The following is a 72,089-nucleotide window of genomic DNA, read 5'->3' as shown; positions in this document are numbered from 1 at the left end:
CTTAAGAAATAGCGAAATAAAAGAAATGGCTTTCAATTTCGAACAATTTATTCACGAGCGATACCGAGAACGTTCAAATAGTACGAAACCGCATTCAAATTATGTTGAGTCCACGTATATTGATCAAAGCAGGTATAGTTTTAAATAGTCTTTGAATTCCTTTTTGTTCCATAACTTTTGAACCACATATCAAGTTGTTATGAAGTTAGGTGTTTATAAGTTTAAGAGATAACTCGTTCGTATGACGTTAGTTATGTTGAATAAGTCGTGTAATCTTTGAGATAATAGACTCGTTGTTTTAACAATTTAATATATAACGGTTGCTTAAGTTCGATTATAATCGAATGAAATGGGAACGTATAGAGCAGCCGAATTATGAAACCACTTGTTCAATCATAATTCATCAGTTAACCCTTAACTAGCCCGTTCATCTGATATCAATATTGTTCAAATCGGATATGTAGTTTCTGAGATAATGAAGTTTAGTGATTTTCACATTTCGATACATTACAGACGAAGTTACAGTCCGATTCGGTTAAATTCAATAGGGTGATATGAGGCAGCTGGACCTCTCATTTGACACTAATTTTGTGAAAATCGGTTCAGCCATCTCTGAGAAAAGTGAGTGAGTTCAAGTAGTCTTGTAAATATTTTACTTTCTATAGCTGGATTTCACATTTCTAAACATAACAGGCAAAGTAATAGTCCGATTGCAAAAAAATTCATGGGATCTTATGGGGCAGCTAGACCTTCCATTTGACACCGATTTTATGAAAATCGGTCCAGCCATCTCTGAGAAACATGAGTTAGATTAAATAGTCTCGAGAAAACGTTTCTTTCCATAACTTTTGAACCACATGTTCAATCTTGATGAAATTCAAAAGCTAAGGGTTATTTTAGGTAGCCCGTTCATTTGAAATTAATTTTGTTCAAATCGGTTGCGTAATTTCTGAGATATTGATGTTTCGTGATTTTTACATTTTGATACATAACCTCTAAACTAGAAATCCGATTACAATAAAATTCAATAGGGTCTCATGGGGCAAATAGACCTTTCATTTGCAATTAATTTCATTGAAATCGGTCCAGCCATCTCTGAGAAAATCGAGTGAGATTGGGAGAGCGTTACACACACACACACACACACACACACACACACACACACACATACAGAAAATGCTCAGCTCGTCGAACTGAGTCGAGTGAAATACGACATTCGGATCTTTGGAGCACTTTTATACCTTTAGCACAGACTAACAGACATAACACTTCGAACAAACTTTCAATAAAAGCATCGTTCGGATGATTCCAGTACTTTACGTTAGTAACACTAGCACCATCTGCTGCCGTGTTCGCGTTGCGTCATGTATTTCGACATCAGCGCTAGGTCCCAGTGTTACGTCTGTTAGTCTGTGCCTTTAGTTTTTTCAGTGAATGCTATACCTTTCTAGGAGAAAGGCAAAAAGGTGCTACACACTTAAAAAAATCCAAACCTTGCTTGTTTTTTCTCGAGCAAAAAGGTATAACACCCCTCAAGGGGTATATATTATTTTGTTCGAAAAAAATAAGGAAAGTTAGAATATTTTTTAATGTGTAATATTTTTTTATTACAATGAAGTTATATTTTCATAAAAGTACAATTTTCTACCAGCAAAAAGGAATTTGTTGATGAAAAAATCAACTGAAATCATTAGCCCTATAATATTCCACTAGTTTAGAATTGTATCGGGTCTGTAAACGATAGTATTTTGGGTCTGTTGCTAACGGGAACTTTTTCCCCGAAAAATTAAGTTCTTGAGCATTAAAATTGCATGGGATTTTTTTTCTACAAAGTTACAGAGTCCCGTCGGGATGCGGTTTATTTTTTCCAAATCTGTATCATATTTCCAGTTCCCTTCCCCTGCTGCACATATTGTCTGCTTAATAAACTTACAATTTGTGCTTCAGAAATGATTTTTCTAAAGATCGACCTCGTTAACAACGAGCATTGAAAAATAGATGAAGAAAACCGGTTGAGTAGCTTTTCGGCAATTATGATCACGGCAGTCCTTTTTCGGGAAACAGCATTCCGAGATAATCGCGTATAAAGTTACAAGTTTAACTTATGGTGCTGTGACTAGATGCGCTTCAAATCGCTCTAACTTTCTCCCTATTGCTCAAGTCTATGTAATATGGAAGTCAATGATAATGAAAATGAAATTTGGGAACATGTTCTCGTAAAATTCAATTCTTTGGAAAATAAAACCGATAATGGTTACCGTAAGCTCGACTGCAAAGTTAAATTTATGTTTCAGAGCCTTGCCAGAGACAAATCATACAAAAGTTCCCGTACGTGCGAAGAAAATTACGACCGACCGGATTCAAGTCAGTTAATAGATTGATTTTATTAAAAAAATCAACTGAAACCTAATCTTCTGAAACCCCGGAAAGAATTCTACTTCCCGAGATTTTTTTCCTGTCATTTTCTAACATATTAACTCTTGGCTTTGGAAATTTAATCTTCATTTTTTGTTGTTTTCTACTGATTTCGCTGCCATGCGGTCGTGGTTTTTCTCCCATGGGCATCAAGTTCCTAGCTTTTTATTCTGACTTACTCTATTCTGGCGAAGGAATGTCGGGAAGATATACTATTTCAGACTATCGAGCAGAAGGAATTTTGCATGGGAGCTTTTTCGAAAAGATAAAACTTTTGAGACCTACAGCGCAATTCGAAAAGTTGATTTCCATTGGCACTCTACTATTATGCATTAAGTTGAAAATTGGAGTTGTCGACTAGCGACATTCGATTTTTCTCTCATACCGTACATTATACCTAACGTCGGAAGTAATGCGCTGTATAGAAAATCAGATGCGCTATACAGCGCACTACTTCCGACGTTAAGTATAATGTACGGTATGAGAGTAAAATCGAATGTCGCTAGTCGACAACTCCAATTTTCAACTTAATGCATAACATTTATGTCATGCTATAAGCAACAATTCGAATATTGTTATCTAATTGACAGTGGACTAGACTACGTAACGGTAAGCGGTAACGCTAATGAAAGCAAGAAAACACTTCCTCTTTCACGTTGTTCTCTTCTAGGTGACACCCCAACAGCTCTAAATACGTTATCCATATGGACGGTTGCCATACGTACGATAGCCATAAGCGACGTTAGCCATAATATTATTTTCGCATATGGATGTTAGCCATAATATACGTTAGCCATAATATACGGTAGCCATAATGTATGTATGCCATAATTCTTTTATTATTGAAAAAATTTATATTTTTTTTCCTGCTCAGAAAACGTTTGTTATTAGGTATTTATAGGTGTTAAGACATGATTGATTGAATGTTGTCCTGCATAACATGGGTAAAAGATGATTATATATTTCAAGCACGTTGCATATCTCTTCAATTTTTCTAACGCAGTATTTTTTATGATTTTCACGATTTTCATGATTTTCACAGAAGATATAGTACATAACATTCTAGGATAATTAATTTCATCAGCACAAATTATTTTTTATATTGGAAATTTCATTTAGCAGTTGAAAATATTTTTCCTTCGTACAAAAATGATTCATTATGAATCTTATATATCGCCATAATATGGTTCAAACTCTTCTTATTCTAGTATTTAAAAATATTTTCCTAAATATATAATGATTTTAATCAGTATTATTTAATAATTTATTGTTTTCGGAGCCTATAGGACTGAAGTAAATCCATGTACATAACTCGCTAAATCGTAATTTTCGAAATTTTTATTTAATTCGCTCATCTTTTAGCTGCTGATATGATTTCCGCTATTGGTAATCGATTTTTGATATGAAGGATGAGATGAATCCTTTGGTATATTTTTATTCATCTATTATACAAAAAAATTGGTTTGATTATCCGGAGTCATGTTTTTTTCTTCCAATTTTGGATTTTGTTTATATCTGTGACGTTCGCCTTTTTGTCGATTTTGTCTAGAAATGCCAAAGTTCATACAATATTTTGTGGCATATGCTGCGTAGTAAACTCAAGGCATAAAGAAAGGTGAAATAATTGACTCATCTCATTTTTTTTTTTTTATATTTGACAAACATCGACATACAGTCGCTAGATAATTTTTATATTTTATGTTGGTATATTTAATAAGTACAATATTCGTTTTACCAACATAATGACGATCCTCGACAAAAAAAAAAATTATAGTATAATTATAGTATTGAAAAATCCGGAGACTTTGTTTATCCGAAGTAAAATATTTTTCAAAACTCTGGATATTGGTAATATGAACAACAACCAGAGCTTGTTTTTTTGTATGTCTAGTAAACAGGTCCAATTCATGAATCAAGTTTTGCTGCTGAATGAATTTGTTTAGATTTTTACTCAGATAAAAAAACAGACAGAGTATTTTATTAACTTTTATAAAGTTATAATTCGTACAATATGCTTCGATTATTTGATTTATTTTTTGCTAACTCTGCATCCCGATTCGCCTTGCATAGCCTTCAAGTTTTTATACGAAAAAAATAGTTAGAAACTGCTTGCTAATTTCCTAAAAAGGCGGTAAACATCAAATTAAATAAATCATTTGCATTACCGTGTTTATTACTTTTGAACCCTATAGTAGGACATTCTAGATAATACAACCAAAATAATTTCAGTAAATAATATTAACAGTTATAGGGTCACTTGCCAGCAAAAGCAGCAGATTATCAGAACATTAACGCTCAATTGAACTCTTTTTTGGGAGTTTCATTTGACCAGCCTTTTTTTTTTAAATATATAGACAATATTTATTACACAGTACCAACGAATGAAATTTACTACTAAGACAAATGAAAACATATAACGATTTCTAGCACATAAAGAGATAAACATACACAATTTCACACCATTAATAATGCACAATACAAAATCGTTTTTAACCATGTCAATTCGTTCATTGAATTGATATAAACTTAAAGCTGTAAACATAACTATGCATTCAAATTTACTTTACTAATGTGCATGTAAACAAGTATAAATTTACGCTAATTTTTCTGTGTAGTGAGAAAGTAACCTTCCTTAATTGTTTGCAGCACACAACAACAATTGAAACAAATACACAATGCACAATTAGCAATAATTTCAACTATTATTGCGGTTCTTCATCCTATATTTTGATAAGTTATTCCAATGTTGTCACCGCGCTGCGATGACATTGAAGTACATAATTAACAATAGCTAGTATTCTAATTGAAAAATTATCTGTGAAACACTCGCGGCCTTCGGCCGACTCGATTGTCCGAGGTGAATGCTGTCCTTACTCGCTATCGCTCGTTCGGACGTAAACTAGGGGATAGCCCCTAGTGGTGAGTAAGCCTAGGAAACCAGTAGATCAGTTGTTTGTATGCGAGAGGCCGCCGCTTCCGACGGCGGGTCGGCGGCCGGCTCGGACTGCGGAAACCTCGGCGGCTTTAGGCCGCCTTGGTTCCTTGCTCTCGACGATGCGTCTTCGCCGCATGGATATTCGTTGAACTTTTTTCAAAACAAATACTAAGGTGTCAATGAATACCGTTTTTTCAAATTTTGTTTTCTCGAAAAATGTCTCTAAACAAAATTTCAGTTCAGTCGGAATTCAGGAAGTAGGTAGAGCCTCTTGGTCAAAAACGCACAGTTCATGAAATGTTCGAAATCGAAAATTCTTCTATGCTGAATGTCTTAAAAATGCATGAAATGCCGAGAACTGGTATCAACCCAAAAAAATTGAAGAAGATAAAATTGACTTTCTGAAACATAGAAAATTTTCGAACTGAGAGCGTCTTCCAGCTGACAGAGTTCATAAAGCCTGAATTTTCATCATGTATCGCTAAGTTGCGTTGAAAGACCCTCTCATTTGATGCTTCAATTACTTTTATATCTATTGAACAAAGAAAAGCGTGGAACATATAAGTTTCATTTAATCGTTGGCTTCAAATAACTCGCTACAACTTCAATAATTGATAACAGATTTTTTACAGCGCATTTCACCTTTTCTTACTAGTTTCATGCGTACATTACGCTACAGCAGAGTCGAATGCAAGATGATAGTTGAACTGAATTTTATAAAAAGGATAAAGAGATATTCCAACCTCAAAAGTATCGCTGTAGTCTACTTTCGTAGCTCTTCGCAATAAGCCGAAACATTAAGCGAAATTATGGCTATCGCCTATTATGGCTAACATACATTATGGCTTTCGTCTATTATGGCCAACGTACTGTATGGCAATCATCTTTATGGCAGTCGTCTGTATGGCAAACGTCCGTATGGCTATCGTATTTATGGCTGTTGGCGGGTCCCCATCTAATTGACAGTTGACTAGACTACGTAACGGTAAGCGGAAACGCTAATGAAAGCAAGAAAACACTTCCTCTTTCACGTTGTTCTCTTCTATTCTCTCTCTCTACAATATATTCTCCCGCACTCATGTTGCTACTGCAACGCAATCTGTATTGAAAGTTAGCGCACCAAATCATTGTTTTTTCCATCTCGTTTCATTACATGATGGATTTTACTATTATCAACCCTCCCCGACGCCACTGAGATACGGAAAAATCAATGTCATAAAGACATCAAGAACAGTTGTAGGAAATAGAATGTAATTTTAGAAAAACAAAGAACTGAAGGAAAAAACAACATACGACTCGTATGTGGGTTTTTACATTAAGGCTTTAATTACACTCCAAAACTATATTACACTGGGGTCGCTTTTTACGTGGGTTGTTTTAATGCGTTTTTTCAAACGGGATATTTTTACAATAACGCAGATTATTTTTACTCGATTCGGAAGATAATTTGTACGTGGTTTCAAATAAGTTTAGTATAAGTATACCTAATCTAATCTTTTAAATTTAAAATTAAGTACAGAAAGTTTTTCTGATTACTGTACAGAAAGTTTTTCTGATTTACTGTAAAAGGGGGACTTTCACGCATGGGTTTATTCTTGGATTGTCTCTTTCCTCACGTTAAATGTCAGAAAAAAAATACAAACATTTGAATGAAGGCAGTTATGATCGCCGATACTTGGCAGGATAACAAAACGAGGCTCGGTAAAGGAGAGCGCGCGTGTATAGGAAAGGGTAAAAGTATGACGAAGTATACCTTCCCCTCCGCCAGAGTCGTTAGAGGTGCGGAGGTAAACTCGGTCTGGCAACAACGATTGTAACACTTTCTTTTTTCTTTCCCTTGCGGCCACAGGGATGTAGTCGGCGCCGTTTTCGATCTATATAGAGCAGAAGCTTTTCCAAGAAGTTAACGTTTAACTGCATCTGCATTTTAAATTGAATATTGTTTTACTAAACTTTTGAACAGTCCTGAAGTTCTTAATTTCTTCCTTTTATAAACCTAATTGCTTTTGCTATTTAAAATAAAACTTTTATGCCGGACATGTTTCTTGTTCACTTTAAACCCTATAGAGCAGAATCATTTCAAATCGCCTGGAAATACGCGAAAATTTAATCGACCATTTTTGATTTGAATGAAACTTTGCACACGTATTTGGCTTAGCAAACTGAGCATTTTTCACAGGTGGAGAGATTTTGTACACCCATGAGTTACATTCTAAAAGGGCGTATGCCTTTTGGCATAGGTTTTATTCGAAGCATTGTAGCCCAGAAACCGTTGGTTGTATAGAAAAACTGTCTGAGAATGAGTTGTAGGGAACTAAAAATGTACCATAAAAAAATATACACTGTACAAAAAAAAATTTTTTTTGACCAAAAAAAAATGAAAATAAACATTAAATTTCAATTAGAAAAAAAAGAGTTGAATTTTTTTTTTATTTTTTTTTAAAGAAGCTTGACGTTAATACGCAACTTTTAAAAAAAAGTCCAGGATGGAGAAATGAAAAATATTTTTTTTATGGTAGATTAATTTGTTTATAAAAATTCTAATTCAAACATTTTTCAAAATATTTGTATTCTGATGATTTTAAAAATTGCAAAGTCATTTTAAATCAAAAAGCTCTTGGTATTAAACATTCTAAAGGCATTGGTTTTCGAGTTATTTTTAATTTAAGCTCGAAAAATTATAATTATTTAGGAAAATACACGTTTTTCTTAATTTGTCCATGGTTCTCTAGCAAAAACCATACGTTCATTAGAATGCTTGATCAAAAATATACAGTTCATTCTCTGACAACAAAACGATTGGGCGAACGGTTCTCAAGAAAAAAGTTAAATGTTCTAAGTGATATAAATATATATAAGAATCAAATATTTATTTTCGAGTTTTATTATCTTGAGAACATATTTTTTATGACATGGATACTTTACAGAACTAGTTTCACTTTATATTTTATATACATCATAAGTAAATGATTGGTCATCTTTTGGAAACATCTTCGTTTGTATCTTATTTTCTGAAATCGGAACAAAAGAGTTATACTTTTGTGTGGCAGCTATTATTATAGATTTTTTGAAAATATTGCTCCATTCTGTTACTCCTTGTTCATATTCTTCATATGATACCCAACTAAATGACATTTTTGATGAATTTTTATTACTTTTCTGATTAGACCAATCATACAATTCTTTTGCGCTTGTAATGGGATGTTCATGTTCTTTAGCCAAACTTGCATTTCCTGCCATTCGTTTTACCATGACAAGTCGCAAAAAAATGCCAATCTGCATCGACGTTTTATTTTGTTGCAAAGTTTTTTCTATTTTTATATTGTGAGGCAGCTCCATCAGACATTAATATCGCTTTTTTCAACTCTATTGTTGTTTTCAAAAAACTCATTAATTTGGCGATGAACACCTGAACCACAACAGTATCATGAGATTCTGATTCAGTAAGTTTTCCAGATTCTGAATAGTAAACAACGAAGGGATGAATGGTGGCTTGACTATCATTCCAATAACTACACGAATCACAAATTGATAAAGACGTATTAAAATGAGCTTGACTGTTCAATATTTTTAATTTTGCGATAACGTTTTCGTTTAATTTGCGTAAGCTTGATGAGCACCGATGATCAGGAAAGGGTTTACAGCATTTGGGCTTGGTGTATTCCATTTTCACATTATTCATCTTCACAAAATGCAAACTGTTACTAACACATCTGGAGTAGTGCAATCGTATTTATAAACGAAAACAGATATGTGACCTTTTGCTATTTTCATAGCCTGTACCAATGCTCTATGTAGCCCAAAATTACGTCAGAAAAACAAAACATGGGTTGAAGATCACTCTTAACAGCTAGCTAGGAATAACAATAAATTAAATCAATAAAGAAAATATAATCAAATCAAAAAGTATACCCAAGTATGACATCCAGAATAGCTATAGCTATAGCTATAGCTATATATATATATATATATATATATATATATATATATATATATATATATATATATATATATATATATATATATATATATATATATATATATATATATATATATATATATATATATATATATATATATATATATATATATATATATATATATATATATATATATATATATATATATATATATATATATATATATATATATATATATATATATATATATATATATATATATATATATATATATATATATATATATATATATATATATATATATATATATATATATATATATATATATATATATATATATATATATATATATATATATATATCTATACAACACACTGAACTATAATTATTTCGCCTGCAAAGGAGTTCGGAGGGCATGTTCCGGGAGAGTCAGAAGGCTATTCGGGTGATCGAGAAAGTCCTTAGGCAGCATTAGCAGAAGCTATTGGACCGTGCCAGTCGTCGAACGCACATATTACGCCCGCAGTTTTTACCACGTTTAACCCGTTAACCACGTTTAGCACACGACAACGCAAAGTTGTAGAGCACCGTAATTAGATCGATACGGCTCTAATCCGCGAGTTGAAGTAATCGTTTCGTCGCGGCAAACAATTGTTTGTGCTGGAAAGGAGCCGAATTATTGGCAGCTATTGGCAGAGATCGCACCCGTTAGGCCCCGTGAGTCCACTTACATCGAGTCGGAGTGATTAAAAGCCCAGGTGGAGGCGCTTGCCAGCCGGCAGAGCGGCTATTGTCAGCGACGAAGCCCAACGTTAACCCAGTAGTGTGGGCAAGATACCGGCAGGAACGAGAGTAGGCGTAGGCGAGAAGTCGCGGTGACGGCAAAGACACAGCGGAGACGTTCCGGGACAGCAGCGACGGTGAGCTCTGAGCGACAGACGTCAACGGAACGGCGACAGACGGCGGGCCCAGACACTATTACACACACATAACACGTAAGTCCAATTTTGTAGAAAAAAGTAGGGAATTAGGGACGTTAGGGAAAAATTACCGTGCCAAATATACTAGTTTCAAACCAAGTGATCTTCTTCTCCTTTCCTCAATTTGACCACTCCTTATAGACGAGCCGACCCTGAGGGCTCGTGGAGTTTTTTGCGATTGAGCAGCGGGGATAGCAAAAGAGAAGTAACAGATATTATAGGTAACCCAGTAGTTATTGGTTGCGTACTTTACAAACAGTTATTATTAGTAAACAAGTAGGTAGTGTTGCACGACAAACATATTTTTTTATAAAACATTCGGCAAGGGGGAACGTGTAGGTAGGCTAAGGTTTAGCGCTTGAGTTATTTATCCAATCGTTTTGTTGTCAGAGAATGAATTGTATATTTTTGATCAAGCATTCCAATCAACGTATGGTTTTTGCTGGAGAACCATGGACAAATTAAGAAAAACGTTTATTTTCCGAAATATTAATGATTTTTTGAGCTTAAATTCAAAATAACTCGAAAACCAATGCCTTTAGAATGTTTACTACCAAGAGCTTTTTGATTTAAAATGACTCTCTGCAATTTTTAAAATCATCAGAATACAAATATTTTGAAAAATTTTTGAATTAGAATTTTTATAAAAAAATTAATCTACCATAAAAAAATATTTTTCATTTCTCCATCCTGCGCCTTTTTTCAAAAGTTGCGTATTAACGTCAAGCTTCTTTAAAAAAAAATAAAAAAAAATTCAACTCTTTTTTTTTCTAATTGAAATTTAATGTTTATTTTTAATTTTTTTTGGTCAAAAATATTTTTTTTGTACAGTGTGTATTTTTTTATGGTGCATTTTCAATTCCCTACAACTCATTCTCAGACAGTTTTTCTATACAACAAACGGTTTCTGGGCTACAACGCTTCGAATAATACGCCCTTTTAGAATGTAACTCATGGGTGTAAAAAATCTCTCCACCTGTGAAAAATGCTCAGTTTGCTAAGCCAAATACGTGTGCAAAGTTTCATTCAAATCAAAAATGGTCGATATTCGACCAAATTAGAAAAGACAAATTAAGAAAAACGTTTATTTTCCGAAATAATAATAATTTTTTGAGCTTAAATTCAAAATAACTCGAAAACCAATGCCTTTAGAAATGGTCGATATTCGACCATAGGCGATTTGGCGCGATCTTGCTCTATAACTCTGCATTACAATTTAGCCCAACACAGTTTTGGTAATTGTTGTGTAATTACCAAAACTGTGTTGCCGATTCTTTCGAAAACCTTCACTTTATCACAACAATTTCGTTAACTGTCTAATTTGGAACAGAATGCGAACACTGGAAATACACTTTTGAGAATGAGTTAAAGTTCGGTTCTGCCTAACGGTCTTATTTATATCTAAGCGTTTGATGGCCATCGAAGAAGTAACGAAATAGATTTCAATCCATCCGTGTGATCTTTTCCCCAAAACTCAGCTCTTCCGGTTTATGCAGCAGTGCATAAAAAGTTAAAAGCATATTCGTCGAAATTCCGGAGTTAAATCAATAATTCTGATTTGTGAAACGAGAAGCTTAAACAGTCAATAAAATTTAAATTAATTTGAATTGACAAGTAAAGATAGACTGTATGTAGTATTTAAATATAAGATTTATTCATGATGTTTACAATGTTTTTTTACATGCTCCAATAATTTTTATCGCCTTTTAGATTTTTATCGCTCTTTACCCCAACTGCTCCCAACTAAAATATTTATTGTTGACAAAATCGATTTATCTACCTGTAAATTGTTTCATAATCTGATAGCTTCAGCGTTATCTAGTAACAACTTATATCACAATAATTAATCTATCAATAAATGTTAAATGATCTAACCTTATCATTGTTGTTGTCGAACATTCGAGGCATGAATAAACCTAACCAAACGAATTAGGGTGTCGAACGTCTTCGACAGTGGTTTTCTTCGGCAGGTTTTCTGCCGCAGTCTTATGCAAAAACCTATCGAAGACGTTCGATACCCTATATCGTTTACGAGTTGTTAAAAAATACATGATTGGATCATAACAACTTTTTAATCGGGGAATTTTGCAAAATGTCTGACAATAAATCATGCATTAATAAAACAGATCCTTTATTTAGATTGCACAACATTACTGACACAGTAAAACAGAAAGTTCTTTTCCAGCACGATACGGTTCATCAACAAATGAGGAACACTTTACGCCCACATCTTTGGGTACATCTCCATTCGCGTGTGAAGGCGAAAATGTTTGTGAGGAATGCAATTCACCTCTGGATGCCGACATTTCTTGATTTAGCAGCAGATGCATCATGATTGCATTATTAGCTTATGAATACAAGTTAGTTCTATTTTTGACCTCCGAAATTGAACTGGAAGCTACCTGCCAAAGCAAAAGTCCATTCCTCTGAAGACAGATGCGACTGGATTCTATGCAAATTTCGACTTTTTCGTAAAGGTCAACGTGCGTATCGAGGTTTTTTCCACTGGATCGATTTAATTCACAATAAACTAGATAGCAGTTCAGCGCCAATTTCAGTTTGCAGCATACTCCTGTCACATTCTATGGGCAAATTAAAGCTATTGTGGAGAATAATTTTTTTGGAGACGCAATTATTTTTTTACAACTAGGCAGCATATCGAAATTGATTCCGATGACTATTTAGAACGAGTCTCACATGTATATGACACCTGCATACTTGGTGCTGTTTCTCATTTACTTTTAATTTATTTGAAACTAATCTAATCTAATCTAATACAGTAAGGTCTTTCTCCAAATGATTTTTTACGCGGATTGCTTTTCTTAATTACTCATAAAAAACGGTACAAGATATCGACCTCAATTCAATCACGATTTCCGTTTTAGGCCAAAGGTAATCATATGTATATCCATTTTCAAAAAAAAAATCACATTTTTTGGTGTAAATACTGAAAATTTGAAATGTTGAATTTTGGTCTTTAGATTGACCACTATCATATTTAAACGAGGTTCAAACCTTTTAAAACGGTTCTCTTCGTTATATTTACAACTCAAAAAGTTTTTTTCCACGCGGTCCCATACAAAATTGGAGCGCATCCCTCGTGTAAAAAAAGACCTTACTGTACTTCGATTTTACTTTATAATGAAAAATATTTCCTAAGGAATAGAAGTAGAATACATAGAATCTAAAATCGTCGTGTCTCGGTTGGATATATTCAAAAAGTTCGTAATATAACACAGCATCGATCTGATCCCAGTAAAATAAATTAGGTGAATTTGACGAAATGATAAAAATCAGCCCCTAACACATACAGTTGTTCCAGAGACTTAAATGAGTTTTCCTCGGTGAGCAATTACCATGCGCATTTATGACGCACTTCTAACCAAACTAGAACTTCAAAATTCATAGGAATAGTATAATCACAGACTAACAGACATAACACGTCGAACAAATTTTCAATAAAATCATCGTTTGGATGATTCCAGTACTTTACGTTAGCAACACTAGCACCATCTGCTGTCGTGTTCGCGCTGCGTCATGTATTTCGACATCAGCGCCAGCGTTACTGCATGTGTCAAATGAGGAACTACAAAATATGTATGAGATTGCATGACAGCGCTCCAGACGACGTTTTCGCGCGATGACTGTTATTTGATTGAAAATTTGAAATGAACGTTTTTTGTGGCGATGGAGCTAGATTCCAGTGTTACGTCTGTTAGTCTGTGGTAAAATCTTTATAGAGCAACTTTTTTGCGCATTTCAAAAATACAATGTTTAGACAAATTGTATAGATAGAGCAGAGACTAACAGACATAACAGTTTGAAAAAATTTTCAATAAAATCATCGTTTGGATAATACCAGTACTTTACGCTAGTAACACTAGCACCATCTGCTGCCATGTTCGCGCTTCGTCTCGTATTTCGACATCAGCGCTAGCGTACGTGCATGTGTCAAATTGGGAACTACAAAACATATATGAGATTGCATGGCAGCGCCCCAGACGGCGTTATCGCGCGATGACTGTTATTCGATTGGAAATTTTGAAATGATCGTTTTTTTGTGGCGATGGAGCTAGGTTCCAGTGTTACGTCTGTTAGTCTGTGGATAGAGTATGTCTGTAAGTGCTTTATATTCGACTTGTGCGAATTCTGCCTCCTTGACAAAATACAGCCTAATGAGCATTCAAAGAGCAATAGAGCGATTTCAAGCATGCCTGTAAGAGGCCCTCATCGGCTTTTTAGTATTATCTCGTATGATGTCGTAGTGTATGGCAGCAAGCGAAAACTTCTTGTCAATGTGGTTTCGTCCATACTTAGGTATGGTGGGCCAGTGTGGTCCAAAGCTCTAGGAAACAGCTGTAATGATATGCTGGGTAGTATCTACAGGTTTATGTGTCTGGGAGTTGCGATTGCGTATCGTACATTGCCTATCAGTATTTCCATGAAGGAGGACAGATAATGTTTCGATCAACGTGAAACAATTGGTATATGAAGTACTAAAAGCACAGACTAACAGACGTAACACTGGAACCTGGCTCCATCGCCACAAAAAACGTTCATTTCAAATTTTCAATCGAATAACAGTCATCGCGCGAAAACGTCGTCTGGGGCGCTGTCATGCAATCTCATACATATTTTGTAGTTCCCCGTTTGACACATGCAGTAACGCTGGCGCTGATGTCGAAATACATGACGCAGCGCGAACACGACAGCAGATGGTGCTAGTGTTACTAACGTAAAGTACTGGAATCATCCAAACGATGATTTTATTGAAAATTTGTTCGAAGTGTTATGTCTGTTAGTCTGTGCTAAAAGGTTATCCTCGATGTACTGATGGCAGCGGGAATGATCCAATTCCACGAAGAGTAGATGGCAGCACTTTACGTTAGTAACACTAGCACCATCTGCTGCCGTGTTCGCGCTGCATCGTGTATTTCGACATCAGCGCCAGCCTTACTTCATGTGTCAAATAGGAAACCACAAAATATGTATGAGATTGCATGACAGCGCCCCAGACGGTGTTGTCGCGCAATGACTGTTATTCGATTGGAAGTTTGAAATGATCGTTTTTTGTGGCGATGGAGCTAGTTTCGTTAGGTACGTCTGTCAGCCTGTGCTTATACGGTATTGGCGATTCAACACAAAACTAAAAACGTCCGTGCGACTTCTGGATTTTGTTACCGTTTACACATTTTACCCCATATACCACATACGAGCAACCAGCGAGAAACAAGGCATACTGCTGTTCGGTATTATAGGCTTGTTAGTACTAAAATTTAATGTCGTCATCAATGTCTGAATTCCCGTCATATATGTTTAATGACCATTAGATAAGGTATGTTAGGAGGTAGTATTAAAAAAAAGGCATGCTAATTATTTATGTACGGTCTAAGATTAGCTTAAGGATAAATTAAATGTTTGTTAACACACTAGACACAAAACACTCTTGAAACATTGCTGGATTGGGAAACCGGAAACGCTGTTGGATATATAGAAAGAGGAGGAAAGATACGGGTAGAAAGGGGGGTAGAAGAGGGAGGAGAGGAAAACTAAGGAATAGAGAGTATAGAAGCTACATTGGAAAGTCATTCGTTGATAGACCGTGTGAAGAGAAAGTTCCAATCGAAGTAAAGAATTTTTTCGTACGAATCCAAGTGGAGAAAAAAATTAAAATAGCTACGTTAGCCTAACTGGTGAATCAGGTAGGAACAAATAAAGCAACGTAAAATCCGCCAAGATACTAGCACAGACTAACAGACGTAACACTGGAACCCAGCTCCATCGCCACAAAAAACGTTCATTTCAAATTTTCAATCGAATAGCAGTCGTCGCGCGAAAACGTCGTCTGGGGCGCTGTCATACAATGTCATTCATATCTTGTAGTTACCCATTTGACACATACAGTAACGCTGGCGCTGATGTCAAAATACGAGACGCAGTGCGAACACGACAGCAGATGGTGCTAGTGTTACTAACGTGAAGTACTGCAATCATCCAAACGATGATTTTATTGAAAATTTGTTCGAAGTGTTATGTCTGTTAGTCTGTGATACTAGCTTCTCCTCCTCCGCCCCCAACCATCAGGACCCATTATTGGAGGATTTTTGCTAGGCTAGGAAGCCAAAAGCCATCTAGAGACTGAGCCAACTCAGTTCCCGGGGTGGTGTGCCCATTAGAATTCACTCCCGTACGATGAAGCAGCTCCGAGACCCAGCGAGGAACGACCAAGAGACACCACGACGTAGTTTCCCCAACCCAACCAGATCCAGCATCAGCCGGCCGGCACAGCGCATTTTTACACACCATACACTCACACAAACGTAAGTCAGAATAAAATCATAGCTATAGACGACCGTATTCGGCTTCTGATTGGTGTCACATGTCCCAAAGCCGACCTTGAGCTTCCGAAACTCACGCTCGTGCTAGCCATCAAAAGAGGCCTTTGGAGCCCAGCCCCGGATAGTCCCCAGAGGTACGACTAGGGACTGGGGTGATTTGAGCTGGTCCTTCCGACCGTAGAGAGATAACAAATGGCGCCCAACTAAAAGACAAAACCGATCAGAAGTCCAAAGAGTGCCTTAGATAGGGAAAATAAGCTAGGAATCGCTAAATTTGCTCAAAGTGGTGAAAGGTAAAGTGTGTCACCGCTAATCCAAGAACACGTTTTTTCACGGAATTTATTTGAGAATAATTTTGCTTACTAGTGCGCGTACATCCTCAAAAGTAAGCCATCTAAGTTTGTTAATTCACCAAATAGCGGGAAATTACTGTCGTGTGATATTATTAAAGAAGAATATTTTTTTAATGGGTCTTGATTCAACCTTGTAATCGAAACATAGTGAATGTATTTATCCTGATGAATTTTTATTCAAATTCCTTAATAGAAATAAAATAAAAAATAACTTACCGTTCACTCAAGCATTTTCCATCAATTCGTTCAAACCAGTTGTATGCCACAATGAACATACAGGCGTTATATAGGAATTTAAATGTTTCACAGTTGTCGACAGATGAAGTAGAACATGAACTACTTATACGGAATGTATCATTTTCAATGAATGAACATGAGAGCGTTAAGAGAAGGAGATTAAAGGATCGAATGAAGCAGGAGAAAGACTCACATAGTATTGCAGTTACGTATTCGCCGACCTGGAAAGGGGTGACGACGGAAATTTCAATTATAAACTCAAAATCGTTAGTAATAAAAAATTTGTTAGACAATCCAAAAACCGATGAACGTCAGAGAGAAAAGTTAGGAACCCGTTTGATACACTACAGAGTTAGAACATATTTACTCGCGTGCTCGAGAAGCCCAAAGGCATTTGCCTGAAATTCAAAATATTAGTAAGAAAATTGCTCAGACTTTTTCAGAGCATTTCCCAGATATTATAGATGTGGGAGATGATGAGTTAACGAGACCAGATGAGCTGGAAAGCGTCCTAAGTAAAGCCATCGAGAAAGTAAGAAGTGAAATTGAAAATTTAAAGGACTCTGCTTGCGAAAAAAGGGGGGTAGAAGAAGCCGAAGAAATTCATGGTGATGTAAGAGAAGAAACATTAGAAAGTAGAAAGCAAGAAATGGAATCAGCAGATTCTAGATTTAAAGATATACTACAAAAACTATCGGAATATGAAAAAGAAAATAAGGAAATACCTGCCGATCTGATACTACATTTAAAAGCGTTTGTGTCACAAACTACAGAGCAACAGAGAAAACACCATGAAAGAGAAATTCAGATGCAAGAAAGAATGTTAACGGAAGCCAGGGAAAATTTGAAAAGACAAGAAAGATTGAAGAAATTACTTAAAAATCTTAATGAACAAATGAAAATCAGTGTACAGGAACCAAAATTAGATTTTCCTGAGCCGCTGAAAATAAAAAAAGACAGAAAGGAAAATTATACAATTGATTCTAAGAAAAAGCAAGAATCTAAGATAGAAAAAGTCAATCTCCCGGTTGATGAAAGTTCGGAGAGTTCAGAAACAAATTCACGAAATCAATTTGAAATGCTAGGAAAAACGAGAAAACCTGAAACTTCAAAATACAGAAAATTTAAAAGAAATAAGCAGAAATACATAAGCTCGTCTGGAACATCTGATGAAAGCTCATCATTTGAAGGCTCAGCATCGAGCTTTTCGTCACTAACAGACTCTTCTGATTCATCAGAAGCGAACCGAAAAATGAAAAAGAAACACAGAAAGAGAAGTAGAAATCGTAAATCTTTGAAAAGAGTACCTATTTCGGAATGGAAATTAAAATACGATGGTAAAGATAATGGTCGAAAGCTTACTGAGTTTCTTAGAGAAATAAAGTTGAGAAGCAGGGCAGAGAAAATTTCAGACCGCGAGCTTTTCCGAAGTGGAATTCACTTATTTACAGGAAAAGCCAAAGATTGGTACATTGAGGCAATGGAAAACCGAGAGTTCTATAAATGGTCGCAGTTAATAAAGGAACTAAAACGAGAGTTTCTTCCTCCGGATCTCGATTTTCAACTTGAGATTCAAACTACTAATCGCATACAAGCGCGCCACGAAAAATTTGGAGATTATTACCACGATATGAATAATTTTTTTCAGTCTATGACTCGGCCGGTTTCAGATCGAAGAAAATTCAAAATCATTTGGAGAAATATGCGCTGTGACTATAAAAATGCAATGGTGGGTAAAAGAATTAAATCGCTTTCCCAACTAAAAAAATTTGGTAGACTCGTTGACGAAAATTATTGGAATAGGTTCCAAAGGTCGTTCGAGAACAATTATAAACCTCGTCCTAGTCAGATTGAGGAAATTACTTTTGACAAGGAGAATAATTTTAAAAGCCCTCCAAACAAATTTAAGCAACACAAGAATGACCAGAAGGGCGATCTAAAAGTAAAAGAAAGCCCAGATAAAAGTAAGGGAAAACATGTGATTACCGAGGATGCTATGGAAGGCTCTAGCAAAGGTACTTTACAACAGCTGATCAACCAGTACAAACGTCCACCGATAGGGACTTGTTATAACTGTAAAGAAGCAGGTCATCATTACAGAGAATGCTCTCAACCAAATCGCAAATTTTGTCGTATTTGTGGTTTCCCGGAGGTGCTCACTAAAACTTGTCCCAACTGTCCAAAAAACGAGGAGAACTCAGCTTGATGGGGGAAGCTGATATCAAATTCTCAATACCCCCTAATAAGACAAATGTCACGACAAATTTACTGCATAATGGCTTCGAGCCAGTTTCAGATGCAGAATATACAACAGATCACGACGTTGAAGAACTTTTAGTACATATTGACGGAGATGCACGTCCATATATAAAGGTTGATATTCTCGGAAAAGAGATCATCGGTCTTTTAGACAGCGGTGCTCAACGAACGGTTCTCGGAATTGGTTCAGAGCAACTGCTTAAAGATTTGAAGTTAAAAGTTTATCCGTCAAATATTTCTTTGAAAACTGCCTCTGGTTCGAACATAGAAATCCTTGGTTACGTTAACGTACCTATTACTTTCAATGAACAATGTCACATTATTTCAGCTCTGGTTGCTCCAAAGCTACCACGCAAACTAATATTGGGCTACGAAGATTTTTGGCAAGCTTTCAATTTGCAACCTTTAGTTCCGATTGAAACACATGAACTGAGCATTAATTACGAAGAAAGTGAGGAGACACATGAGCGACATCTCACTGAAGAACAGAGAGCACAACTAGAGGAGGTGAAGGGTATGTTTAAAGTAGCAGTGGATGGGGAAGTATTAGAAATTACACCAATGATATCGCACAAAATCGAACTGAAAGAGGAGTATCAAAAGTCTCCTCCAATAAGAATTAATCCCTACCCGACATCTCCTGAGATGCAAAAGAGAATTAATAAAGAGTTAGAACACATGCTGCAACAAAAAATAATTGAAAAGAGTAAAAGCGAATGGTCTTTAAGTACAGTACCCGTAATAAAGCCAACAGGGGAAGAAGGCTTATGTTTAGACGCGAGACGTTTAAATGAGCGAATAAGAAGGGACGCCTATCCACTCCCACACCAAGACCGTATACTTAGTCGGTTGGGTTCAAGCAAATATTTGTCTACCATTGACCTGACCAAAGCATTTTTACAAATACCGCTTGATCCTAACTCTCAAAAATATACGGCCTTCTCGGTGCTCGGGAGAGGATTGTTTCAATTCACCAGGTTACCCTTCGGACTCGTCAACAGTCCGGCCACATTAGCTAGACTGATGGACGAGGTCCTAGGATATGGTGAATTGGAACCAAACGTTTTCGTTTATCTCGACGACATAGTCGTGGTAAGCGAAACGTTCGAGGCGCATCTCCAAGCTCTTAAAGACGTTGCAAATCGTTTAAAAAGGGCAAACCTATCAATTAACATAGAGAAGTCTAAGTTTTGTGTGGGTGAAATTGCCTATCTCGGTTACATACTATCAGCCGATGGCCTAAGGCCAAACCCGGAAAGGATTGAGGCGATTGTCAATTACGAACGGCCGTCGTCGATCAGATCCCTCCGTCGGTTCCTTGGCAGGTCTAATTATTACAGGCGATTTATACCCCAATTCAGCGAATTTACAAACCCTTTAACAAACCTCTTGCGAAATAAACCTAAAACGATTAAATGGAATGATTTAGCGGAGCAATCCTTCATTCGAATAAAAGAATGCTTGATAAGTGCTCCAGTCTTATCAAATCCGAATTTTAGCTTACCATTTCAAATTCAGAGCGACGCAAGTGATACAGCGGTTGCAGCGATCCTTGTCCAAGAGCATGATGACGGGGAACGAGTAGTGGCATATTTTTCCCAAAAGCTCTCTCCGGCCCAGCAAGCTTATGCTGCGTCAGAGAAAGAAGGGCTAGCGGTAATATTAGCCATTAATAAGTTTCGTCCTTATATTGAGGGTACACATTTTGTCGTCGTGACCGATGCATCAGCTCTGACGCATATTAAGCGAGGCATCATCCAGATTAAGTCGCTGGAGTATTGAGCTGCAGGCATATGACCTGGAAATTCGTCACCGACGCGGGAAAAACAATATAATTCCAGATGCACTCTCTCGTGCTGTTGAGGCAATCGTGGTGGAGAAGACACCGGACGACTGGTATTCCACTCTCTACAATAACGTCAAAAATTCACCTGATGAACACCTGGATTTTAAAATAGAGAATAATACTTTATATAAATTCATTCCTACTAAAACGGAAACGCTCGATTACTGCTTCGAGTGGAAAATATGTTTGAGGCGAGAGAGAAGGTTTTGACAACTGAGCATGAGGGGGGGTTTCATATCGGTTATGAAAAATTATTAGAGAAAGTGCGGCGGAAATATTTTTGGCCGAAAATGGCAACAAACGTGCGTAGTTTTGTGGATCACTGCACGACTTGTAAAGAGTGCAAGCCTGCAAATATATCCCAACATCCCGAAATGGTAAAGCAGAGAATAACTACAAAACCGTTCCAGGTATTAGCCATTGATTTTCTTCAATCGCTTCCACGGTCCAAAACAGGTAACGCGCATTTACTTGTTTTGATGGACATTTTTTCAAAGTGGACAATGTTATTTCCAATGAAGAAAATTAGCACAGAGATAGTGGTCAAAACCATGCAGGAACAGTGGTTCCGCAGATATTCGGTACCAGAAATTGTGATATCCGACAATGCTAGCTGTTTCTTGAGCAGAAAGTTCAAAGAATTTTTAAATAGTTATGGTATTGTTCACTGGGCCAATGCACGGCATCATAGCCAGTCCAATCCTGTAGAACGGTTGAACAGAAACATAAATGCCTGTATTCGAACTTACGTTAAGTCGGATCAAAGAGCATGGGACACTAAAATCTCAGATGTTGAGTATACTCTCAACAATACGATACACTCAGCGACCGGGTTCTCGCCGTATCGGATACTGTTCGGGCACGAGATCGTCTCTGATGGAAATGAACATCGACGCGATGTAACCACAAGAGATCTCACAGAACAGGAACGAGCAGTGAAAAAGTTGACAGCCGATAGAAAAGTTTATGCGACGATTCTGACAAATTTGAAGCGAGCTCATGAAAAAAGCTCAAACAATTATAACCTTCGCTTCAGGAAATCAGCTCCGGTTTACACAGTTGGTCAGCGGGTTTATCGACGGAATTTTCGGCAGTCATCCGCCAGAGACAACATTAATGCGAAGTTTTGTCCCGCATATGTACCATGCACAATTATTTCCAGGCGGGGAACGAATTGCTATGAGCTGCAAGACGAAACGGGAAAGAATATTGGAATATTTTCCGCTTCCGACCTTAAACCGGGAATACCAGAATGAAATCACTTCTGCTCTCATGAAAACGGAACTGTTTGAAATTGATTATTAGAAAAAAAGAGAAAAAACCGTAAAAGTCCAATTGAGGTTACGTCCAAAGTCACAGTCAAAGTCGTAGAGTAGTAATAAGTCTTGAGGTGAATGAAGTACAAATGTTATGTCATGGTCTGTCTATATTAGGTTTTCATATGTTTCGTCCGGTTCACCATAAATATTCATACATTTTCTCCAGGAAAGTAATTTGCGATTTCGGGAGGAAAACTGACAAAAGAAAAAAATAACCAATAAAATCGACACCCGAATCTCGCGTAGCAGATGTATTAACCGGTTTACTCTGCGTTACAATAATCTGGGAAAAGATATCCGCGTCACACACGAAAAACTAAGCAAATCATACCACCTCACTGCTTTCTTCACACAATCAGTATTTCAATTTATTACTGCTATATAAATGTCAGTAACAAGAATTCACTTAGCCAGTCCAAGCCACTTGTTAGCCATGACAGTCCACATTTGAGTAATAGCTTCATTTGATAGAATCTCACCGAAGTGGATCAGGAGAGATCGAATCACTCTCACTGAACATGGGGAAATTGTTTAGATTGAGGAGAAGAGATAAGATCGATTAAAGAGATCCGCGAAAGGGTAAACGTCAGCAAATGGTTCATTTTTGTATAAGCGAAATTCACTATTTGGTAAATTGACGTTTAGATGATTCCTTTTGAGGAATATCGTAAGCTTGAAAGAAGCAGCTCAACCCTGGGCAAGAATAATCTGAAATATATATTGGACAAACATAAATTAACTTCGATCAATTTATTTTTGTAGAGAGGGTGTGGGGTAGTGTTACCGTTTACACATTTTACCCCATATACCACATACGAGCAACCAGCGAGAAACGAGGCATACTGCTGTTCGGTATGATAGGCTTGTTAGTACTAAAATTTAATGTCGTCATCAATGTCTGAATTCCCGTCATATATGTTTAATGATCATTAGATAAGGTATGTTAGGAGGTAGTTTAAAAAAAAAGGCATGCTAATTATTTATGTACGGTCTAAGATTAGCTTAAGGATAAATTAAATGTTTGTTAACACACTAGACACAAAACACTCTTGAAACATTGCTGGATTGGGACATACATTGGAAAGTCATTCGTTGATAGACCGTGTGAAGAGAAAGTTCCAATCGAAGTAAAGAAGTTTTTCGTACGAATCCAAGTGGAGAAAAAAATTAAAATAGCTACGTTAGCCTAACTGGTGAATCAGGTAGGAACAAATAAAGCAACGTAAAATCCGCCAAGATACTAGCTTCTCCTCCTCCGCCCCCAACCATCAGGACCCATTATTGGAGGATTTTTGCAAGGCTAGGAAGCCAGAAGCCATCTAGAGACTGAGCCAACTCAGTTCCCGGGGTGGTGTGCCCATTAGAATTCACTCCCGTACGACGAAGCAGCTCCGAGACCCAGCGAGGAACGACCAAGAGACACCACGACGTAGTTTCCCCAAACCAACCAGATTTAGCATCAGCCGGCCGGCACAGCGCATTTTTACACACCATACACTCACACAAACGTAAGTCAGAATAAAATCATAGCTATAGACGACCGTATTTGGCTTCCGATTGGTGTCACATGTCCCAAAGCCGACCTTGAGCCTCCGAAACTCACGCTCGTGCTAGCCATCAAAAGAGGCCTTTGGAGCCCAGCCCCGGATAGTCCCCAGAGGTACGACCAGGGACTGGGGTGATTTGAGCTGTTCCTTCCGACCGTAGAGAGATAACAATTTGAACTTTAGAACTAGGAAAATGATGATAGATTTAATTTTGAGCTAAGGCCAATATACACAGGAGACTGTTTTCCATGAAATACTTGCGTAAAATGGATGTTCTTGGTGTCAATGGAGTTGGTATGTACATAGCGTGTTGGAATTGCATTTTTTTAGTATAAATCTTCCGTTTAGTGAAACAAACCTAAACATTTAAAGTTTTCCGCTACGTTTCACAACAAATAGAATCTTGATAGGTAAAATGGTGCCCACAAATGATCATCATCATTTTTACTGCAGCGCCAGCTGTCAGTCGAAAAGTCATTTTAATCGCCTATAGCGACCTTGTCTCCAATTTTCCGTTTTAATCCTGGAAAGATAATCTTATCTTGGTGTTAAATTGATGCATGAATTTTAGATCATTTAAAATGCAAGTTTTTGTTTGAAATTTAATAATAAGCGATCATTACGGTGTTGACACATCGATATATGACAAATAGCAGAATTCATTTTTTTGAAAAACGAGAACGGATTCGCACTATTTGAAAAAGAAGAGGGCAATGTCAGTAACAGCGAGAAGTCTAATTGGTGCAGACTATCTTTCTAGGGTTAATTGTGGGGGAGATACTCTCATTCCAGTATGAACATTATTGGAATCCTAGCGTTCTAACTATATCGGCACGTTATAATAATTATATAGGGTTTTCTAAGATTAAACGTCACCAGTAGATTTTTCATCGTGAAACTCGGATTGAAATATAATACTCTTATATAGTTTCCCTAGTGAAAAAATAGTAAAACAGTATGATAATCTTAAATTTTTATTACAACTGTATCAAGATTGCGATTTACATACATTTTCAAACAATGAGAAACACAAACATAAGCTTTGATTTTCATAGTTAATCCTATATTTCAACAGTTTTATATCATTCTGGAAGTGCTGAATAAATTTTAACAAATGCCTTGCTTCTTTTTGCTGTTTTTACTCCTTTATTACAACGTATCGTAAATCCACAGACTAACAGACATAACACTTCAACAATTTTCAATAAAATCATCGTTTGGATGATTCCAGTACTTTACGTTAGTAACACTAGCACCATCTGCTGTCGTGTTCGCGCTGCGTCATGTATTTCGACATCAGCGCCAGCATTACTGCATGTGTCAAACGGGGAACTACAAAATATGTATGAGATTGCATGACAGCGCCCCAGACGACGTTTTCGCGTGATGACTGTTATTCGATTGAAAATTTGAAATGAACGTTTTTTGTGGCGATGGAGCTAGGTTCCAGTGTTACGTCTGTTAGTCTGTGGTAAATCTATTCTTTTCCGTAGCCAGCCGCCACATTTCACGGATAGATGTCGTTGTATCGCGGCTGATAATTATCATAGTTTTGTTCTCTCGGCTGGTTTGCTATTCGCGTGGCGCCTGAATAGGTTGGCAGATATGCATTTGTCGGCGTGCAGACAGTTGAGGTAACTGGCGGTAATGTAACAACTTTTGTTTGTGTACTGGTAACAGGGCGAGTAATTGTGTCTGTGATACGGTTCGTTATGGTTTTTGACACGGTTTGGGTAATGGTTTTATAGACTGGTGTCGGAGTTGCAACGATCACAGTACTAACTACCGGTATGGTAATCGGTGGCAGTGTTATTGTTGTTGTAATGTATGCGGTCCTGGTCCGTTCCACCGGCGGAAGTGTTGTGGTAGAATAAATGATTGCAGGCGGAAGAGTTACCGTTGGTCCAGGTACAGTTCTCGAAACCGTTTGCGGCGGTAATGTGGAAGTTACGGTTCTTGTTTGATATTCCGTGCTGTACCGCGTACTTGGAATGTTCAGCGGACAGGTTGGCGTAGTATATGAATATCCATCAAATGATTGAACAGTGGCTATCAGTACGAATAGAACTATAATCTTACAAATCTGAAACGTGAGAGGGATAATTATGAATCGATTTTCGGTATATTATTGTTAATCTCTCATTCGTAAAAAAAACCTGTCAAAAACACCAAAAGCATTAACGAGTATTTGAATTAATACATATTATAATTAAGCGAAAAATATCATCTTACCTAGCTGTAAAAAAATTGCGTTACTTTCACGGTTTCCTCAGTTAGTTAAAACAATTTTGTTTCTTATGATGAAAGCCATGTTAAGTTTCAATATTAATAAAGCCTACACCTTCAATTCAAAATCATAAGTTATATTTTGATATGTATCTTTGCATAATTATACATAAGAAATGTTTTGTATGTATGTATAGATAAGATAACAGCTATTAAAAATCCACTTAGCTGTTGAATATCAATGTTTTGCGTAACATCAAAGATGACCTGAATAAGCTACCTGACTTCCAGTTTTTTCATACATTTTGCCCACGACATCTTAACAATGGATAGTGTTGCGATCTGATGACTTAAAGCGCATAAAACTGTGGTTATTAGCAAAATCGATTTATCGCGCATAATCCGCCAAATGAAAATGAAAACTAGATGGCAGCATCTTATAAGGATATTGAAAATTAGATGGTGATTGATATTGAAAATTAGATGGCAGGACCATACAAGGATATTGAAAAAAATTGCTTCACCTTCCGCCACCTCGCCGTCATCATATAATTACCAGTATACAAACTAGTTCGACTTTCGTCAACGCACAGCGACAATCGTGTCCGCTGCATAATGCAAGAGTCGGGTATCTTGTACTAGTCATCTTTGGTAACATGTACGGTTTGCAGATCGCACATTCACATTTTTCGTGTAAAGTAACATTTTAAATGTAAACTTTACATTTAAAATGTTACATTATAAAGTAACATTTCAAATGTAATTTAAAATTTATCTATCCAACCAAACTCAGGTCGAAAGAACAGCTGTAGAAAACTTGATGTATTTGAAGAAATCCATGCCAAATCACCTGAAAATATGCGAAAAATTTAATCCACCATTTTTTATTTGAATGGAGCTTTGTAAATATAGCTAACACTTTATTCATAATGTTGTAGCTAAGAAACCTGTAGCTGTATAGTAAAAAATTCTAGAAACGAGTTGTATAAAAATTATTATACCTTGCAAAAAATAGATCGAGAAAAACATCACTTCAAGTAAAACAATATAAAATAAACAGTAAATTTTGAATTGAAAAAAAAAATGGAATTTTTTTTTATTTTCTGCCAAGAGAACGTAGGGAAATTATAACAGAACTTTAATAAAAAATCTAACATGGAAAAATGTTCAAATTCTTTTGAATTTTGGATTGAAATATTAGAAAACAACTTTTTTTCCTGCGGAAATTCTATATACAAAGCTTTATTGCAAAAAATGTGAATAATGAACGACGGGCCTGGAATGACCTATTTTCAGAAAAATTAAACTGTAACAAAAGTCAAATCTCTCGAAATCCACATTGCGATTACTTCGGATTTCTAAACTAATTTTTTGAAATTGAAGCATATTCAACACTACATCAGAATCAATTATTTCTCAATACTCTGTAGTATACATAACTTGTAGCTTCATGTTAAAATTTTTGAATAAAGTTTTTGCTAGAAATTTAAATAAAAATTATTATGACTTACACTGCACATCGAATTAAACAATGCCACGGTGCTCCCACAGACCGTTATTATAAAAAAAAATGCACCAAAGAATCTGAGTACACCGTTCGATTCGTTATGACGTCCAGAATGTCTGGTCAAAATTTCAAAATCATCGTACGGTACATTTTTGAGTAATGCCCTTTTGAAGGTTGTAAAGTACAAAAAAGTGATATAAAAACGACGAAATACTTATTGTAAAGCACGTTTTTCAACCACCATTTTATGAAACAACTTCCAAAATAGTTTCTACACATTCTAAGGGTTATATTTCAAGACAATAACAATTGGTGGAAAGATTTATTTGAAAATCCCACAGTGCACAGTGGTCTAAACTCGTAAAATCGTGATCGTCCTAGATTTGACTGACAATCATAGAAAAAGTTATTGACAAAAAACTGATTTTAAGGAGGGGTGTTCCACAAAAATTTCTATTTTGTCGTGTCCAACGTACAGATAGGACATCGTAGTATTCAGCAATTGTTTTTCTTTTAAAATTTTCCTCAACTTTGCTAAAGGAAGCAATCTGATATATTGAAAATTAGAAAAAATATTTTTTCATCTCACTATTAGGTGGATTGATCGAAAAACTAAAAACGCCAAAAGTAAGGCCTTGTTCTATGAAACAATTTTGCTGAAGACATGGAGTACATGAAATCAATTTTTCACAGTCAAATCTAGGACGATCACGATTTTACGAGTTTGGACCACTGTGCACTGTAGGATTTTCAAATAAATCTTTCCACCAATTGTTATTGTCTTGAAATATAGCCCTTGGAATGAGTAGAAACTATTTTGGAAGTTGTTTCATAAAATGGTGGTTGAAAAACGTGCTTTACAATAAGTATTTCGTCATTTTTATATCATTTTTTTGTACTTTACAACCTTCAAAAGAGCATAACTCAAAAATGTACCGTACGATGATTTTGAAATTTTGACCAGACATTCTGGACGTCATAACGAATCGAATGGTGTACTCAGATTCTTTGGTGCATTTTTTTATAATAACGGTCTGTGGGAGCACCGTGATGCAATTCAAAATGGAATTAGTCGGCCAAATATAACAGGTTCCAGTTTCCATCAATTCTACTATCGATTCTTATATTTCAGTGTTTCAACATTTCCTACGCGAATTAAATTCATATAATGATCATCGCTATTGTCTTATTAAACTTTTGAGCAGTCCTGAGTTAGTTACTGCCCTTCTATATACTTGACGGCTTCTATTATTTCAAATTTCATTTTTTATGCCGATCATGGCTTTTGTTCGCTTGAAACACTACAGCTCAGTATTAGTTTATAGGGATCGCAACTAAACAGTTTACATTTTTCTCTGGTTTAAGCATTGAACTCACCATTTTGAACAATTTAGTTTAACACAGTCTTGACAATTGTTGGTTTATTTCACTTGAACACAAACAATCCGTATCTTCAAATTTGTCACAAAAATTTCGTTTAACATCCAATCTGCGACAGAATGCGAACACCGGAAATACACTTTTGAGAACGAACTAAAGCTCAGTTCGGCTGAACGATCATATTTATATCTAATCCTTCGATAGCATCCGAAGAAGCAGAGAAAAAAATTTCAATCGATCCCGGCGATCTTTTTTCCTTTCTTTTTCCTTTTTTCCCCAAATCTCAGCTGTCCTGGGTTACGCAGCAGTGCAGAAAAAGTTTGCGTATTCGTCAAATTCCAGAGTAAAATCATTAACTGCGATTCTTGGCCAAGAAAACGTTCTTTGAGTGAACCCAAACAAGAAACTGTCCATTGAGTTCTTTTTCCCATCTTACCCCAACTGCAATATTCATTGTTAACAAAATCAATTTATCTACCTGTGAATTGTTTCTTAAGCTTATAGCTTCAGCGTTATCCAGTAATAACCTATATCACGATAGTTATTACGTCAAATAATGTGATATAAATATAATGTTTAATGATATAACCTTATTATTATAATTACCGAAAAGAAATAGTATGATTAATAAAAATGATTTTGGGTTTTATGACAGTTCGAGACTTCAGTGTTAGAGTCATTTGCATTAAAAAAACCGGAACGGATCGTTTGAGAATCGTTAAAAATTTATATGATTGGATCATAACTAAAATTTAACCGAAGAATTTCTCGAAATAACTGTCAACAATACAGGCATGATTATAACAGGATGTCTATAAAATTATTTTATTAAGATTGCACAACTTTTCTAATGTACAGGAAACAAACAGGAATATCTTCTCTCTTTTTCTAGCCCGCTTCGGTTCATCGCTAGACGGGACACACATCACGCCTACAAGGTACATCTCCATTTGCGTGTGGAGAAGAAAATGTTCGTTAAGACGTCGAGATGCAATTCACCTTTGCATGCGGATTTTTCTCGATTTGGCAGCAGATGCATCCTTCAACCGCTTACGCTTGCGCATTAGTTCTATTTATGACTCCCGAAATTGGAACGAGAACTGAAAGCTATCTGCCGAAGCGGCAATCCAGTCCTCCGAGCACAGATGCGACTGGATTTTATGCAAATTTTGATTTTCTCTTAAAGGTCAACATTCGTATCGAGGTTTTTTCCTCCGGATGGATTCAATTCAGAATAGACTAGATAGTAGTTCAGTGCCAGTTTCAGTCTGTAGTATATTCATGTAACATTCTACGGGTAGATTAGAGCCATTTTAGAGAATATATATTTTCTAGAAAGACAATTAATTTTTCATAGATGAGCAGCGTTTCAACGCTGATTCTGATGACTATTTAGAACGAGTTTTATATGTATGTAGCGTCTGCATATCTGGAATTGCAACGTCATAAAGATGTATACTGTTTTGCTTCGTCAAATATATTTAAATTTATTTAATCTTTGGTTTCACTCAATAATAAAAAAAACGTTGTCTAAAGGATAGAGGTAGCACAAACTAACAGACGTAGCACTTTGAATAAATTTTCAATGAAATCATCGTTCAGATGATATCAGCACTTCAAGTTAGTAACACTAGCACCACCTGCTTGCGTGTTTTGCGTTGCGTCTGGTATGTCGACATCAGCGCTAGCGTAAATGCATGTGTCAAATTAGGAATCACAAAAATATATGAGGTTTATCGATTGGAAATGATCGGTTTTCTCTCTTCGATCTCTCAGTCTGTGGAGGTAGAATAAGAAGAATTTATTTATCGTAGTGTTCGGTTGAATATTCCTGAATATTTTTTCAAAAAAATAAAAAATGTTTTGATTGCATTCAATAATATGGCATTTGAATATATCATTCTAGAGTTTCAGTGCATTCTTATCGTAATGGCTGCAACCTTGACTGGGCTTATAAGGGTCACATTTAGCAATTAGGTAATATCACAGACTAACAGACGTAACACTGGAACCTAGCTCCATCGCCATAAAAAACGATCATTTTAAATTTCTAATTGAATGACAGTCATCGCGCGACAACGCCGTCTGGGGCGCTGTCATGCAATCTCATACATATTTTGTGGTTTCGCACTTGACACATGCAGTAACGCTAGCGCTGATGTCGAAATACACGGCAGCAACACGGCAGCAGATGGTGTTATTAACGTAGAGTACTGGAATCATCCGAACGATGATTTTATTGAAAATTTGTTTGAAGTGTTATGTCTGTTAGTCTGTGGTATATCATAGCATAGCATAGCAGAGCATATGATCGCTCGTGAGTAGCCCGCGAATGACCAGAATCAGCTGAAATTGAACAAAGAACCGTCAAAATGGTGCCTAGGAGTAGCAGGCCATTTTTAGTGTACAATTGCTGGTGACCTTTCTTTTCTTTCTTTTTTGTGGTCTCCGTGGCTCTGTGGTTAGCGATGTCGGTCGGCTAGCTTTTCCAGACGGTGATATCGGGTTCGATTCCCGATCGAGTCGAGGAACTTTTCGAGCTGGAAATTTTCTCAACTCAGCACTGGGGCACGGTACTTATCCTACACATGCAAAATGTGCCAAAAACAATTTCGATAACGAATTCTCTCAACTAATTCTAGTTGATCGAGACCACTGTTAGCCGCAAGGCTAAGCGTGCGATATTGTTTTTTTTTCTTTTCAATGGTCAATAACGTAGCTGGCTACGCCCAATGCAGATCAATAAAGGAAGGGATATCGGGAGTGTTAGTATTACACTTGTTGCTACAAGAGACCGAGAAATCCTCTGCAGAATCCACAAGTATCAATATCTGAATTGGTTTTAGTGGAAATGGATTGATCTGGATCCATCGAGGTTGATGGTGCGATCTTTTCTACACAAATTCGCGCACGATATGGTTACTTCTCGGTCTCTGGGCAACCGGCATCAGGAGACGATTTAAACAGAATCGCACCACGATCGTTGTTATGGCATACAGGAGAATCGAAGTTTCTAGTTATCTTCGGCAACCTACCAATCGTTAACAGTCTGTATCATACCAAACTTCGCGTTTTATTCCATGAACTTTTTAAATTTACCTGGAAACGAATGATCAACCACACGCCGAACGCAAACTACGTAAACTGCAGGTACCAGTGGCAAATATCATACCGCGTTGTTTTGTGACATGATGGATACTTCCCCAAAATAACCAATGGAGCGAGTAAAGGGAAAAACCCGTGAGCGAAGTTTCTGACCAGAGAGCCACCACGGACACACCCGAGCATTACACGATGTAATGGTCATTAATGCGTTGTCATTGAACTTCGGAACCGCTATATTAAGATAGTCACATCTCAGTCAAAATACCGCGGGCGAAACTGAACTGCCCTCTCCGAAAGCAAATAAGAGCGTGCTGACTGTGGGGTGACTTCATACAAAGGCTGGCCAAGCAAAAAAAGTGTCGATAAAGGCGACAAAAACTTAGTATTTACATAATTTTGGGGCGCTAAACACGAATCTGGCATCCATTTTTTGTTTGGAGTCGTCCATAAAGCACGAAATTCAATTTTTAATGTCTTTTTGGGACTTTTTCCCTTACATTTTTTTAGAGAATTATATGATCTTTGACCACAATTACTACCACTGGGCGTCCTCTCAATTGAAAAAAATTACGTATTTAATGGACGACCCAAACAAATTTTGCCTAAATATATGTTTTTTTTTCATTTATTTAAACAACATAAGTAATGCAAACTAATTACAAATAGAAAAAAAATCATCATCATCATCATCTTCCGCTGTGATTGCTGAAATCTCCCGTTGAATTGTTTCCAGAAAGTTTGAAATGCATTATAATTATCAGCAGGAAAAATTTCCTCGCTGCTATTTTTATTTCTTCCAGTGATTTTCGATGTTTCATTGTTTCGTATATATGAGGAGGACATTCAAATACATGTATAAAACCATGAATTGATACTTACTAGACTAGACATTGAATTAGGTGGTGCCGCTGAAGTTGAAAACTCCATAATAAAATTTACCGAATTTCTGAATTCGAAAACCAAGACACTGGAATCACACAACGTTCTAACTGAATACGAAAAGATGCGGAAGGCGACGAATGTTCTTTGTTTTTTTTCTCATACAGCAAAATGTGTGCTTCACTTTTGTATGCAAACAAGTGCGAAGCAAAAGCAATCTACAAACGGCTACTGTTAGCCGGAGTTTGATGGTATGAATTTGCTGCTAGGATTTGACACTTCAATCAGTTTAGCGAAATGAAAATGATCATAAATAGAAAAGGGCTGAATATTTTTAATATTGTCTTGAATATGCAGAAAGTGATAAATTAGTTTTACATAATTAAAATTTCAAAAATTTTTGTTTACTGTTTTCTTTTTTAACACGTATTTTTAACTTTTTATTGATAAATTTTGTGATTTTTGCCCAAAATTTATATTTCATTTTTACGGATTGTGTTCGCTATCATAAATTTTCATTAATGGGATATCATGGTTATGATTAAAATTAATCCTGGATAAAATTTCAACTTCAGAAAAAAAATCAAAAAATCTGCTATCGCTTTTTTCACTAAAATGACAATTTGCGCAGTTTTGCGCTACAGCGGACAATATGCTTTAGTAAGCTTACGTTTTAACCTAAATGTTGAATGTAGTCACAACCGTGGCAAACTGCTGCAACTAAACTTTTAAGCTGCTTTTCTACATAAAATCACTTTTTTTTATTTTTTTAGAGTCAGGCCTACTATGACTAAATTTCACAATATCTAATAAAAGGGGTTAATTTGCACAATATTTACAACAACTTTTCCTTTGACGTCAAAAAAATCCAAACCATCATTGAAGCTACAGAGCGTTTCAAAGTAATGTACTTTTTTTTCAAAAAAATGTCAACAAACGTCAGTATGCCAAGCTTTGAAAAGTCATAAAAAATTCAGATTTCATGATATTGCGCCCAAGTTTTGGATTTGTCATAGCGAAAAAGGAAAAATATTATGAAACAGCTAACGAAAAAATCTTCGGTGAAGATAGTGCACCTGCCTACGCGTTGTCCTTGCTGCATCCCGCTAACGTTATACGCATGTCGTTGGAAGAGTTCAAGCGCAAAACCGAAAGTTTCCGGTGAAAACCTGGCTGAGGTCAACAATGGTTGAACAGCGGTTGAGTGCTCTCTGCTTGCTGAGTGTTTATCGGCAGATGGTTAACAACAATCGTGAAAAGACACATGAACCGCTTCCGGAATGTTGACGTTTGATTTTATTGAGAATCTTGACTGTGTCTTCAAACTTCACGTCCTTGGGAAGCTTTGACAGGATGTAGTTGAGATAGCGGTTGTGCGAATGGGTGTCCTGCTTCCGGAGAAGTAGACGTACCTTCGCCGCATCATTCAGCTGGCCTGCATCGTTCTCGAAGTGGTCCTGGTAGCGGTTAAACCAGCGTCCGAACGTAACTCCGTTTTCTTCGTCGATGACAAACTCGGTGATGTTCGATGAGGGGACCTCCAAAATCTGCTCCGGGATTTGATACTGAGGATGCTGCTGCTGGGCCGCCATCTGCTGCAAAAGTTGGGCCATCTTGAGAATCATATCTTGAATTCCCGGTTGCGGCTGCTGATCAACTCTATCTTCTGCCATGTTCGTGGATTCTTGAGATCTTCGTCGCCAAAATGATATGTCCAAAGGTTTAAATGAACTAAAGAGTTTTTACTAAAGAACATCTATTTATATTCGAGCTTGGACAAAGAATAATCAAATTTTCCACTATGATGTCAAGGACAACTTTTCACTGGTTGCCTTGATGTAACAATCACTAAACACTAGTATTTATTTCTATTTTCCAAAATAAATTTTTTTTACATCTAAAATTTTGAAGAACTTGCCCCCCCCCTATTCGAAATTTTGGCTACGCACATGCACCCCTCCATTTATATCGTAGCTCATTGACGTTACATTATCATTAGAGGGTTGTCAATTTGCAGATAGACGATAAATATCACAGTATATCAACCAATATCGAGTAATATTATCGAAATATTTTGTATAAAAATAAAGGTGTCTAGCACCTATCTTATAATATCAATATAGTTCACTCCCAAATTTCCCAAATATTTTCGAGAAGACGGATAGGGAATACCCCCTCTTGTGGTGAAAAAGGTAACTAAACTCATTGCACAGTGGTACAGTAACGCAATTCAGGCGGACATGAGCTTTTCGATGTGATTTTGTGGTTGAGAAGCAATAGTTTCCTTTAAGAAGTTGTTGTTTATACTTAGTCTTTTATATATGTGCAAATGAAAATTAGGGTGGCCCTAAAATCAATGGCCCTAAAATAAACGAAACAGAATAACTTCACTTTTTTATTCGCAGAAATAATTGTATACATTCTTCGGCAAAGTTGTAATTAACTAATGCAATTTGACGTAACTAACCTAGGGTTTCGAAAAAAACGTATTTTTTGCTTTTTTTCAGTTCACCTAACCTTAAAAACACAAAAATACACAACTTTTGACGGAAAAGCATTGTCGATATGTTGTATTGGGGAAGAGTTCTTATTTTTCAATTAAATTCAATCAATTGGAACTGAATCAATTGGAACTGAAAAAAATGGAGCAAAGAAACTGTTTCTCCGGAATCCACTCTAAGCCAGTCACGTGAATTCGTTCTATGTCGGTCAATTCAATGGCTACAAAAGAGTGTTTTTTGTTGCCTTATATTAGTTAATCTACAACTGTGCTGAAGAATGTATACAGCTACTTCTGCAAATAAAAAAGTTTTTCTTTATCTCGCCGATTTTAGGACCACCCTTATTTTCATTTGCACATAAATAAGGGACTAGCTGTAAGAAACAACTTCTTTATAAAAACTATGACTCTAAAACCAAAAAAATCGCATCGAAAACCTCATGTCCGCCAAATTACCTTATTGTATTGCATTGTTGCTGCATTTCTGTGAGCGTGTGACTATTTTAGACTTAGTTGACTCAATTTTATACTTTCACAGAAAAAATGACAAATCATGTGAAAAAATTACTTATTGCAGATTTCGTACGTGATTCCGGACTAGAAAACATAAAAGGAGAAACCTACGACGACGCGCTAGTGTAGGGTTACATCAACAATGTCTCTAGTTGAATCTTCTATATAATATGCATGTATTTAACAACGAATGACCTGGAAGGTGAATGTGTGCAGCTATCCAAGAGGTGCGGTGGCCGAAATCGGGAGAACGCGAATTCCGAGCAGTAGATCCTATTGCGCACACTTCATTTAAGTACAACATCTACTTTAGCGGCGGCGTGAAAGCAGAAAGAGGAGTCGGTTTCGTGCTAATTGGAAAACAGATGAAGCGTGTCATTAGATGGAGGCCGATCTGTGACCGTATATGCGTGTTGAGAATTAAGGGCAAATTCTTCAACTACAGCCTAATAAATGTGTACGCACCGACCAACGAGAAACCCGATGACGAAAAGGAGGAGTTCTATGAGATCCTGGAAAAGACATACAATTTGTGCCCAGGACACGATATAAAGATTGTCATCGGAGATGCAAATGCACAGGTCGGGCAGGAAGACTTCTTCCGCCCCGTAACTGGTAGGGAAAGCTTCCACTCTACTACGAACGACAATGGCCTGAGGCTTGTTAATTTCGCTGCAGCTAGGGGGATGGTTATCTGTAGCACTTATTTTGCACGCCGGAACATACGTAAGCACACCTGGATGCACCCGAACGAATGGAGAGCTTTGCTCTCAAATTGACCACGTTCTGATTGATGGACGGCACTTTTCAGACGTTACAGACGTGAGGTCGTTCAGAGGACCGAACGTTGACTCGGATCACTATCTCGTTGTAGCCAAAATCCGCGCCCGGCTGTCCAACGTGTTGAAATCCAAGGCAACGAGGAGGATGCAGTTGAACATCCAGCGGCAATCAACTGAAGGAGTGGCTGCAGAGTACTCGCAGAAGGTTGATGAATGGATTAAAGAAAGAGTTGAAGGGAACCTGAATGAACAGTGGAGGCACATCCACAGTTCGATCAGCACTACAGCGCGAGAAGTGTTGGGTACAACTGCGGCAGCTGCGTCCAATGAGTGGTTTGACACTGAGTGCCAGCGAGTGACGGAGGAGAAGAACTGCGCCAGGGGTCACATGTTGGCCACGGCTGTGACTCGTCAGAGCATGGGTAAATATCGAGATGCTAGAGCCGCTGAAAAGAGACTCCATCACCGGAAGAAACGACAGGATTGGGAGCGTATTCTTGCTGAGGCGGAAGGTTGCTTCACGATGCGAGGAGTTTCTTCAAGAAGGTCAACGGAATCAGGAATCGGAACGTGTCAGCCCCTGTCATGTGCAACGATAGGGAGGGGAACCTGATAACCGATAAAACAGAGGAAGGCGTTGGAAGGAACACTTCAGTGTGCTGTTGAACAGTGAGGGAAACAGTGGAGTCGAAAGGGGCTGGATGACTATTGAGAATGATGGTCAAGCTGTGGATCCACCATCCATGGACGAGGTGAAGAAAGCAGTGAAAGAGCTGAGAAACTGCAAGGCAACCGGAAAGGACGGCATTCCCGCCGAACTCTTCAAAGTCGGGAGCGAACAGCTGTATCGTGTCATCCACCGGATCATGCTGAGAGTGTGGTCTGATGAAGAATTGCCCTCGGACTGGTTGGAGGGTCTCATATGCCCGATCTACAAAAAAGGTCATCACCTTAACTGTAGCAATTATCGGGGCATAACTCTTCTCAATACCGTGTACAAAATTCTCTCCCGCATCCTGTTCCACAGACTGAGGCCGTTGCAGGAGACCTTTGTTGGCGAGTACCAATGCGGTTTACGAGGGGGACGCTCCACGACGGACCAAATGTTTACCTTGCGACAAATCCTCGTAAAATTTCGAGAATTCAACTTGCAGATGCACCATCTGTTCATAGACTTCAGGGCAGCGTACGATTCAGTTAAGAGAAATGAGTTATGGCAGATTATGATCGAACATGGCTTCCCAACAAAGTTGATTAGGCTGATACGTGCCACCCTTGAAGGTTCTACATCAAGCGTGAGGATAGCCGGTGAGATATCGGACTCGTTCGTGACGTTAGATGGTTTGAAGCAGGGTGACGGGCTGTCGAACTTATTGTTCAACATCGCATTGGAAGGTGCTATACGGAGGGCTGGTGTGCAGGGAAGCGGCACTATCATTACGAAGTCGCACATGCTTCTCGGTTTTGCGGACGATATCGACATCATTGGTATCAACCGTAGAGCTGTGGAAGAGGCCTTCGGACCTCTCAGGAGGGAAGCTGCGAGATTAGGGCTTGTCATAAACTCTGCCAAAACGAAATACATGGTGGCTGGCAGAGTGCGTGGTACTCCGTCGGAGGTTGGTGCTGCGGTGGTGCTAGATGGGGAAACATTCGAAGTAGTCGACGAATTTATTTACCTGGGAACATTAGTGACATGTGACAACGAGGTTAGCCGTGAGATAAAGAGGCGGATAGCAGCCGCAAACAGGGCCTTTTACGGATAACGTAACCAGCTAAGGTCCCGCAGTTTGTAAATCCGTTCTAAACTTGCACTCTAAAAAACACTGATTCTTCCGGTGGCTCTCTACGGCCATGAATGACGCTGAAAGAGGTTGATCGGCGAGCTCTTGGTGTTTTTGAGCGTAGGATTTTGCGTTCAATCTTTGGCGGCAAACTAGAAAATGGTGCTTGGCGCAGACGCATGAACCATGAAGTGTACCAGGCATACAAATCGGCGGATATAGTCAAGCGAATAAAACACGGCAGGCTTCAGTGGGCTGGGCATGTAGCGAGAATGCCGGATGAGCGTCAAGCGAAGGCTATATTTAGCAGGAATCCCGATAGAGGTCGTCGACTTCGGGGTAGACCCCGTACTCGTTGGATGTGTGCTGTCGACGAGGATGCACGCGAACTAGGTGTTAGGGGCGATTGGAGGATAGCAGCCCAAGACCGAGGGACATGGCGACGTATTCTGGATTCGGCACTGGATCGATAATCGGTCTGTCGCCTTAAAAGTAAGTAAGTAAGACCTGGTTGTACTGAGATTCGAGCCCGCAACCTTCCGCTCGGTACCAATCAGTAGAAAATACACAGCTAGTTTGTGCTTGGTTAAACTTACTATACTTCACTTTTATCATAAAATTCACAACAATATGTGCATTTTTTTCAGTGTACCCATTTGGGTAATTTTATTGTCAAAAGTTATTCTTTTCGAATGTCCTGTAGAACAAAATCAGAAGTGGCGCTCCTAGCGGTCGAAAAGGTGACTAGCGCTTCTGTCATTTTCTATGTGTCTTCATGATTTCACGTAAGTAAACTATATTGGTATTATAAGACATTTGATTCATATGTAAAGAGCATTGAGCGTGTTTTTTTCAGTGCATGATGATTTCTACATAACATAATAACCGATCGAGCAAATGGAAATTTGGAAACTTTGGATTTTAGGGAACAAGAAACGTTTCTAAGACGGTTTGACACCCCTCCCGACTTAGGAGGGGGAGGTGGTCCCCAATGGCGTAACTAAGGAAAAATCCTAGGGGCGGGCTAATTCTCTATATTTTTTAAGCAAAAACGGTATAGCATTTTATTTTTTACTTTTTGTATTTCTCTTTGGTGAAGAAAAAACATGTAGAGATGGTTGTTGCACTGCTTGTTTTCTTTTTAGTCTATTCCTGCTGATACAATTCAACTCCCGGAAGGCTACAAAAATCCTAGGGGGGCTAAGGCCCCTGTAGCTCCTCCGTAGTTACGCCAATGCTGATCCCATACAAATGAAACACATATTTCAACCAATTTTTCCGAAAAACAACCGAAAATCAGCGAAGATTATTCACCGTCGATATTGCCGGAACCAGAATGATGCCCAGAAGTCATAAATTGACGCCACATGCCATTTTGAAATCCAAGATGTCGACTTCCGGTTTTTGAAAAACAGCCTAAAATAACCGAACACTACCCAGTATGAATATTTTCTGAACCAGAATGATGCCTAGAGGCCAGAAATTGACTCCTCATTCCATTTTGAACACTAAGATGGCAACTTTCGGTTTCTGGAGAATGAAGCACAATACTACCGAATACCATCAAATACGGGTATTTTCGTAATCGGAACGATGCAGAGATGCATAGAATTGACCGCGGAAACCATTTTTATTTTTAAGATGGCGACTTTCGGGTTCTGGAAAACAGCCCAAAATGACTGAATAACACCCAGTATGGTAATTTCCGGAACCGGAATGATGTCCAGAGGCCAGAAATTGATTCAACACGGCATATTGTAATCCAAAATGACGCCTTCCGGTTTCTGGAAAGCAGACAAACATAACCGAATACCACTAAATATGGGTGTTTCCTCAATCGGGATATTGCAAAGAAACCAAAAATTAATTCATTGCCATTTTGAATCTTCTCAGGGCCACCATATCATTCAGAGAGGTTTTTATTAGTAGCATATAGAAGTTCTTGACATAAACATTCTGATATAATATAGTCTATCATGATGACAGTAATAGGGTCTATAGTTCAAAGAATTTTGAAAAAGGATAAGTTTGTTTCAAACTACACTAAAGTCGCGTAAATTCCGGAATCCGCGTAAAAAAAACATCGAAACTGAAATCCGGGCAAAAAAAACGCGTGAATTCCGGAATCCGCGTAAAAAAACCGCGTAAATTCCGAAATCCGCGTGAAAAAAAATCGCGTAAATCCCGGAATCCGCGTAAAAAAACCGCGTAAATTCCGGATTCCGCGTAAAAAAAACCGCGTAAAAAGCGACCTTAGTGTAATTATTTAAACTAGGGGCAAGACACTAATGATATGCTGCGAAATATTTCCAATGTTCGATGTTACAAAGTGTTTATCGTTTTCAGGCACAAGTCTACCCATTCCAAACTCCTTGACAGCACATTACTGTCGGACTTTGTCGGAGTGATACGAATGTGACAGATGAACGAAAAATATCAAAATAAAACCACCAACACCGCATAATGCCGAAATATTTCTCCTAAACTTAGGATTTGAATAAGAATTAGCTTCATGTAGTTCTACGTCAAATGCATACAACCCTTTCTGATCATTAAATTTATACTTAAGAGTACAAATTGTTTCGATGTAGGGAAACAACCAGAAATATCTCTTTTAAATAGTCTTAAAGGAAGGCAAAGGAGGCTTTGAATAGATAATTGAATAGTCAGGAACATGCGATTATTGAAGCTATTTGATTTCGCTGTTTCAGCATCCGACTTCAAAAATTGAAACCAGATTTCAACGTTTCATGCAAAAAAGTAAAACTTGGACCGCTCTGAGGCACGTGTTTCCAAAGTCCTATTGAGCTGAAATTTTGTATAGCGGCTTTTTTCGCAATGACCAAACTTTTGTGTACTTCTTCTAAGCGATATTCGAAGGTCGAAGGTGCCCTAATAAACATAGTCAATTTCATATCTCTAGTAGTATTGAGAAGTCATAATTTGTGACCAGCCACACGAAAAAATGTGCTGAAAATTTATTATGGAATACTTAAATCACAGACTAACAGACGTAACACTGAAACCTGGCTCCATCGCCACAAAAAACGTTCATTTCAAATTTTCAATCGAATAACAGTCATCGCGCGAAAACGTCGTCTGGGGCGCTGTCATGCAATCTCATACATATTTTGTGGTTCCCCATTTGACACATGCAGTAACGCTGGCGCTGATGTCGAAATACATGACGCAGCGCGAACACGACAGCAGATGGTGCTAGTGCTACTAACGTAAAGTACTGGAATCATCCAAACGATGATTTTATTGAAAATTTGTTCGAAGTGTTATGTCTGTTAGTCTGTGATGTTATTATTCAAAACAGCTATAGAGCAGATCAATTCGAACTTTACTTCGGTTGAGGAGTCTAAAGGTTTTTCGGAAACTAATTTGTTTTTGAGAAAAAAGGCATCCAAATAAGTTAACTTATTTATTTTTGGGAGATTCTTCATTTGAGCATAGAAAACATTGGAATCCTAGTGTTGTTTTAAACCATTTTAATATTAACTACAGAGTGACCTAATACATTTTAAAAATGTGTTAAGAATGAAGATTTCAAGATATTCTTTCCTTAACCTTTCGAAACAGTGTTTTTGAGAACGACGTATTAGCTGGGAGCACACCCGCTTTTCGTTGTATGACGAGTTTGAGACGTTCTGCATAAAAAAAAAAACGATTGCTGCACGCACATCTCGTTCCAGATCTTGCAAATAAGCTTTCCAAATTAATCCATAGTTCTCACTTTATGTTCGCTCTGCTTGGCCAGCATGTACCGCTATACATAAAAGTCCAAACCGAGAAAATCAGTCAGATTCTCCCGACACCACGCTTGGACGATATTCGCCGTATGAACCGGTGCCCTGTTCTGTTGAAGGACATCCCGTAGAGGTCCCGGAGTGCCACAACTTTATCCAGAACTTCGACCTTATAGTACGCGGCATTTGTTTTTGATAAACACCAGTAGGAGCTTGATTGGATACGGTCTTTAAACTATCACCGACGCGGCGCTCTGGAACCGCGGAATGTTAATGAGGGATGGGGAGATACTGGCAAACGTCGGCGCCCACAGCTGATCATTTTACACATTGTGCGGCCGTTGCAAGACAAAGAGAACCCCATCAGGAAACACGAACTCCTGACGTGCGTGCCGCAACAACTTTACTATGGCGTCGCGGTACTCTGTCATCGTGAGCGGTAAACAACCAGCAAATGTCAGCAAGTCGACACCACTCGCGTCGGTTTGCCTATATATGAGACACAGAATGCACATGGTGCGCACCTACACAACGATCAATGGTTGTATTGGAAATTATTGACCACCCTGTATATCGTTATGTTATAAGAATTTATATGAGGTTTTCTAAGATTAAACGTCATCAAGTAGTATTTCTATAGTTAACTTTAGATTGGATTATAATTTAAATATAGTTTTGCAAATGTGAAAAAAGCATAATAGTATGACAGACTACGAATTATTATTGTCCAGTTGCTGTGTCAAGATTTCGATTTACGTACATTTCTGAACAATAGGAAACACAGATATAAAGTTTTTGTCACCTCTATGTTTTTTTTTCTGAATCAATTTTGATTTTCATAGTTAATCCAAAATCTGAACAGATAGTAATCAAATGTCGTTTTCTTCCATATTGAAACTACCATTTCAACAATGTATCGCAAATCTAGTTATTTTCAAAGCCTATCAACACACTTCACGAATAGATGTCGTTATATTGCGGCTGGTAATTACCATAGATTTGTGCCCACGGCGCAGTGGTTTGTTGTGCGGCGCCTGCATGTGCTGGCAGATACTCGTTCGTCGGTTTGCAGACGGTTGCCGTTTGGGTAACGGTTTGGTAGACTGGTGTCGGAATTGGCACGATCACAGTACTGACTACCGGTACAGCAATCGTTTTCGGTGGTACTGTTATGTATGCGGTCCTGGTTCGTTCCACTGGGGGAAGCGCTATGGTGGAGTAGTAAATTTTGGGTGGGAGAGTTACCGTTGGTCCAGGTATAGTTCTAAAAACCGTTTGCGGCGGTAATGTTGCAGTCACAATCCTTGTTTGATATTCCGTGATGTACCGTGTACTTGGAACGTTTAACGGGCAGCCTGGTGTAGTGTATTCATATCCATTATATGCGGACTGAACAGTGGCTATCAGTACCAATAAAACGATGATTTTATAGATCTGAAATATGAGAATGATTAAATATGAATTGATTTTCGGTATAATATTGTGGATTCGTAAAAAAGAAACTTTTAAGAACACCAAAAGTACTAATGATAAAATTAAAAATAATATCGAATATGATATGATAAATAATACCATCCTATCCTAGTAAAATAATTTGAATTCGAATTTACCTCATACCAAAAAAAAAGCAAAGTGCCACATTTCGATTCGGAACTCGACCTTCTGTTTATTTATACACAGAGTTCGCAGCCAACTGTTCAGTGTACAGGATAATTGCGGGGCTGGCACTATGATCCTACTGACACTAACAGTCTCTCCCGAGCCGAGACTCGAGCTCGCGACGACTGGCTTGTTAGGCCAGCGTCGTACCTCGAGACTCGTACCTGGGAGATACCTCATACCAAGAGTGAGATGAAAGTATAAAAAAGTTTTTAAATCAACAAAGATGCACCACAGACTAACAGACGTAACACGGGAACCTAGCTCCATCGCTACAAAAAACGATCATTTCAAATTTTCAATTGAATAACAGTCATTGCGTGACAACACCGTCTGGGGCGCTGTCATGGAATCTCAAAAAATACTTAAAAGTTATAATGTATGGTCGACCGTACAGTATTTCACTAACACCAATGAAAAAGTTTCGCCAAGCCATTCAATTTTCTATGGAAACTTTTTTTTGCTTCCATTACAATACATACATCATGACCCTATAATCATATAATCATGTTACTTACGTAAAGTACGGTAATCATCCGAACGATGATTTTGAAGACTCCATCATATCTTCAAACACTTCGATCGAACAGCTTTCGATAATCTAGTTCGCTGTTAAAAAAAGCGTTTTGGGTAACACGCACAATTGGGTCCTAAAGCTATACCAGTTTTTATATATCATTTGAAAAAGCCGCGTTTTCTGAGCAAACGTGATTTTTAAAAAAATGTTTATCGTTTTCCTTCGATTGAAGAATGAAGAACAAGAAAACTGCTCGAAAGAACCGTTTAAAACTTTTGGACCCAATGGCGGATGACATACGTTTGGTAAGATCGCCAGTAAAGTATTGAGCTTTCGACTTCTATATGCATATTATTTTTCAAATAAAGCTTCAATTACACTACTAAAGTATTCAGTACAGTTTTTCATTTCAAACAAAAAAAAAACAAATTTCGCAGATTGTTGCCCTAATTTAAAATAAACTTCAGCAAAATTACGTTCCATACGAAAAATGATTTTCATATTCTTCAAAACGTGCAGTTAAGCTTCTAATACTTATAATAAACAAAAATCACTAGGCTAACACCACACGCAAAAGTTGGACTTTATGCTCTGAGGTTCCTTTGTATTTGAGATCCTGTTTAAACTGTTTTAAAAACCACATCATAGCTGGTCAGAAAATATTAAAAAGTTAATGAGAAAAATTTCATGGTTCAATTCACATTCACATTTTGAATAACAAAGTTTATTTTAAACGTGAACACATTTCTCAGTTTTGAACCCTATTTGAGCCAAGCAAAGTATTCTGACCGCTGAAAACACACAGAGTGAGTTCGTCGAATTTCGATCATAATTTTTTGGAATTCGTGAATATTCAACTACTGCATCAGAAATATTCATTTCTCAGCACTTAGCTGTGTTATTAAATGTTAAAATTTTTTTATGAAAACTTTTTCTAGAAATTCGGGGTAATAAATGGCGTATACTACACTTCCAAATGAACTTTGCAACTGAAATGGGAACCATTCGCTGAAACATTTTCTAATCCAAATTCAGGTTCCAGCTTTTATCAATTCTTCCATCGATTCTTATAAGGTACCTAGCTACAACATATCCTATGCGAAACAAATCCATACAATTATGATGCTGTACAAGAATTCGGGTTATTGGGAAAAACATTTTCACTGATCCGTTTAGCAATAGTGACTATCCTGATATAAATTTGATTGCTTAGAAATATTTTCTTATGCCGAATATGTACTCGTTTCTTGCTCACTCGTAACATTGCAACCTTGTATAAATTTATAATGACCGCAAGTAAATAGTTTAAATTTTCCTCTGGCTTGTACATTGAACTCACCATTTTGAACAACTTAGTTAAACACAGTATTGGCAAATGTTGGTTTAATTGGTTAAAACACAACCGATTTTAAAGAAAATCTTCAATATTGTCACAACAATTTAGTAAATCGTCCAACCTGTGGCAGAATACGAACACCGGAAATACACCTTTGGGAATGAACTAAAGCTTGGGTCGGCATAACGATCTTATTTATAACAATCGCTCGAAAACAACCGAAGCAGCAAAAACCAAAAAAAAAAATTAAAACATCAATAGCTCCCGGTGATTTGTTTTCCCCAAAATTCGCATATCCCAGTTTAGTCAGCAGTGCAAAATAAGTTGCAAAAAAAACATTATTTGTTTCGCCAAGTATGTATCGAATTTATACATAATGTTTTTTTTTTTGGCAATGTTTACTATGTTTTTATTTCAAAACTACATATAGTTTCTTTTGTACACATCATTTCAATTATCATCAATTTCTCTACCAGTTGCAATTATTTTTATAATAGTCCTCCGAAAACAGATGAAACGGGATCTTATGCAAATTTTGACATTTACGTATTAAGGGGTTTTTCCACAGGATGCTCATGTTCAGCGCTTGTTTTCGTTTGCAGCATATTTTTGTCGCATCCTATGGGCAAACAGATAAAAGCCATTATAAAGAATGTTTTCTTCGGAAACACATAGCCAGGCAACGCTCCAAAAGTGATTCCGATGACGATTCAGAACCTGTTTCGAAAGCATAAGACTGGAATTGAAACGTCATCAAGGGGCATACTGTTTCGCTTGGTCAAATATATATAAAATTATTTAATCAAATGCTCCTGTTTCGCTTAATACTAGAGAAAAATGTAGTCTAAAGAATAGAGGATTAGTCAGAATCGGAAATTTTGCTTCAACTATGCTCAGCAGTTTGAAAGCGTCCAATCGTAAATGAAGTCACACCTCAATTTGATTTAATTTCTTCCCAGAATTTCCTACCTGTAGAAACAATTGAAACTAACTTGAATGAGATTGAGCATCTGGTGACGAAGGAATTTTTAACATATTAATCAGACATCTTCCTGAGAGCACAATAGAATTTTTAGTAAAAATTTTCAATTTCTGTTCCAAAATTGCATGTTTTCCCAAATCATGGAAAAATGTAAAAATTACTCAAATTTCAAAGCCGATTAAGAATCCAGCTGAGGTATCAAGTTATCGAATAATCAGTTTGCTTTCTTCGATGAGTAAATTGTTTGAGAGAATTATCCTTAACGGAATGATGTCACACATCAACGAAAATTCTATTTTTGCAAATGAACAGTTTGGATTTCGCCATGGGAATTCCACTATTCATCAATTGCTCAGAGTTACGAGCTAACCAATCTGAAGGTTATTCCACTGGGGCTGCTCTTTTGGACATAGAAAAAGCAATCGACAGTGTTTGGCATAAAGGTTTGATTGCGAAATTGCAAACTTTTAATTTTCCAATTTTCTCAATCAAAATTTTGAAAAATTATCTTACTGATCGAACTCTACAGGTTGTCTATCAGAATTCAAAATCTGATAGATTTCCTGTCAGAGCAGGTGTACCTCAAGGTTCAGTCTTGGGTCCAGTCCTGTAAAACATATTCACTTCAGATCTTCCTGATTTGCCTTCAGGATGCACAAAGTCATTGTTCTGCGATGACACAAGCATTTCCGTAAGAGGAAAAAGTCTTCGTGTCATATGCAGTCGATAGCAGAAAAGTTTAGATATTTTTTCTTCCTACTTGCAAAAGTGAAAAATCTCTCCCAATGCTTCAAAAACTCAAATAATAATTTTTCCCCATAAGACTTCTTCCTCAAGCCAAACAATAATCACGTTGTCAAGATGAATGGGGTTATTTTAAGTTGGTCTGACAAGGTTAAGTACTCTGGACTAATTTACGATAAAAAACTTATTTTCAAAGAACACATTGAGAGTATACAAGCCAAGTGCATCAAATATACGAGATGTTTATGTCCTCTCATCAATCGAAATTCCAAACTTTGTTAAAAAAATAAACTTTTGATTTACAAACAAATTTTTAGACCAGCAATGATTTATGCTGTACCGATCTGGTCAAGTTGTTGTTTAACAAGGAAGAAAACGCTTCAAAGGATTTAGAAAAAAATTCTGAAAATGATTTCCTCCTTGGTTTGGTACACTCGAATTACATAGACTTACTGGTGTTGAAACATTAGAAGCTATGTCAAATAAAATTATTAACAATTTTCGATAAAATCGTTGCAATCCTCAATTGCTACAATTAGCTCTCTTTATAGCCAATAATATAGCCCTACGAATGATAAGTCCTAATCGCGAAAGTAAACAAATCCTAACAATTAAAATTTCAATTTTCCTAACAGTGTTGAGAAGTCATTATTTGTGATTGGGCACACATACTCATTATTTACTAATACTTATCATAAACACTCAAGCTACTAACAACCCCCTTCAAAAAATAAGGAAAATTGGCAAATTAGAAGTTAACAATTTCGCAATTGAACCTTTATGCCAAACATTGTCGCTTTTTCTATGTTTAGAAGATCAGCTCTAGTGGAACTACCTTCTGATTTGTAGGCTTGTTTAATTGTTTTTCCTTTGAGGAATCATTACTGCGACCAGACACATTTGATCTATTGTGATATTGCCCAGATGATTTCTGTATTCCGGGCTTCATATTATTGGCAGTATCACAATTGAAGTGAGTGATACGCTTATTATTTATACCCGTGCTTGTGTGTGAGTTTGCCCTTCCGTTTTACAATTCCCTGAAGAGAACTTTCATACGTTACTCCAGTTACCAGTTTTGTTATAAGAGGGACTTATTTTTGTTTGTTTTTTTTTTCTTTCGTGATATAACTCACTTATTATACTCGTGAAAGAAAGTAGATAATTGTACCTTGCGTACCCAGTTACAAATTTTTCATATGGAATCTGATGACCAGTTGGTACTGAAGAGAAAAAACAGCTCGTAAGTGCTGCAATGACAATGACGTGCAGCGAAGTCCTTTCAGCATCGAAGAAGGGAAACAAACTATTTACAATGATGCAATATATTCCGGCATTTCAAAATCGATTATCTGCTAATAACAAATATCTGCTAACTAACAAATGGAGTAAGACGACACGGAGGCAAAGCAATTGGTACTCGTTGAATGGATCAAAATTATATGCTGCTGCCTATAGGGTGCGCCGTAAAAAAATGCGAAAATTTGTGGTGTTACCTTCAAATATTGTTTGAAGTATTTTTAGGCAATAATATCAACATTTCCGAACATAGTTATCTGCGTAAGGTCCTATCCAACAAATTTATTAGATGTGTCCTCAATTTTAGATAATGACATCCGCGAGACGACGCGGAACCTAGAACACGTTTTTTTTACATAGTCCTCCGGCATCGACCGCCCTGTGCGCGCTATGTCTTTAGGTTTTCACACTATGATGATAGGTTTTACAGGCTCTTACTTCTATTTGCGCCCAAATCGAATAATTCAACGGGTTAAGGTCCGGGTTGCTAGGGGGGACAAATCTTTTGGCCAAATACTGCTAAATATGGATATTTTTGGAACCAGGTGAAAATCAACTCCGGATGCCATTTTGAAATGTAAAGTAGCAACTTCCGATCTGGAAAACAACCATTTATGATCAAATACCACCTTATAGGAGTGTTTCCGGATACCACTTTATAGGAGTGTTTTTGGTTTCCGGATAATAAGCCCAAAATCGACCCTAATTGTCACTTTGAATCTATTTAAGGCCACCACATTGTTTTCATACATTTATTCTATTAGTGTTGGATCGAGATTATTAACATTTATGATGATTATAAAATAGTCTATCATAATCTTAGCGTCTATCAATTAAAGAAATATTGTAAAGGAGAAAACTTATCACTTGCGGGTGCTCTCGAATGCAACAATGCAAGTATTGTAACAAACAGCAGTATGTAGTAGTACGTCAACTTTGCGGTCGTGCTTTTGTATACAACCCTTGTGTTTTTACAAAACATGTCTTCGCCACAATTAAAAATATGTTCATTGTGTTACCTCTAACTATAACTTCGCCGGATTTTTATGTTCCAAAATGAGAAAAGTAAAATTCGTTTCTCACTGTTAGGTGAATTATTCACAATATTTCAACTTCTATAACATGGAGAATGATTAATGGAACAACTTTACCGAAAACATTGTGGGTTGAAAATGAATTTTTTGGGTCAAACAAATTTCTATCACGTTTTTGCAGCTTTGAAAACAGTGTGCGATGGCTTCCTCCTGCAAACTACCGCATTTTGGAAATGCCTCATAGAATATCATTAATTTTTCAACTAACCTGCATTTATTTATTGTGAAACTGCTAAAACAGCATCAGAGCACCTAATTCAATCAGGTTGCACATTTGGTTTCACCGTGAAACTTTTAAAACGTTTCTATCTTGCTCTTTCTCACATCACTCTTTTTTCTCTCTCGGGGTTGTTTATATTTTTGCGCCTAGACTAGAGCATTTTCCAAGAATACCAGCACGTAAGAGTCGCGTAACCACTCAAACTAAGTATACTTTCCTCTTTACATTGATAAACAGTGCGATCGTAACTAATAATCGCGAAAAATTGGCCGAAATTGGCCGAAATGGGCTAAAACTTGCTTCTAAAGTGCAGTGCATCGCAAAATTCCGGTTGTACTTTTTTAATGTTTCAAGTCACCTGCATCTGTCAAATTTAGTGCCCGTGTTTTCAGCACTGCCAGCAGCAGACTCCGCTAGCATATAGAAATGTTCAAATTGTAATTATTCTGTTGAATTTTCCGGCATCAAATATATTAAAAATTTGGTAACCATGTATTGTTAACAATCATACCACAATATATCTAACTGATAGTAGTATTGGTCATAGGCTCCTACAAGATTGTTAACAATGATAAAATAATGCTTGGATTCCGTCCCGTTTTACCCTAACACAACATTTTCATGTAATGAGTTTTCGCCAAAATATTCCCTGCAAAAAGTTACAGAACATTTTTACCAATGACCAACTAGCCCCGCTCTACCCTACCTATTTTGCCGATTATAATGACAAAACCAAATTCTGAATCATGGATTACGGTCAATGACCGTGCTGTCTAGATGTTTCAAGGTCAGCCACTCTCAAGCATTTCTTGTGTGGAAAAACAACTTTCTAGTTCATCCCTTTCAATACGGATTGTTCTCGAATTTCAAAAGAATCATCAGTTTGAAAAAACTTTGTCATTCAACCGGTATTATGATTTTTGGGGTTATCTAAACATCAACACTGGAAATCGTCTTTCACTATTCCGTGCGGTTTGTATTTAAAGAGTTATCAAACTAATTTGCATCGGATTTACGATAGACGTTAGACACCTAACGTACGAAGCAGACTATCAACCGATGATAAACTTGTTCTGTTCAGTTGATTTAGTTTTCAGAATTTTCAAGCTTTGGAAAGCTTCAAAAAACGGTAAATGGTAGTGAAGCATTTTTGAATAACAAGCTCGATTTGGAACTGATGAGGAAACCACACATATATTCATCTCATCGCTTTTATTTGTCCAGTTGACCGTCAAATTTCACTTTTTTTTTAAGTTAAAGTAATTTTAATTTTAACTCTCGATTCAGTCGAGTGGTCGGAAGTTTTACTTAGCATGAAAATGGTTAAATTTGATGGTTAATTCGACAAATAAGAGCGATGAGATAAATATAGGGGCTGAGATGCATTTCGCAGCGGTTCCCCTATTTTCTATCATAGAAACATCGCTCTCTAGAATGCGAATTCAGACTCCGATTATGGTTGCTCTGGTCATCGCTCCCACGTCTTACCATATTTGCATAATCTTGCTCTTTGGTAGAATGTATTTTGCCAAAATAAGAGATCGGATGGAAATTTACTTGACTAGGTGACTAAGTTATTTACACTTTGGGATCTCCGGGTATTTCCACAAAAATTGTTTATTGTTGTTTATTTGGATTACGATAACACTGGTCGACACAACCGGAAGTTGATCCAAAGCTCAAAAAAGTTGCTCTTTGAAGATTTTAGTTGTGAAGCAGAATACTTCTCTTAGGAAGTTTGGCTACATAAGGATGTGAAATGAAAATCTGAAACCGAAAAAAGTGAGAAATATGTGTAATTTCAAATGTTAATAAATTGGTTAGTAATCGATGGATTTCCTTCGTTCTTGCAGCAATAGATTGGATAATCTTTTGAGATTCTTCTCAAATGAAGATAATTGTAGTTTTATTATTCACACTATTGTACTATTGAAAATAGTCAAGCCTTGTCAAAACGAAAAATTCGATTGGTCGTTACATGATTGCTTCCTAAGCACGGTCGACAGAATCATATACCTTGCAATTTAAAATATGCTATTTGGCCTATATAAGAGCCTGTTTCAGCCGAAGCTGCTCCCAGGCTCGGGATCTACATGTGCCGGCTTCCAGTCTGGTGAGTAACTCTCTGAACCTAGACAACACAACCAAACGATATATCCAATTCCGTAATACTATTAGACGACAGTATCAGCGCTCTGGGCTGCCTCACCTGAAGACCAATATCAATCGTCTTAACAAAATCATCAAAGCCAGGTTGGTGGATCTAAGAAACAAACATTTTTCTCAACATCTTCGATCCCTCCCAGTGCGTGGAAAGCCGTTCTGGAGACTTACCAAAATTTTGAAAACCAAACCGAGACCTATTCCCCCTCTAACACCCCCAACACCAATCACCGGTCATTTCCTTCTAACAGCATCTGAAAAAGCCAATGCACTTGGTCGGCATTTTGTCAACTCTCACAATTTAGGTCATGCCATGGTTAGCCCGCACGAGCATGCCGTCCAGGAAGTAATAACTAGAGTCGCCGATCTTCTCTCAGTCATTCCCGATGAATCTGAAACATCTGCTGATGAGGTGTTAGCTGCCATCAAGCGCACCAAGAACATGAAGGCTGCCGGCATCGATGAGGTCCTCAACCTTGAGCTGAAAAACTTGAGTCGAGAATTTTTCGAACACCTGGCAGAGATCTTTAATATGTGTCTGGAGCTCAGCTATTTTCCGTCTCGCTGGAAGCTAGCTAAAGTAATCCCCATCCACAAACCCGGTAAGGACCCTACCAACGCTAAAAATTATCGTCCCATCAGCCTATTATCGTGCATCTCGAAGTTGTTCGAAAAATTGATTCTTAGTCACTTACTAGAATTCGTAAACCAGAATAACATCTCCCTCCCAGAACAGTTCGGGTTTAGACAGGGTCACTCCACCGTTCACCAACTAGAGCTACTCAGATCCTAAGGCGGAACAAGTCCGTTAGTAAAACATCTGCTATGGTATTGTTGGACATTGAAAAAGCGTTCGATAATGTCTGGCATGATGGCTTGGTGTTTAAGCTGCAGCGATTCAACTTCCCGATCTTCCTCGTGAAGATCATCAAGAATTATCTGTCGAATAGATCATTCCAGGTCTTCCTCAACAACATTCCCTCTGATTTGTTCAACGTAGATGCTGGGGTCCCACAGGGTAGCCTTCTTGGTCCCATCCTGTTCAACATATTTACCTCAGATGCTCCTCCCCTTCCGGGTGGTGGCATCCTGTCTCTGTTTGCGGACGACACTGCCATTATCCACAAAGGTCGTGTGATTAGAGCTTTGACGCGTAGACTACAAGAGGGTCTGGATGTTTTGTCCAACTATTTTAACAGCTGGAAGATCTGCATCAATGCAGCTAAGACCCAGGCTATTATATTCCTGCATTCAATATCAACTCGACTTGTTCCACCTGCCAATGTGAGAATCCATCTCAATAACACTCCCATCGAATGGTTGAGTGAAGTTGTCAATCTTGGTCTCTCCCTGGACTGGAGTTTCTATTTCGTTCACACGTAGAGAAAACTGTTACCAAGTGCAGCATACTGACCAAATTTCTCTATCCTCTCATTAATAGAAAATCCACCCTTTCCCTCGCCAACAACCTTGCCGTTCACAAGCAAATAATTTTACCGGTCATAGAGTACGCTTTTGCTGTCTGGGAGGGCTGCGCTAAAACCCACCATCTTAAACATCAGATTGTTCGGAATAAAATATTACGTATGATCCTAAACACCCCTCCGAGGACATTAAACTCTGAGATCCATCGCCTGGCTGTTCTTCAGGTGCTGGAGGAACGGAGAACAACATCGTTGACTAGGTTCAGAGAGTTCTGCGCCAGGTCACCTCACCAGATCATTCGTGAGCTGGTACCTTAGTTCTAAGTTAATTTTAAGTTAGTTACTCGTAGTTAAGTAAGTTATAAAAATTTATTTTTCAATTAAAAACAAGTCCTATAAAGAAAGAACTAAAATTCTACACAAATAATGTAAATCTATAGAAATAAGTAACCTGCAAACCTGAAACAAAGATGCAGAGCCTTAAAAGGCTAAACAATTATTATGTAAACCATATGTAACCATATAAAAATATGAATAAATATACTTTGAGTTAAAAAAACGAAGCCGCTCATAATAGTTCTAGACAGCGACAACAGCAGTCATCCCTTAGCAGCAGTAGCAGTACAGCGGATACCAGCGATTGCGGATAGCGGCCACAGCTGTGGCATAGCAATGGATAGCGCACTAGTTGCAGCGGATCTCAGCATCGATAGCAGCTGGGCCAGCTGATGCAGGGGCAGCGGATACCAATCGCAGCGCATAGCGGCCACAACTGTGGCATGGCTACGGATAGCGTAGCAGTTGCAGCGGGTATATCTGACCATGAAGCATTTATGCAATAATTGAATGAAAATTGCAGTTGCAGCAATCGGCCTTTTTCAAGGCTACTAAATGTATTTGGAAGAGCATAATGAATGGTTGCTAATAAACTGCAACTGAGGTTTGATGCTGTTGCAAGTGCACAGCAGTGTGATGTTTATTACGATTTGTTGATACTGTGCTTAACAAGCGGTATATAGGAAACAAATTCGATTTCAAACAGAAGAGGTGTGAGGTGTAATAGTATTCTACTTCAACCTTGCGGTCGTGGCTTTACACACAACCCTCCTGTAATTTTTAAACTATTCTTGTCAATTTCGGTGCCCCTGGGAAATGCAGAAGTGTGCCAGTAAAGCAGGGTTAATCTATTAACAACTTTTAAGTAGTTCAAAGGAAAAAAAATCCTTCAGAAATTCAGACGGTTTTGTTTCAAAAGGTCGAATATTTTGCGGAAGTAGATGCAGAAGTGCGCCAGAGAAGCAGGGTTCGTCGCTTTTAAGTTTGATTACGAGAAAACTCACTTAAGTTCCTGAAAAGGTTATCTTTGCTAGAAGCACCAAAATTCACAGGAATGGTTAAATAGTTATAATCTTCCATTGTTAACAGTTTGGGCTCTAGGACAAAACCTGTGTTTACCAATGTAATATTTCTCGCGGCGTTCATTGCAAATTATGAATGTCAACATAGCGTACTTGAGATGCAACACAATTTAGGTGGCCACCGAGGACTGCGGGAATCACAGTTAGATTGCTGATGATCGGTGCCAGAAAAAAAAAAACGTGTTAATTGAATTATCAATGAAGATGATTTAGGAAATTTTACCATACCTTTTTGCCGTTAAGTCCTAGGTTCAACATTCCAAGGATGTTTTGAACACGCATTCCAAATGGTGAAATAAAATACTAGAATTTGAAAGTTCAATAGCTTTGAAGTCGTTAAGTTTTGGTGTTTTTGAGTACGTATGAAAGTTTTCGAGTTTTATGGTGTTGAAGTTTTAAAGTTATGCAATTTATACAGTTTTATACTATTCAAGTTTTAAAGACCCAAATTTTTTTCACAGTTTCAAGTCTTAAAATTTAGAAGGCTTTGTTAATTTGAAGTACCAGTATTATACAATTAATTAATTTATTATAACTAAGATAGCGCGTAATGCATTTCCTTGGTGTCAATGCTCTTTGCACTAAATTCAAACTGCACTGATTGGCGACCTTTAAACATTTGTGCACGTTTTAGATTACCAAAGTTTGCCGCGTGTTAATTAAGTTACATGTTCGGTGGAACTTGAAAACCGTGGAGCGCTAGATTTCAATGTTTTGGGTGATGGTTGAGTGTCACACAGACTGGATGCAGATTTCGAAGAAAGAGTACTTTGAGTAGTCAATTATCACTTTGAATTGTTGCCACACGACTCTTCATGCTGGCAGTGAGGCCCCACCGTGAAGGTATTGTTATCTTGTAAGTTCGTTTCTATAAAATGTGTAGCTCTCGCACTATTCACATACATTGTAAAAGTAACCTTCATTGGTAGAACCCGCTATTAAATCAGTTGTTGGAGAAAATGGTGAATATTTAAACTATTCTAATATCCGATTGCAGCATTGATAGTAGAAATTTGTTCATTTAGAAAACAGTGGTGTATTTTGTGACCCTAGTTCTTGGATGTTATGGACAAGGATTCAGCGGTTACAACTATCCCAAACCGAGCTGCCAGCTTCAACTTCCGGTTACATACACCGAAACTCAAGTTCAAACGCAGACGCAATACTTTACGAATAGTGTCACCGTACCGGTTTACATAACGTCAACAGTTGTCACGGAAAGGCTGGTAACAAACTACGCAACCGTTGTATCTTCAGTGCCTCAATATTTTACCGAAACCAGTACCGTCTATATCACGCCTAGTCCTGTGGTCATGTATCAAACTGTCGTATCTACCGCATCTGTTTGTGCTGATGTAGCCGTTGATAATCAGAGTAGCAAGCAAGAAGAGGCCAACACTTACTTACCACCGGTAGAACAAGGTGCCAGCTCCGTTGTCGATGATTTCAAGCAAACTGTGTCCAACCCTTATTTGCCACCTACCGGCAGTGGAACGTCAGGTAACGTTGTAAAACTCAGCCTGGGTGACGCCGGCGTTGCTTCCTATCAGCGAAGTATCTTCCAGGCGAATCCATTTGACAGCCGCCGATCGCGATTTGTGTTACCTCTTGGTGCGTTACCACCAAATGTTTGACAGGTGTTGGCATACGCCGCGATGCACCAGATTGTGTTAGTTAAGTGCGTTACCATGGGATTTTTATGGTTTGAGCTGCATGTTTTATAGTAGCCATTTAGAAGAAGGAAAAACATCAAAGTGAGAGTAAAATATTCCGTTTTTGAGAATAATAAAGTTTGTAATTCAACACGTAATATTCCGATACCAATCAATTTGTAAACTTCAAATAAGAATTGTGAAGTCGCCACAAAGGGCGACTTCGAGTTTCCAAAAACACAAAACTTGGAAATAGTCAATGCATACTATGTAAAAACACTACCTCTTGTTGTCATGATCACAGCAAATACGAGATAGTGTTTTCATAGGTGATGCATTAACTAGTTCCAAATTCTGTGCCTTTGAAATCGGAATTGGCTTCTAGGGGCTCCTACACAGTTTCACCTTAACTCTATTCTATTCGTTCGGACAACCTAACGCCTAAATCGAGACTCGTCTGACTGCGTCAATGTTCTATTGATGAATGGTAGTTTAAATGCCAAATTCCAAATTCGTCTGCGATTTGCAATGATTTTGAATTTTAAACCAAATTTTCAAGACGTTTTTTCCTAAAAAGTTGTAGAAAGTATGTTAAATCATGCTTCCTATATAAGAAACTAAAAGGAAACTATTAGCACTTTTCGTTTTTTGTACTTTAATAGCGCTACAGAATATAAAACCGCTTTTATTCAGTTATAACAGTCATGTGCCAATGACACAAGTCATTTGAAATATAATGTTTTAACATCTTGTATAAAAACATATTCTTGCAATTTTTCACACCAAATTTCAACCGTGTAGAATTATTTTTACTGAAGTTTTAATTTAGTCGCTTCGAGTTTAAGACAATTATAGGTTGTTTTCGTATTTTTGGACATATTATAATTTTGGAAAACACCTGAAAATTTCCTTACACCTTACTTTATGACACCTTAATGGCGATTGGTCCCACACCCACTACCGAAACATTGCATAGTAATAGTAGTCGCAGAGTAATTGCTCGCCAGGTTCGCCTCTTCAATGTTATGTTGACGATTTGGGCCTTTGAAAAAATTTAGGTGGCTGAGGGAACCAAAATTCACAGGAATAACTAGAAACCTAGAATAAGAGATGAGAGAATTTAGGGCCACACCTGTGTTGACCAGTGTAACCTTTGCTGGTCGCTCCTCCGAAATTTTCGCCACGTGGCCAGCCCACTGTTACATGCCGTATTTTATCAGCTCGACGATATCATGATTCATACGCGTGTACCAAACTCCATCCTCCAGTTTTCCGTCAAGTATTGAACACAGGATCCTACGCTTTTTTTTTTAAAGGTGGCGGGGAAATCTGCAAACAGACACCTGAGAAGAGAACTCAGGGTGTGGGGATAAGACTAGGGGAGAGATGCTGGGGTAGTTACACTCCCCCAGGCACCTACTGGTCCCTGTCCCGACCCACTAAAACCCCTCCAGTCTCCAGCCCTGGTCTTCCCGGAACGACGGTTAAGTATTACGTCGGGGAGTGGCTTTTGTGCGTGATGCACCCTCTTTACTCTTATAACCTCCTAGCTAACTACCTGGAGACTGGTAATTAGCTACCACTGGCGTGTTGGTGGTTGACCCGCCACACACGTTGCAGCTCCAGGACAATCTGAGAGGCGGCCGCAAAGACCGCGTTCCAGATGTCCGGGTCGTCGCACATCCTCCGGACTAGATTGTCCGGATTAGTGCCAGGCCCGCTCACAGCCATCATGTCGCTCCTCGCTCTTACGAAACGGGGCATACGAAGAAGACATGCTCAGCAGTCTCCTCCTCCTCCACGCACTCGGGACTAGTGTTCGACATCGGAACGAAAACGTTGGGTCCGCGTTCCGGTCCGGTCCGGTAAAAAACCGGAACTAGCTCGTTCCGGTCCGATTTGGGTCCGGTCCGATTGGCTTCGTTCCGGTTCCTGTCCGGAGTCCGGTCCGAAGTCCGGGAACAAAAGTTGCCAGTTTTTTCGAGAGCGTTATTTTCACTCTAGCGTCTCTAATCACTCGGGTGGTTAGATCAAGTAACTAGGTCGTCATAGGCCACATGCGGACCTGTCCCCGTTGAGTTCCGGTTACTCCCAAACTACTGAGCTTAAATTCATCAAACGAGACTTCTATCGACTTAGAACTAAAACTAGTTCAATAATGGCCATACCTCCTGTTAAGGTCGTCATAGGCAACCTAAGAAGTAGAAAAGCCATGAAAAGAGATCGATTCGATTTTGACAACAGAAAATTTTTTGGCGTGTTGGCAGAATCGAACGGGGGTCTGTTTTTGATTATTTATTTGCTGCACTCTATTTCAAAAAAAAAAAAAAAAAAATCAAAAGGTTTGTATGCAAAGCCACAACCGCAAGGTTGACGTAGAACTACATAAGGTTGTTTGTTGCGTTACTTGTATTGAATATGTTTGAAATTTTATGCAAAAGAGGATTTGAAGTGCTACCAAATTTTAGTTTGCGCATACATCACTGAACGGGAATGAAATAAACACTATAAAACGCAAACAAGTTGTAATAGTCAAAGTGCATGCAGGTTAAAATAACATTTTACTTCTAATTCCAACGCAAAACGAGAAAATATTATATCTTCAATAGTCGATTGCAGAAAAGTTTAGATATTTTTTCTTCCTACTTGCAAAAGTGGAAAATCTCTCCCAATGCTTCTAAAACTCAAATGATAATTTTTCCGCATAAGCCTAGGGCTTCTTTCCTCAAGCCAAACAATAATCACGTTGTCAAGATGAATGGGGTTATTTTAAGTTGGTCCGACAAGGTTAAGTACTTGGGACTAATTTATGATAAAAAATTTATTTTCAAAGAGCACATTGAGAGTATACAAGCCAAGTGCATCAAATATACGAGATTTTTATATCCTCTCATTAACAGGAATTCTAAACTTTGTTTAAAGAACAAACTTTTGATTTACAAACAAATTTTCAGACCAGCAATGCTTCATGCTGTACCGATCTGGTCAAGTTGCTGTTCAGCAAGGAAGAAAACGCTCCAAAGGATTCAGAATAAAATTCTGAAAATGGTTTTGAAGCGTCCTCCTTAGTTTGGTACACTCGAATTACATAGACTTACTGGTGTTGAACCATTAGAAGCTATGTCAAATAAAATTATTAACAATTTTCGACAAAAATCGTTGCAATCCTCAATTGCTACGATAAGCTCTCTTTATAGCCAATAAGTTAGCAATTAAGTTAGTTGTAAGTTTACTTCCCTTATTCTGACAAGTAGGTTTAAATCCCTACGAATGATAAGTCCTAATTGCGAAAGCAAACAAATCCTAACAATTAAAATTACAAATTTCTAACAGTGTTGAGGAGTCACCATTTGTGATTGGACACACATACTCATTATTTACTAATATTCATCATAAATAATTAAGCTACTAACAAATCCTTCCTTCAAAAAATAAGGAAAATTATATCTTCAATAATTTGTTTGTTGTCCTTATAAGGACTGTTGTCGTTCAATTTCATATCGGATATAATGGTGAACGTATCTTTTTGCTACCCCGATTAGGTATTAACTTTTTAATTAGGTATTTATTTCATCCTTAAAAGGACAACTTGCTGTTTAATTCAATATCGGATATGATGCCGATCATTTCTCGGCATTATCACTGACAGTGCGAATATTGCTTGTATTCTTCGTGATAGATAACACAGTGAGAAGCTGTTACACTCAAAACTAGACGGCCCCTGTATTTTGAACGCCAGCTTTCCAGAACGTTTGTGCAGTTTGTGTGTTGTCAAAATGAGGAAACTTTTCCTGGGATGCATTTACTTGTGCCCGCTATCGCACAGGAACAGCATTTCACTAAAGGAAGTTCACCACTGCATTATCTGGCCCTGCTACTATCGATGCTGAGCAAGGATGGTCAAAATCGTATTAGATAATTATCATGAGAAAACCCTTTTGGATTCTGATCACGCATAACACGCGATGTTTTGTATCGTCTCTCGAGAAGAGACCTTATGTGACAAATAAATTGCCGAAAGAATTCTCCGTGAACTTCATAGCCTATTAACTATATGCGAGTTTGTCGTCGCTTGTTCATACGCTGTTTCGATTCTCTCATCGGCTCCAATCGGTAATTCATTATCGTCTCTCGATCCGATCGAGCCGTGAAAGGAAAATCTTAGGTTTGGATCATTTTGTGAGTGAGAGTGTCCCGATAATCGTAAAATTGTATCGCAAACCAAAAACTCAGAGAGGGAAAAAACTGCAAGCGGCAGAACAACTGAAAAGCAGTAAAAAACAGGGATACCAGATTTACAGATTTATCTGTAAAATGAAGATTTTCTGAGTCCGTGGGCGATTTTGTTTTTTCAATTTGCAAATATTTGTTGTTACTTTTTGCATAGATTGCAATCTTTTTTTCGAATCTGTTTATATTTGCGCATTTTTTTCCAAAATTTGTGCAGGTTTTCGCTTGTTCAAACAAAACTGCTTATTTAAATAAAGACATCAATCAACATACATCAGTGAAAAATCAGTGAAAAGTGAAAAACTCTCTATGCAAATAAAACCGCCAAGAAAAAGTACATTGAGTTGACAATAACAATAGCAAGCAACATTTTGTTAAACGATGAAAAATCTATTTTGCTGTCAACACTTGCGACTCAAAAAGAAAGGGAGATAATTTTCCAAGCGATCGCAATCATTTCCCCTTTTCCGATAATTATCGCCTCGCGATTCTTCCCTTTTGTTTTGACACTTCAATTCTATCAGTGAAGAGTGAATCATCGGTTTGTTGAGCTATTGGAAATTCAATCTCTGAGAGAGAATGAATTATCTCAACGAATCTCCGAATTGGCACACTTGGACTGGCAATCGTATGATATTTGTCACAATCGCCTGAGAGACGAAGTTGACTCACACGCTGAAAAAGATCGAATGTTTATCGCCGATCACCATCATTGATGCTGAAACCCGCTTCAATTGCTGTGCTATACGTTGCCTTGCCACAGCTGCAGCCGCTATCCGCTGTCATTAGTATCCGCTGCACTGCTGCTGCTACTAAGGGAGTACTGCTGTTGTCGTTGTCTAGAACTAATATGAGCAGGTTCGGCTAAAGCAGGCTCTTAGAGGCCGTTCCTGTACCACGTGGTCATAAATAGGGGGACGGGGGAGGGGTGGGGGTTGTCAAAAGACCACGCATAGGGGTGGAGGGTTAACGGAATGGCCACGTGGTCTTTATCCTGACTTATAATTTATTGTTGCCACCAAGTCAAGAATGAAGCTTTTGCATTTAAGAAATATAAAATGTAGGTACTGAAAGTTTAATAATGAAAATGTAAAAAATGTAGGCGTATTTTTGGCTGTTGACAAATGAAAAGACCACGTGGTTAAAATCGGAAGGAGGGGGGGGGGCAGCCAAAAGACCACGAAAGGCCACGGAGGGGTACGGGGGGTATAAAAAGTGATCAAAATATGACCACGTGGTTTAGGAACGGCCCCTTATATAGGTCAAATAGCACATTTCAAATTACTAGGTCTATAATTCTGTCGACCGTGCTTGGGAAGCAATCATATAACGACCAATAAGAGGTCGAATTTTGCGTTTTGACAAGCCTTGACAATTTTTAATAGTACAATAGTTTGAATAATAAAATTACAATTTTATGCAGGAATCTTAGGAATCTTAGAAGATTTTCTTATCTATTGCTGCAAAAACGAAGGAAATCCATCGAAAACTAACCGTTTTATTAACATTTGAAATTGGACATATTTTTCACTTTTTCCGGTTTTATATTTTCATTTTACATCCCTATGTAGCCGAGTATGTAGCCGAACTTCCTGAGAGACGTAGTTCTACGTAAAAATTTGGAGTGTAGTAACAAAAAAGGCTGATTCTACAATTCTCAGACTTATTGAGCATGTATGCCGATGGCATTTTATTAAATACAAACTCAGAACAAGTTGTGCGAGTCTATCAGTTGCTCACTAGTTTCGAAGTGAGAGCAAAAACAAAATTGAAATAGAAAAAAAAAATGTAACAACCAATGTCTTTCTAATATTATAAGAACCATTTGATCATATTTTAGGTTAAAAAGGCGAGCAAGGCCACATGGGTTGACTTTTAATAAAAACAGAGAAGAAAATCAAAAAGAATGAACAACTTGCTGCGTTCTATGACCTAAATTGAATATTTTTTTTTTCGCCGAAAATGTCCGGGGTCCGGAAAGCATTACCCGGTCCGGTCCGAAGTTCGGATGGCTCCGTTCCGGTCTGGTCCGGAAAATAATCGGACATTGAAGGTTCCGGTCCGATCGGACTTCGGATCGGACCGGACCGGACTTTTACCGGACCCTACCCGGTCCGATGTCGAACACTACTCGGGACACATGGGGGACCCCGCGTGTCCGAACCTGTGCACATATTGCCTGAAACAACCATGGCCTGACAGGATTTGTGTCAGGTGGAAGTTCACATCACCATGTCGTCTCCCGACCCAGCCGGATATCTCCGGTATGAGTCGGTGCGTCCATCTGCCCTTTGTGGAGTTGGACCATTCCCGCTGCCAGCGGAGCATCGAGAATGACCTTCTGGTACCTCGTATGCCCCTTGTGTCACGTTGGTCGAAACACTCTCTGTCCTCCTTGATGGCGATGCTGATAGGCATCATGCCGGACAAGACACAGATTGCATCGTATGACACCGTACGATACGCACTCGCAACTCTCAGGCACAGGTACTTTCCAGTTTACCACGGTAACTGTTAGTACCTAGCGCTCTGGTCCACACTGGCCCACCATACCTAAGTATGGACGAAACCACGCTGGCAAGAAGTCTTCGCTTGTTGCCATAAACCGCTGAGCTACTGGACATCATACGAGATAGTGCTGCAATAGCCGATGAGGCCCTCTTACAGGCATAGTCGACGTGACTCCCGAACGTGAGCTTGTCGTCCACCATAACCCCCAAGAGCTTCAGGGATCGCTTCGAGGTGATGGTGCAGTCTCCGACTCTGACCACCGCCTGTTGCTCCGATTTACGGTTGTTCACAACCGTGACCTCCGTCTTATGATGCGCGAGCTGCAGTTTTCTGGAGCGCATCCAGTCCTCGACTTTGCGTATACATTGCGCGGCCGTCAACTCGACCTCTTCGATAGATTCGCCGTGAACCTCCAGCGTTATGTCGTCAGCAAAGCCGACGATCACAACCCCTACAGGGAACTTGAGTTTCAACACTCCGTCATACATGACATTCCACAACACCGGAGGCGAGCAAGGCCACATGGGTTGACTTTTAATAAAAACAGAGAAGAAAATCAAAAAGAATGAACAACTTGCTGCGTTCTATGACCTAAATTGAATTTTTTTTTCGCCGAAAATGTCCGGGGGTACATGGATGCTCCTGAGCGCGAGCGCTATGGAGTCCCAACTGGCACTATTGAACGCATTCTTCACGTCGAGCGTGACGATTGCGCAGTAGCGTATTCCTCTTCTCTTGCGCTGGATTGTTACCTCCGCCGTCTTGATGACGGAAGAGATTGCATCCAGCGTGGACCTGCCCTTCCGGTAGCCGAACTGGTTACTTGCCAGACCGTGTACACCCTCCGTGTACCTTACCAGTCTGTTGAGGATGATCCTCTCAAGCACCTTGCCCGCGGTGTCCAGCAGACAGATAGGCCTATATGCCGATGGGTACTCTGGCGGTTTCCCAGCCTTCGGCAATAAGACTAGTCTCTGCCGCATCCACCTGTCCGGAAAGAGACAGCCCGGGGGCCGTTTTTATCGCCAGCCTGATCGCCAGGTTAGGGATACCATCCGGTCCCGGTGCCTTGCTCACCTTTAGGGATTTGGCGATCACGATGAGTTCCTCATTCGTAACCTTTGCCTCCTCCCCTGCCTCGATACGGCTGTCGTCGCTCACGGATTGGATGCTCGGCAGGTTGGCCGACCATCCCTGGTCTATTTCTGAGATACTAGAACGTCGGACGTGAGACTCGACCGCCGGGGGCCAAGGACTTGGCTCGTGGCGCGGAAAGAGTCCCTCGATGATACGCTCCGGCGCGCCTTTAGTCTTGGCCGTTACGATCCTGTAGGCGTCACCCCACGGTTTTGTATTGGCACTCACACATAGCCTATCGAAGCAGGCCCTCTTGCTGGCATTTATCGCACTATTTAGCATCGATCTTGCCGAACTGAATGCTGCGCGGTGCTCTATCCTCTCTTCTTCGTTTCGCGCACGCTGCATCCTCCGTCTTGCACGAAAGCACGCACTGCGAAGGTCGGCTCGCGATCGTCCACCAGTAAACCGGTGGCTTTCTATTCCTAGGTTGGCGAGTCCTAGGCATGGTGGCGTCGCACGCCCGCGATAGCATAGCATCTAGTTGGTCAGCAGTCGGGCGGAGCCAACTGCCCCCCTCGCGCTCCCTTCTCATTGCCTCTTCGAATACCTCGGCATCAAAGTGCGATGTCTTCCACCCGTGAACGGTAGGAGTGTTGGTTCTACCCGTCGCTTGCGTTAAGAACGTACGTTTCCAAACTTAACAATTATGAAAAGTGCACATTTCATTAAGCATTTTTTCAATTTTTTAATTTTTTTCAAAAATATTTGTAAATAAAACGAAATTTAAGTTCTATCAGTCTTCGACTACAAGGTTCAACGAAAAACCGCTGTATCGATTACACCGATTAGGGCGCGTAACACAATCTTACATAAATCGGTTCTCAATTTGACACATGCTTGTATGTTGGCGCTGCTGTCGAAATAGACGATAAACACGTGGCTGGTTGTAATAATATCACGGATTTTAGTATAAAAATGAATTTATTTACATTCCATTGCATCAATAGCCGATCAATAGATATTTCGGATATTTTTTACCCATCGAACTGAATCATAACAAACAGGAATGTTGCCATCGTCCCGATTATCTGAAATAATTGAAAATAAACTCATGTTCCGAATTATTCCTCATAATTGCATAAACTTACATTATAGATAACTGGTAAGTTCACATCATAGAACTTTGTGGAAATTATAGGTGTATTGTGTTTAATTTGAAGCATCAGCGCTCGAACCTGGAAAAAAAAATTAAGCATCAACAAAAAAGTAATCAAACCTCAAATCTTCACTTAATACAAGGCACCTTTTTCACAACTATTGCTTCTTTTTCATATGTAACAGCAATACCTAGAACCGAGAGTACAGTTTCTGAAGCCAGTACTAATTTATTTCCGGACGAAAATATCAAGAAAACGGCGGTGAAGTACTGAGCGCACCAGATTACGTGCATGCCACTGCTGATGATGTTGCTTTTTTGACCGGTTACAATCGCCCGATAAACTGCAAACATTGATAGAGTCCCGTAAATCAATATAACACTACAGTACAACAAAACCTGTATAAAAATAATTGAGATTAGTTGAAACTCTTCAAATGTCAGCGTGTGTTTTGAATGCTTTCCTCTGCTATTATCAATCGACTGAGATTACTCGAAAGTATATATAAATCATCGTAGATTGATGCAATTGAAGATACACGATTTTGTAGAACTCTTTTTGCGTAAAGAGTTCGACCCTTAAGGTTGGAAATGTTCAGATCGTGTCTGTAATACTCAAAAGCAATTATGTTAACGCTGGAAACACATTCTCACTTACCTTAGAATAATCTCTAGTAAGTTGACTCTTCTGTACAGCATATAAATTACCGCAAAGGCGTTGTATGACAGAACCGCGGCCGTATAATTCATATACATTTTACCCCAATAAACAATTAGTGTTTCCCGTATTTTACCCAAAAGTAGTAAAGCTCCTGTGGTGGCAATAGTAGAAACGGTCAGGTAAACCACCATCCAACGGACAAGAAAACGTCTTTCCTCGTTCTGATTTGACGATATTCCCAAAGCTGCAATACGGAAATCGATCCAACGGAAGTTGCACAGTATTGTGTTCAGAAGGTTCCTTTTGGTAATTCGAAGAACGATTGCTATCAAAAACGACGTATAACCGACTCCCAGCATCGTACGGCCACTTACGTCCATTAAGATTGATCCACTGGTGACGTATGGGGCAGTGGGATTGCGAAGAGCGAGATTAAAGAAAATCACTGCATTGATCACGAAGAAAATCAACCCGGAGCGAGACCATACGAGCTTTGCCTTTTCGTCCTTTCTTGGTTCTCCCACGTGCTGGAAATAGTAGGTGTGCGATCCTACCAGTTTGTTAAAAAAGTAAATCGATCGTAGACTCTCCATTTCTCAGTCTGCACTAGGAAATAGAATGGTTTTTTAATAACTAGTAGTTGCGCGGAAAATAGAGTTTTTTTCACCAATCGAATAATCCGTGTCGAATCGCAAAGCGATGGCGTGCAAAGCTTCATTCGGTATGCATGAGTGTTGTCAATTAGTGAAAGAATAATATGTGGTTTATGCAGTGGGCATTTTCCGTATGGGGGCGTGAATTGAATGTACCAAATGGCTTGTGCCATTTGTTCATTTATTCTCATTATCAACTTTGCCACTACACAGCGTACGCTAGGGAGTTGATACGGTAGCAATGTCCTGCAATGAATAATAGATGCTTGTCATTAATCATTTTCTCTGTCTTGCGCGTACAAAATCCTGCTATTCAGCCATACTTGTGTATCGAGCAGTACAATTATAGTGTTTATTTCTGCGCATTGCGTTTTAAGAAATATACCAGAAACATTTTGAGTGAGTGGAGGTTTGAAACAGAGAACTTGTGCTTGAGCTTAGAGAAGATATCCAAAGATTTGTGATCATCAATGCTAACTTTTTCAAAAAAGCTGGAAGATTTCAAAATAAAAAAACTGGAGAAGACTAAATTTATTTCGTAGAAATTACTTTGATTTTCGTTTTCATAAATAACATCACTACGTCCCATCCACCGTAGCCTTCATTAGTCTAGTCAGCTTCCCCGGAAAGCCGTTTTCGTCCATGACCTTCCATAGCTCTTTTCGGTCGATAGTGTCATACGCGGCTTTGGAGTCGATGAATAGGTGGTACGTGGGGGTTCTGTATTAACGGCATTTCTCGAGGATTTGCCGTATGGTGAAGATTTGGTCCGTCGTAGACCGTTCTTCCACGAAGCCGGCCTGATAACTTCCTAAAAATCTGTTGGCTAGTGGTGAGAAGCGGCGGAAAATGATTTGGAAAAGCACTTTTTAGGCGGCATTCAGGACGGTGATCGCACGATAGTTCCCACAGTCTAATTTGTCGCCTTTCTTATACATAGATGGGATGCACTCCTCCGGTAGCTGTTCTGTATCCCAAATTCTTGCAATCAACCGGTGCAAATAAATGGCCAACTTTTCCGGGCCCATCTTTATTAGCTCCGCTCCGAGGCCATCCTTGCTAGCCGATTTGTTGTTTTTTAGCTGCTTGATGGCATCCTTAACATCGCCTATCGTTGATGCTGGCACGTCTTCTACATTTGTTGCACCAGCGGGATCGTTTTCTCCGTCGCCATGCTCTCCTGCCTGGGCGCCATTCAGGTGTTCGTCGAAGTGCTGCTTCCACCTTTCGGTCACCTCACGATCGTCCGTCAGAATACTACCATCTTTATACCGGTACATTTCGGCTCGCGGGCTTTTTGCCGGATGAGTTGAGCTTCTGATAAAACTTTCGCGTTTCCTGAGAGTGATGCAGCTGTTCCAGCTCTGCAGCCAGCCTGCACAGCGTTCTCCTCATTCATCACCCTCCTACATTCGTCATCGAACCGCTCTTTTCGTTGGGTCCGCCCCACATGCCCGATGACGTTCTTCGTTACGCTGTTGAAGGCTGTTCTTCCTCCAGCTGGTCCTTTTCCGGCAGCGCAGCTTGGAGCAAATGCGCGTAGTTTCCGGCGACGTTAGGCTGCTTCAGTCGCGCGAGATCTAACCGAGGCGGGCGTCGGTACCGAATGTTGTTAACAACGGAGAGTTTTGGGCCCATCTTAACCATCACCAGGCAGTGGTCCGAGTCGACGTTAGCGCTCCTATAGGATTTGACGTCGATGATGTCTGAGAAGTGCCGACAGTCAATCAAAACGTGGTCGATCTGTGTTTTTGTCTGATTTGGTGACCTCCAGGTGTACTTGTGTAGGAGGTTGTGCTGGAAGCAGGTACTACGCACGGCCATGTTCTTGGAGGCGGCAAAGTCGATGAGTCTTAGGCCCATTTCGTTGGTCAGCTGGTGCGCGCTAAAGCTTCCAATCACCGGTTTGTATTCCTCCTCCTGGCAACCTGTGCGTTGAAATCCCGATGACGATCTTGATTTCATGTTTTGGGCAGCGGTCGTACTCACGCTCCTACTGCGCGTAGAATTCATCCTTGTCGTCTTCGGTACTTCCGAGGTGAGGGCTGTGCACGTTTAGGATGCTAATGTTGAAGTAGCGGCCCTTTATTCTCAACCTGTACATTCGAGGACTTATTGGCCACCACCCAATCACCCGTTTCCGCATCTCGCCCATCACTATAAAAGCTGTCCCCAGCTCATGCGTGTTGCCGCAGCTCTGGTAGATGGCATGGCCATCCCGAAACGTACGTACCATTGAGCCCTTCCAGCACACCTTCTGCAGCGCTACGACGTCGAATCTGCGGGATTTCAGTACTTCGGAAAGCATTCGTGTGCTCCCTCGGAAATTGAGAGACCGGCAGTTCCACGTCCCGAGTTTCCAATCGTTAGTCCGTTTTCGTTGCATGGGTCTGTGCCGATTGTTCCTGTCCGAATTTCTTTGTTCCTCGTTCATATTTCAAATATATGACGCGATTTTTTTTTTGATCGTGGTATAATCGAAACGTAACTGTACTCATATTTAAGTTGGACTCGATTATACATCATTCGATAAAATATTGTTTAAGATTCGATTATTTATAGAAGGATTTTTTTTCTATTTCAAATACATGTTACCTTCTTTTCACAACTTTTGAACCACGTGTTCAAAAGCCGTCCCAGAAAAAGTGACAGTGACAACAGTGAAAAAGTTGGAAATCAAAAAGGTTGACCACCATCATTTCGTCGCTGTCGCTGCGGGCGTTCAAGGTCGAAGCATTTTTGGTTTTGATTTTTGTGGCAGTTTGAGTCCGTCAAGGGCGATCGTCGACAAAAACGGAATCCTGGGCGGTGAGTTCGTTCCATTTGATCGTTCACAAGCGAGGGGAGCCATAAGTTTTGCTTAGAAAACAGGGGATACACACACACTCTTAGCATATATTAAACTCAAATATATTTTCTAATTCATGTTTCTTTTAGAGAGTGAGTAATGGCGCTATAAACATAATCTAAACATGCTAGGACTAGAGTAAGTACTCAAGTTCCAACCGTAACAGTTGAAGCGAGTAAAGGCACTATATCCTTGGTTTCTAAACCCGAACATAAGGAGGAAATACCTATGTTCCATCCTAGAAGATTGGTCAACAAAGTAGTGTACTTTCTTAGCTTTGTCACTCCCAACGAATTATGCTGCTTATTACGGGAGTCACTTCACGGTGAAATATATTTCACTCTCACGCTCACTTCACTTTTGTAGACCTATTCCCGATTCCACCTCAAGTGAGGTGACAAAAATCACCTCCGTGGAGTGAGATTGGCAGTGTGTGTGTGTGTGTGTGTGTGTGTGTGTGTGTGTGTGTGTGTGTATACAATTCATCTCCCACTGACCGGCAGTGCTTTTATGGAAAAAACCTATCTGCATCCATTTTTTCAAGTTAACATGTGTTTTAAATTTTTTATATAATAGAATAAACAGGTGCAAATATTTTTAGCCCTGGAGATGAAAGGTGATAGCTCTAGTGTTCATCCAACGACCCATTTCAAGAATGCCTGGTAATACACGTACATTCCGAGATCGTTTTCATAAACACTAAGCCCCGCATGAATACATTTTTACATCTATTAGACATAACATTGCATTCACACTTCCAAACTAATTTGCATTAGTGGCTCGTATTTAATAATAATTGATCATATGCATTTATATTTCTTCAATGTATTTTTAATGATCTTACCAACCTCTCCTTCTCCCCTCCTTCTATTGCATATCAAATTTTTTCGTTGAGTACCAGACACCTAACCAGACCTGTTTTCCTCTCATTCTGATATATATTTAATAAATCTTTTCTCCTTTTACTTTCTTTTAATGTGCCTTTTTTCCTTCTTTAATCCCTTTCCTTTTTTTTTAATTCTGTTGCAATATAATTAATTTCATTTTATTTTATTTTTATTTAATAAGTTTTATTTTATTTTATTTTAATTTTAATTTTAATTTTAATTATGATATTACCATTTTGGCAAGTTATTTTTATTATGCTACTCTTCAATTCCTGATTCTGATTCTTCCTCACTACCCTCTGTGTTGTAGAGCTCCTTTGCTTTAGCTTTTAGTTTCTCTTTATCTTTGGCTAATTCGATCCAATCTTCTTCCCTTAGCTCTGGTATTTTGCTTTGATCTTCTCTCACACATTCGTTCCACGTCCTAGCCGGTCTGCCAATTTTCTTCTTTTTACATTTAAATTTTTGTGCAACTTTCAATGGATGACCTGTTTGCCTTCTTTGAATATGACCCCAATATGCAATTCTCAATACTCTTATTTTTTTAACTGCAGTCTTTCCATCTAGTAACTTCGATAACTTTAGTCTTCCTTTTGGTTTGTCTTTACAGTATTTTAACATTTCTTTCAGAATTTGCATTTCACATTTACTAATAGATCTCCTATTCCTCTTTACTAGTGCCAAAACCTTAAGTCCATATGTTATAGCTGGTGATATCACTGTTTTGTATATTAATTTAGCCAGCTGCCATGTTGGTTTGTATCTTTTCATGAATTCTATAACAATTTTGCTACTGCCTATTGCCTGCGCACATCTGTTTTTGCTTGTTTGTGGTCTATCTAGTGTCTCGGTCGAAAATGCTCCTAGATATCTCATGTTTTTTACCACCTTGAATTCTTCATTACCTATTTTTATTTTTTCCGGTATTTCTCTGTCATTCATTGGTTCTCTGATTAATATTTGGCTTTTAATGTTATT

General features: G+C 38.5%; 2 protein-coding genes across 2 annotated transcripts; one reads left to right on the top strand and one right to left on the bottom strand.

Moving 5' to 3' along the window:
- Positions 1 to 25,107: 25,107 nt before the first annotated feature.
- Positions 25,108 to 46,240, bottom strand: LOC129719749 (mucin-2). Its single transcript, XM_055671148.1, has 4 exons — positions 46,093 to 46,240; positions 43,536 to 44,011; positions 43,338 to 43,341; positions 25,108 to 26,232 (listed from the first exon to the last, which is right to left on the bottom strand). The coding sequence occupies exons 1-4, from the start codon at positions 46,093 to 46,095 to the stop codon at positions 25,657 to 25,659; spliced, it is 1,059 nt and encodes a 352-aa protein (XP_055527123.1). The 5' UTR covers positions 46,096 to 46,240; the 3' UTR covers positions 25,108 to 25,656.
- Positions 46,241 to 56,344: 10,104 nt separating this feature from the next.
- Positions 56,345 to 57,186, top strand: LOC129725372 (uncharacterized). Its single transcript, XM_055681137.1, has 2 exons — positions 56,345 to 56,395; positions 56,459 to 57,186. The coding sequence occupies exons 1-2, from the start codon at positions 56,393 to 56,395 to the stop codon at positions 57,065 to 57,067; spliced, it is 612 nt and encodes a 203-aa protein (XP_055537112.1). The 5' UTR covers positions 56,345 to 56,392; the 3' UTR covers positions 57,068 to 57,186.
- The last annotated feature ends 14,903 nt before the right edge of the window (positions 57,187 to 72,089 follow it).

Source organism: Wyeomyia smithii, chromosome 2, assembly GCF_029784165.1.
Source record: "Wyeomyia smithii strain HCP4-BCI-WySm-NY-G18 chromosome 2, ASM2978416v1, whole genome shotgun sequence".
Classification (NCBI taxonomy): domain Eukaryota; kingdom Metazoa; phylum Arthropoda; class Insecta; order Diptera; family Culicidae; genus Wyeomyia; species Wyeomyia smithii.
This window is presented reverse-complemented; position numbering and strand designations above follow the sequence as displayed.